Source organism: Ornithorhynchus anatinus, chromosome 10 (assembly GCF_004115215.2).
Source record: "Ornithorhynchus anatinus isolate Pmale09 chromosome 10, mOrnAna1.pri.v4, whole genome shotgun sequence".
Taxonomy (NCBI): Eukaryota; Metazoa; Chordata; class Mammalia; order Monotremata; family Ornithorhynchidae; genus Ornithorhynchus; species Ornithorhynchus anatinus.
Window position 1 is genome coordinate 58,073,773 of NC_041737.1, and position 66,455 is coordinate 58,140,227.

The 66,455-nt window shown below is 51.0% G+C and overlaps 2 protein-coding genes across 6 annotated transcripts; one reads left to right on the top strand and one right to left on the bottom strand.

The window, feature by feature from the left end:
- Nucleotides 1-6,446: 6,446 nt before the first annotated feature.
- LOC103164639 (gametocyte-specific factor 1-like) lies at nucleotides 6,447-16,464 on the bottom strand. The gene is made up of 7 exons (XM_039913252.1): nucleotides 16,410-16,464; nucleotides 14,270-14,361; nucleotides 13,001-13,127; nucleotides 12,685-12,762; nucleotides 11,280-11,352; nucleotides 9,354-9,456; nucleotides 6,447-6,722 (listed from the first exon to the last, which is right to left on the bottom strand). The coding sequence occupies exons 2-6, from the start codon at nucleotides 14,354-14,356 to the stop codon at nucleotides 9,372-9,374; spliced, it is 450 nt and encodes a 149-aa protein (XP_039769186.1). The 5' UTR covers nucleotides 14,357-14,361; nucleotides 16,410-16,464; the 3' UTR covers nucleotides 6,447-6,722; nucleotides 9,354-9,371.
- Nucleotides 16,465-22,843: 6,379 nt separating this feature from the next.
- Nucleotides 22,844-56,492, top strand: NCKAP1L (NCK associated protein 1 like). 5 transcript variants are annotated; one of them, XM_029073798.2, is made up of 31 exons: nucleotides 22,844-23,025; nucleotides 24,192-24,302; nucleotides 25,245-25,337; nucleotides 26,354-26,410; nucleotides 27,161-27,303; nucleotides 28,312-28,402; nucleotides 28,519-28,656; nucleotides 29,141-29,189; nucleotides 29,592-29,748; nucleotides 32,395-32,451; nucleotides 32,703-32,799; nucleotides 32,992-33,101; nucleotides 33,893-34,025; nucleotides 35,363-35,444; nucleotides 35,641-35,699; nucleotides 35,927-36,072; nucleotides 36,237-36,369; nucleotides 36,847-36,966; nucleotides 37,625-37,770; nucleotides 38,010-38,141; nucleotides 38,993-39,211; nucleotides 40,669-40,802; nucleotides 44,873-44,970; nucleotides 45,204-45,297; nucleotides 45,520-45,602; nucleotides 45,797-45,877; nucleotides 47,861-47,954; nucleotides 48,737-48,853; nucleotides 49,569-49,678; nucleotides 51,902-51,991; nucleotides 53,388-53,677. In XM_029073798.2, exons 1-31 carry the CDS (start codon nucleotides 22,924-22,926, stop codon nucleotides 53,406-53,408), a joined length of 3,297 nt encoding a protein of 1,098 aa, XP_028929631.1. In that variant the 5' UTR covers nucleotides 22,844-22,923; the 3' UTR covers nucleotides 53,409-53,677. The 5 variants fall into 5 exon arrangements, with proteins under 5 accessions (XP_028929631.1, XP_028929627.1, XP_028929628.1 ...); XM_029073794.1 differs by lacking the exon at nucleotides 53,388-53,677 and adding an exon at nucleotides 53,118-53,375; XM_029073795.2 differs by lacking the exon at nucleotides 53,388-53,677 and adding an exon at nucleotides 55,725-56,492 and having other exon boundaries at nucleotides 22,845-23,025.
- Nucleotides 56,493-66,455: the final 9,963 nt, after the last annotated feature.

A 66,455-nucleotide genomic window follows, 5' to 3' on the forward strand; every position in this document is an offset into this window, starting at 1 on the left:
CCCAATCTGGACGATGCTCCGGGAAGAGAGGGAGGCTTTCCAGTCTCGATGCATGCTGTTACTGAGAAGACAATAACACTGCGCCACTGTGGCTTTCCCCTGGAGTCTGGGAAGTGCCTAGCATTGTTTCTTTGAGGTCATTGGGTATTTAAAATGACAGATGAAATACAACAAAACAAAACCCCCCACAAAAAACCCCAAACAAAAGAAAACTGGAAATAGAAACCGACAAGCCCTCTCCAAACTCAAGCCTCTCAGTTTATCACCACTCCATCAGGGCTGAGCCAGTCGAGTGGCTGGTGGGGGTAGGGAGGGTAGAGGGGAGCGGGAAGGGGCTGGGGCTTGTTCCCCCATGCTAATCACCTCCAAATACTTAAGGTTTTCCAGACGTTGTCAGGGTTTAAACAGCAATAATCTTTTTGAAATTGTTGACGTTGCTACTCGGTGACCCACAAGTGCTATTTATTCAGCTCCCTGCAGATTGAAATTTCTCGAGAAAGGAGAGCCGAAGGAGAAAAAAAAATCACCAAAACAAAATCCCTCAATAGGCTTCATTGAATTCAGTAATGTCCTGTCAGGGTGACAGCAATTGTCAGCCGATAAAGCTACAGCATTAAGCATCACCCTCTTTCAGAAACCACTGGGCCTGTCTTTCTGCAGGTTTTGTTGGGTTTTTTAAAAATAAAAATGCTGAGTGTTTCTATCATTGTCTGCCTTCTTCATCTCCAGAAAGCTGGATGCCTGGTGGATCTTATGTCCCCGCTGAGCTAGCTTTCAGACTGGTTTGCCAGCTAGATTGAAGAATGGGTTAAAAAGAAAAAGGGAGGTGGGGGCGGGGGAGAAGAGGGCCACTGACTTCTATGCAGGTCATTCGGAAGCTAGCAGAGTAACTGGTATTAGGTCCTAAACCCAAGCTGATTATTCTTGCCTCAGGCTCCACTCGGGTTTGCCTGCAAATTGAAAGTCCTGGCTTTGGAATTCATTAACGTACCTGAAAGTGGGCACGACAGGTGCTTTCGCCACCACCCCTGACTGCCTCAGTCCCCTGGTTTCAATTGAGTGAATCAATCGTATTTATTGAGTGCTTACTGTGTGCAGACCACTGTACTGAGCGCCTGGACAAGTACAGTATACCAGAATTGATAGACACTTTCCCTGCCCACAGCGAGCTTACAGTCTAGAGGGACTCTCCAATAGGTTAGGAAGCCATCTGGATCTTGGGACTGAAGGGCCGGGTGGGCCCAGAGTCCAGGATACAGTCCATCTTTTTGAAACTGTACCAACACCAGCTCCGAGTTCTATATTTGCACTTCCAACTCCAAATTCTTGATCCCTGATCTCCCTCCCTTCCTTCCCACTGGGCCCATTCACCTACTCTCTGAACAGATTCCAAGGGAGCTTGAACATTAAAGGTTGTGCTGAGCTGCTGCAGCTGCAGCCAGAGAGAGGGAAACTCTGGCAAAGCCAGTTTTTCCACTTCAAACTAGGAGATAAACCTGGAGAGGGATTCAGCTCTGCAACTGAATCCCAAAGCCAAATGGGAAAAGCTCTGATTGTCTGGCATCAGCCCCACTGCTTAGCTCAGTGCTCTGGCACCTAGCAAGCGTTTTTAAAATGCCGTCATGAAGAGATCTGATTTCTCACGAATGCAGCATCTGAGGAAGCAGTTTTATTTATTTTAAGCAGTTTTATTTATTTTTTTCATGGTACTTGTTAAGCACTTACTATGTACCAGATGCCATACTAAGCACTGGGGTAGATATGAGCTAATCATGTGGGTACAGTCCATGTCCCACATAGGGTTCACAGTCTTAATCCCTGTTTTACAGCTAAGGTAACTAAGGCACAGAGAAGTTAGGTGATTTGCCCAAGGTTACACAGCAGACAAGTGGCAGAGCCGGGATTAGAACACAGGTCCTTTTGGCTCTCAGGCTCGTGGTCTATCCACTAGGCCACACTGCTTCTGAGGTAGCAACCATACTACAGACTCCAGACACTTCCAGACTCTTGTGGGCAGGGTTGGCTTCAACCGACTCTAATGTATTGTACTCTCCCAAGCACTTAGTACAGTGCTCTGTACACAGTAAGTGCTCAGTAAGTACATTGACTGATATGGGAGACAATGTGGCCTATTGGAAAGAGTTTGGGACTGGAAATCAAAAGATCTGGCTTCTCATTCTGGATCCACCACTTGCCCGCTGTGTGACCTAGGGCAGGTGACCTCTCTGTTCCTGATTCCTCAACTGTGGGATTCAATACCTATTCTTCCTCCCTCTCTGATTGGGAGCCCATGAGAGACAAGGACTGGGTCCAATCAGAGAATCTTATATCTACTCCAGTTCTTAGCCGTAGTAAGCATTTAACAAATACCATCATGACTCCCTCCTCTCTGAGGCAGGGAGGGAGTGCTTCTGCCCTGCTCAGAGTTCAGGTGTGTTTTCCCAAAGAGCAGAGCAGATGCAAAACCCATCATGAAGGGTCCTACAAGGGGATACGTGGCCAGGAGCAATTAAGAGACTCTTGGGATGACTGTGACCTCCCCTCTTCTCGACTCCCGTTGGGGCCTCACAGCTGCCTGGGGACTACTCACACAAAAGGCCTTCCGGAGGCAGAGAGCAAACCGCAGCCTGGCTAAAGCTCCGGAACCAATGGATTAAATGTTGGTTCGCCTCCGACACTAAACGATTCTCTATCCCGCTCACCCACTGTGGATGGGGGATGGAAACCACAGGCTCTTCATTTTGTTTCCAGCAAACAAGCCCACAGTGGGGGAAGGAAGGCAGGCCCGGGAGTGGTTTCCTAATAATAATAATAATAATTATGCTATTTGTTAAGCACTTACTATGTGCTAAACACTGTTCTAAGCACTGGGGTAGATACAAGTTAAGCAGGTTGGACACAGTCCCTCTCCCATGTGGGGCTCGCACTCCTAATCTCCATTTTACAGAGGAGGTAACTGAGCCAGAGAATTGAAGTGACTTGCTCAAGATCACAGAGCAGATATGTGCAAAGCTGGGATTAGAACCCAGGCCCTTCTGACTCTAAGGACCTTGCTTTATCCACTAAGCCACACTGCTTCTCTACTCACAGTCTTCTCAGGTGCTCTTGATGTGACTTTTCGGAAGGAAGCGGAACGCCGAGAGCCGTGTCGACAATGGGATAGTCAGATCGGGACCTGACCTACTCAAGTTACCAAATCAATCAATGAGTGGTATTTACTGAGCACTTGCTTTTGTGCAGAGTGCCGCACAAAACTCTTGGGTGAGTTCAGTACAACAAAGTTGGCAGACACGATCCTGACCCACAAGGAGTATACAGTCTTGGGGGCATTTGGTGTAGTTTCAAAACATCGAGGCTGAGAGAAGGATGCAAGCAAGTCTCAGTGAAGATGGAGGCCGAAGAGTGACCGTAACGATAGCTGGATTCTAGAAGAGATTGCTTTCTCAAGAGCCCGAGGTGACACCGATGTCCTTGCCAGGACTTGGATTGGGGAGTGGTGGGGGAAGAGCCTTCCCTTCAGTCCCGACCTCTCTACTTTAATTTGGCAATCAGAGTTTGTTGTTGGAGGCAGACAAGATAGCAGAGTCTGAAGAGAATTGCCAAGCCAAACACCACATGTCTTCCCTTCAGTCTGTCCAAATGACAAACACTTGAATTCTGTCCCCTGTCCTCAGGGTGCTTATGTTCATACCGTTATACCTGATAGTTCCCCTTACATCTAAATTTCTTTAAGTGTTCCACTCCCTAGGAAGACTGTAAGATTCTTGATTCATTCAATAGTATTTATTGAGCGCTTACTATGTGCAGAGCACTGTACTAAGCGCTTGGAATGAACAAGTCGGCAACAGATAGAGGAGGACTCATTCCCACTAACCATACTGAACTCTCCCAGGGACTTAGAACAGTACCCTGCACACACTACTGATAAATATCAAGTTCTGACACCCCCCCACAGCTCTAATTTACATATTGTATGATCCTCTATTACTTTCTCCTGTTTGTAGTTTAATTATGTTTAATTAAAGTCTCCCCCACTAGAACATAAGCTCCTTGAGGGTCATGTGTACTAATAGTGACTCTGGGCAAGTCACTTCACTTCTCTGTGCCTCTGTTACCTCATCTGTAAAATGGGGATTAAGACTGTGAGTCCCATTTGGGACTTGGGCTGTGTCCAACCTGATTACCTTGTATCTTCCCCAGTGCCTGGCACATAGTAAACACTTAATGCCATATAGAAAGTAAAAAAAAATGTGGTATTTAAGCACTTACTGTGTGTCATGCACTGTACTAACAGTGGGGTAGATACAAGATAACCAGGTGCCACATGGCATTCCCACTCTAAGTAGGAGGGAGAATAGGTATTGAGTCCCCATTTTTGCTGATGAGGGAACCAAGGCACAGAGAAGTTAAGTGATTTGATGAAAGTCACGCAGCAGTTACTTGGTATAGGTGGGTTTAGAACCCAAGTTCTGACTTCCAGGCCCATTTTCTTTTCATTCAGCTGTGCTGCTTCTACTAATTGTATTGCACCCTCCTAGCTCTAATTCTATTTATTTATATCAATGACTATTTACTTGTTTTGATGTCTGTCTCCCCCTTCTAGACTATAAGCCCAGTGTGGGCAGGGATTATCTCTCTTTATTGCTGAATTGTACTTTCCGAGCACTTAGTACAGTGCTCTGCACACAGTAAATGTTCGATACATACAATAGAATAAGAATTTAGTTCAGTTTTCTTGCCCCTAGTACGTGCTCAGGAGCTATTAGTGCTCTCTTTTGGTATTTGTCAAGTGCTTACTATGTGCCAGGCACTATACTAAGCACTGGGGTAGATCTAAGTTAATCAAGTTGGACACAATCTATGTCCCACATGGAGCCCACAGTCTTAATCTCCCTTTTACAAATGAGGTAACTGAGGTACAGAAAAGATAAGTGACTTGCCTAAGGCCACACAATAGACAAGTGGTGGCAAGTTACTAGTTGGAATCATAGCAAAAATTTTAACAAGAGCTGGAAATCTGGTCCCTCAAACCAGACTTCTAGTCAGTTTGCATGAGTCCAGATTGCCCAGTCAGTTGTTTGGCATGGCCAGCATATAAACTTCAACCTCTACCCCAGTGCTTAGTACAGTGCCTGGCATAAAGTAAGTGCTTAACAAATACCATAATTATTATTTACTCAAGTCTCAGTGAATGCAGAGGATGACCAATCAGTCAATTATATTTATTGAGTATTTACTGTATATGGAACATTCGGGAGATTACACTATAACAGAGTTGGTAGCCACATTCTTTGCCCACAGGGAGCTTACAGTATAGAGGGACTAGACCAGAAAAGATGTTGAAGACAGTCTCATTCCTGTTGGGGAACCTCATCAATAGTATTGAGTGCTTACTGTGAGCAGAGCATTATGCTAAATTCCTGGGAAAGTACAGTACAACAGATTTAGTAGACATTCCCTGCCCACAAGGAGCTTATGGCCTACAGGGGGACACAAATATAAATAAATTACAGCCACATACCTAAAGCCTGTGGGACTGAGGGTAGGATGAATATCAAGTGCTCAAAGAGTACAAATTCAACTTATTAGCTGTGAGCTAATAGTGTTAAGTGCTTAATACAGTACTAAGCACTGGGAGAGGTAATCAGGTCAGAAGCAGCATGGCCTAGTGGAAAGAGCAAGGGCCTGGGAGTCAGAGGACCTGAGTTCTAATCCTGCCTCTGCCAATTGCCTGCTGTGTGACCTTGGGCAAGTCTTTCGGTGCTTCAGTTTTCTCAGCTGAAAAATGGGGATTCGACATCTGTTTTTCCTTCCACTTAGATTGAGCCCTATGTGGGACAGGGTCTCTGTCCTAATTAACTTGTATCTACCCCAGCACTTAGAACAGTGCTTGACTCATAGTAAACACTTAAATACCATAAAAAACCCCTATTCCACATGGGGCTCAAGGTCTAAGCAGGAAGGAGAACAAGCAGCGTGGCTCAGTGGAAAGGGCCTGGGCTTGGGAGTCAGATGTCGTGGGTCCTAATCCCATCTCTGCCGCTTGCCAGCTGTGTGACTTTGGACAAGTCATTTGACTTCTCTGTGCCTCAGTTACCTCATCTGTAAAATGGGGATAAAAACTGTAAGCCCCACATGGGACTACCTGATCACCTTGTATCCCCCCAGCGCTTAGAACAGTGCTTTGCACATAGTAAGTGCTTAACAAATACCAATGAAGCATCTGGCACAGAGATGAATGACTTGCCCAAGGTCTCCCAGCAGGCAAGTGATGGAACAGGAATTAGAACCCAGGGCCCCTACTAGGATCTAATAGCAACCTGAGCTGGCCTGCCTGTCTACTTCAGTAACAGAAGTTGTGGCTTTTCTACATCTTCACTATTCAGACTAGCAGGAGTCCAGCCTGCCTCCCCCAGCACAGGCAAAAAAAGCCCAAAATATGCAAATTTGTGTGTCATGGGGAAAACAAGCTTTATTATTAGAACCACACTTAAAAAAGCCATAAGATGCCAAGAGTGGCAAGAATTAAAATGGTTAACAATACCTAAAATGTAACCATTGGGAGGCTACAAAAAATTCCTTCAGAAGTAGATTTAAAAAAAGGCTTGTTGGGGGGAAAAAAGGAAAAAAAAAAAGAAAGAAAAGAATTGAGAGTTTAAAACATTTCCTTCTCTTCTGGCTTGTTCCCAGTTGGTGGTTTCTGGTCATATCCTCAGAAGAACCTAAGGGAGAGAGGAAAACAGAAAGAATAGAAGATGAGGCAGTTTTTTAAAATCCCGCCTTGTCAAGTGTTACAGCAAGTGTGTAAGGGGATTGAGAATAATGCTGTAGTCAGAGGTCCTGAGAGTTCTTTCATTGCAAGGCTTCTTGAATGGCAGGAAGAAAAACAGTGTGACCTAATGGAAAGAGCACAGGCCTGGGAGTTAGAGGACTTAGGTCCTAAATCCCAGGTCTGCTAATTGATTGCTGGGTAATCTTGGGCAAGTCTCAACGTCTCTGTGCCTCATTTACCTCACCTGTAATGCCTCATTTACCTCACCTGTAACACTAAATTTTCATTTTATAGGAGAAGCAGCATGGCCTAGTTGATAGAGCATGGGCTTGAGAGTCAGAAGGACCTGGGTTCTAATCCTGCTCTGCTACTTGTCTGCTGTGAGATCTTGAGCAAGTCATTTCACTGTGCTTCAGTTACCTCATCTGTCAAGTGGGGATTAAGACTGAGCCCTCTGTGAGACATGGACTAAATCCATCTTGATTAGCTTGACTCTACCTTGATGCTTAGTTCAATGCCTGGTATATACTAAGTGCTTAACCAATATCACAGAAAAAAATTCCTTCCTCCAATTTAGACTGTGTCCAACCTGATAAACTTGTATCTATCCCAGTGCTTAGAATAATGCTTCACAAAAACTGTAAAAAAAAAAAAAAAGTGAGAATTGAGGGTAGACATTTGGGTGAGCCCCTCAGAGATTAACTAGGCTACAGATTCTTCCTTCCAGATCATCATCTCAGTCTTATAAACCTCCTCTGGCATTTTTAGTCAGTGGTATTTGAGTGTTTACTATGTACAGAGCACAGCACTAAGCACTTTGAAGAGTGCAAGCAGCTTGGCCTAGTGGAAAGTTCACAGGCCTGGGAATCAGAGGACATGGGTTTTAATCCCAGCTCTACCAGATGACTTCTGTGTGGCTGTGGGCAAGTCACTTTGCTAGGCCTCAGTTACCTCATCTGTAAAATGGGGATTAAGACTAAGCACCCATGTGGGATAGGGACTGTAACCAACTCGCCTACCTTGTACCTACACCAGTGCTTAGAACAGTCCTTCGCATATAGTAAGCACTTAAATCCCACAATTACTATTTTTACTATTATTACAGTATGGAGTTGGTAGACATTCCTGCCCACAAGAAGCAGTTTGGCCTAGTTGATAAAGCCTGGGTGCCAGAGGACTTGGATTCTAATCCTAGCTCTGACTGCTGTGTGCCCTTAGTCACTTCACTTCTCTGTGCTTCAGTTTCCTTAACTATAAAATGGGGATTCAATACTTTTTTTCCCTCCTACTTGATTATGAGCACCATGTGGGATGGGGCCTATACCCACCTGATTAACTTGTGTCTTCTTCAGTGCTTGAAACACTGTAACTACTTAAATACCATAAAAAAGGAGCCCAATCTAGAGGGGGAGGTATACATTAATATAATTAAAATTAGGAACATATACATACTTTACCTGTTAGTTTGCATACTAACCATTTGACCTATTCCTCTTCCCATTACCCTATAGATATAAACTTGTGGGCAGGGAAGGTGTCTATTGTATTGTACTCTCTGAAGCACTTAGTACAGTGCCCTGCACCCAGTAAACACTCAATACAATTAAATGAATTAACCATAAGACATCAGTTCTTCCTGATCTTCAAATTCCTTCTGAAATCCTACTTCCCCCAGAAGGCCTTCCCTGACTTTTCCTCTCCCCAGACACCTATAACATTTTTGCACTTTCTCCTCTTTGAATACCTATGTCTCCTTCACTAGCTGCAAGGTCAAGGGCAGGGATCATGATGGAGTATTCTCTCAAATGCTCCATCAGTACTATTGACTGATACCTTTGAAAGAATGCTGCGTTTGCTACTTAAGCAACACAGGCTTCATGTTTAGGTATTGTTTATTCATTCATTCATTCGTATTTATTGAGCGCTTACTATGTGCAGAGCACTGTACTAAGCGCTTGGGATGAACAAGTCGGCAACAGATAGAGACAGTCCCTGCCGTTTGACGGGCTTACAGTCTAATCGGGGGAGACGGACAGACGAGAACAATGGCAATAAACAGAGTCAAGGGGAAGAACATCTCATAAAAACAATGGCAACTAAATAGAATCAAGGCGATGTACAATTCATTAACAAAATAAATAGGGTAACGAAAATATATACAGTTGAGCGGACGAGTACAGTGCTGTGGGGATGAGAAGGGAGAGGTGGAGGATGCATGTTTGGCTTTTAAAATAAAACATAAAATGGTATTTGTTAAGCACTTACTACATGCCTAGCACTGACTTAAGAGTTGAAGTAAGATAAAAGACTAGGTCAGTCCCGGTTCCACAATTTGAGGGAGAACAAATTTAATTCCCATTTTATAGAAATGGAGACTGAGGCCCACAGAAGTCAAGCAACTTGCCCAAGGTCACCCAGCAGGCAAGTGTCAGAGCAAGGATTAGAGCCCAGGTTCTCTTTCCACTAGGGCTTGCTACCTCTTTATGGAACTGAGCCAGTTTGAGAATGGCCTGGTGAGCTGACTCTCTCATCTCTGCCTCAGTGACCCGCTCTGCCCCAAATTTCCGCAGGGATGACTCACCAATCGCTGGTTGGGCAGTCACAAGTTCTTCTCCTGCTTGCCTTTCTTGCGCCGGTTTCGACGGCCCTTCTGGGGGTCCTTTTTCTTCTCTGGGTTGTCGTCGCTAGGAAGGAGGAGATCAATCGGTGCATTAGTTCCCAAGCCCACCACCCACTTGGCCTTTAATCCAGGTCCTAGGAGTGAATTTGCCAAATCACTGCAGCCTGAGAAGGGCTGGAGCTGGGCCAGTCTCCCTCTAGCCTTCTCTGGAGGAGAGCTAGGTGATTGGGTCAGAAGACCATCTTAGAGAAGCTCCCTTTATTCATCTCTCCCTTTTCCAGTCCTCTCAGCACTCATGTACATATCTTTAATTTATTTGTATTAGTGTCCTCCTCCCACTCCAGACTGTAAGCTTACTGTGGGCAGGGAATGTGTCTGTCTAGTATTATATTGTACTCTCCCAAGCACTTAGTACAATGCTGTGCACACAGTAAGCTTTCAAATGGGTTGAATGAATGGAGAGAGCTTAAGCAGGTGGAGAGGTCAAGGGTTAAGGACATTTTCTTCACAGGGTTTGTTTTGCTGCTGGATATTATGGGTTTTTAACCACAAGCAGCCACTTAGGGACTAGCTTCCCCTGCCCTGGCCCTAAAGAGCTTGATGATTCCAAACCTTAACGGCACATCTCCTCCAAGAGGTTTTCCCTGACTAAGCTCTCATTTCCTCTACTATCTCCTTCTGCATCACCCTTGCATTTGGATTTGCTCCCTTAATTACCCCTCCCTCAGCCCCATAACACTAAAATTAAGGATATGTACCTAAGTTATGTTCATGTCTGTCTTCCCCACTAAACTTATTGTGGGCAGGGAACATGCCTTCCAACTTTGTTATATTGTTCTTTCCCAAGCCACTTAGTACAATGAATCAATTTTATTTATTGAGTGCTTACTGTGTGCAGCACTGTACTAAGCACTTGGGAGAGTTCAAAATAACAGAGTTGATAGGCATGTTCCCTGCACACAATAGGCTTGCAGTCTAGGGAGGGGCACAGTACAGTGCTGTACACACAGTAAGTGATTCCACCCCAGAAGGCCTTTCAGGGGCTGGGAAGAGAGGGGGCATGTTTGAAGCAGACTTGTTTTCCCCTAAGGAACTCATGACTTTTGGTGTGGAGTTGTAAGGGGTGGGAGTCCTACAGAGATTCAGAAGCAGGAGAACCTAGAACCAACTGTCATCTCAGCCCTTAATTTCCCACAATCCCCTGGGCAGTTACATACACGTCTTGTACATTTCATCACTCCCCCCTAACCTTCATCCCCAAACTGTAATTTGCTCTAAGGATTTGTCTTTGGCTACAGTAAACTGAAGGCAGGGATCGCATCTAGTACTCATATTTGTTAAGGGATCACTATGTGCCAAGTAATGAGGTAGGTACAAGATAATCAAGATCTGACAGTCCCTGTCCCTCATGGGGCTCACAGTCAAGTTGGAGGGAAGACAGGTATTGGATACCCATTTTACAGAGGAGGAAAGAAGCATAATAACAACTGTAATAATGATGCTATTTGTTAAAAACTTACTCTGTGCCAGGCACTGTACTAAGCACTGGGATGGATACAAGCATATCGGGTTAGACACAGTCCCTGTCCCACGTGGGGCTCACAGTCTCAATCCCCATTTTACAGATGAGGTAACAGGCACAGAGAAGTGAATTGACTTGCTCAAGGTCACACAGCAGACTAGTGGTGAAGCTGGGATTAGAATCCATGAGCTTCTGACTCCCAGGCCCATGCTCTATCCACTACACCATGCTGCTTCCTAAAGAGAAATGAAAGAAGTTGAGTGGCGGAGTTGGGGTTAAACCCATGTGTCCTGCCAGGTCCATGCACTTTCCTCTAGGCCACAGTGCTCCTTATGAAGTCTTTCTAGGTCTGAGAGGAATCTCACCTCTGGCAGGTCAGAGCCTTGGGTGCCCAGGCACCAAACACAAAAGGAGCTGCTGTAGATTCTTCAGCTTCATCTAGGAGAAAGTGGGGGAAGAGAGGAAGAGAGGGTCAGTCGAGGCAGGGAAGAGGGAGTGGGTAGGCTCAACCACTTTATGTGGAGACTTGCTGGGACCCCCTCCCCATAGACCCACCCATCACCAGGTGAAAACAGCTGCCTTCCTCGGCTTCAGGCTTCCCCCCAAAAGAGAAGGGACTCTCAGACACTGAAGCTCAGAAAGCCTGGAGGTGGATTAAATAAATCATTGCTATATTGTAAGCTCATTGAGGTCAAGAATCCGTCTTTCAACTGAACTCTTCTAAGTAGTCTGTTCAGTGCTTTGTAGCCAGAAGGCACAAGATATTACCATACCAGTAATATATTATCATACCAGTAATATCAAATTGTATCTCCACAATCACCTTCCCTGACTAACCTTTCCTTTCCCCCATCTGCATTACCTTTCCACTAAGGCCTTTACCTCAAACTCTTTGTTGTTCACCCCATCCCCATAGCACTTTTGTACATATCTTTATACTTCACTGATGTCCCTACTTGTAATTTAATGTGTGTCGGCTCCCAGTAAACTGGAGGCTTCTTGAGGGCTGGGATTGTGTTTTCCATTTCCATTGTATTGAATTCTCTTAGTCATCAATGGTATTTGGGCACTTACTGGTACAGAACACAGTACCGAGTGCTTAGGAGACTGCACCACAGTTGGAAGACAATACCTTTTCTTATCCGACAATTACTCTCCCCACCTTTAAAGCCTTATTGAAGACACATCTGTTCCAAGAGCCCTCCTTTGCTCTTTTCCCACTCCTTCTGCATCATCCTTTATTCACTACCTCCACTCCCACAGCACATATGTACATATTTGTAATTTATTTATATTAATGTCTGTCTCTCCATCTAGACTGTAAGCTTGTTTTGGTCAGGGAAGATAGCTTTTGTTGTACTCTCCCTAGTGCTTAATATAGTGCCCTGCACACAGTAAGCGCTCAGTAAATATGACTGATTGATTACCTGCCCACAGTGAGCTTACAGACTAGAAGGAACCACTTAGTAATAGTAATGATGGTATTTGTTAAGTCCTTACTATATGTCAAGCACTGTTCTAAGCACTGGGGTAGATTCAAGTTACTCAGATAAGACACAGTTCCTGTCCCACATGGGGCTTGCAGTCTTAATCTCCATTTTACAGATAAGGTAAGTGAGGCACAGAGATGTTGAGTGACTTGCGCCCAAGGTCACACAGAAGGCAAGAGGCAGAGCCAGGATTAGAATCCAGGTTCTTCTGACAGCAAGGACTGTGCTGTATCCACTAGGCCACACTGCTTCTCTGCACACAAGTGCTCAAAGCACTTACCTGGTTCCCAGTTCTCTTTCGGAGGGGGGGCCTGCCAGGAGCTGAGCGCTTTGTTCTCCTCGCTGGTAAGGAAGGACTCTAGAAGCACCAAAGACAACCTGAAGGTCAGCCTCCAGACCTCTTGCAAGGGGACCTGCCATTCCTGTCACCTTTGGGGGACCACCCGCACACCCAGAGAGGGGCACTGAGCAGTATACCAGGGAAGTAGCTGACCTTTTCAGGCTCCCCAGTCTACGATGGAACCCTTCCAGGACTCCCTCCCTGCCCCCTGCCCTCAGATGTCCAGCCCCATCTGGGTCTCAGGCTTTAGCCTTACCATTGTGCCCCAAATCTCTGCTCCTGTCCGGACACTCACACATATGCCGCTCCATCTCTGCTCTATAGGTTACATGGCATGCGTTAAAAGGACATGGCAGCTTTCCTCTTGCCATGTCCGGATTGTTCTGATGGGACAGGACAGAAACTGTCAAAGTTATTAGGTTGCAGACTAAACTGACTGCATCTTACAGGCCCCATTACATAATATAGTAATAATAATACTCGTAAACTCTGAGGGTAGAGATCACATCTACTATTTATAATGGTATATAAGTGCTTGCTATAGGCCAAGCATTGAAGTAGATGATAATTGTAATAGTAATAATAATAGTATTTGTTAAACATTTGGGCCAAACACTGTATTAAGTCCTGGGGTGGATACAAGATAATCAGGTCCCACACAGGGCTCACAGCCTAAGTAGGAGGAAAACAGGTATTGAATCCCCATTTTACACATGAGGAAATGTAGGCAACAGAGAGTGAAGCAACTTGCTGAAGGTTTCCTAGCAGGCAAGCGAGAAACGGCATGGCCTAGTGGATAGAGCATGGGTGTGTGGGAGTCAGAAGGACCTAAGTTTTAATCCTGACTCCGCCGCTTGTCTGCTGGGTGATGTTGGACAAGTCACTTAACTGCTCTATGCCTCAGTTCCCTTCATCTGTAAAAAGGGGATTAAGACCACGCGCCCCAGGTGGGACAGGTACTGTGTCCAACCTGATTAGCTTATATCTACCCCAGAGCTTAAGTACAGTGCCTGCCCCTGGTGGTCAAAGGTCACAAAATCCTTTCCCCTATCTTCAACACCAGTCTCTCCACCTGTGTGAAAGGGAGGAGTACTGCACACCCATTTTACAGAGGGGAAACTGAGGCCAAGAAGCCAGTAGTGGAGCTGGCCTCTGCAGGCAGGAGGCCCACAAGTAGACTGGACTCTTTGCCTGCCATCAACATCGGGGATCCAAGCCTGCTAAGGTGGTAGGGTAGTTCTGGAGCTGTAGGGTATTAAATGGGGGACTGGCAACTTAATCCTGGTCTCCAGGTCAGGGGGACTGGGGAAAACCTTCAGAACCCCGGGGCCAGGATGACTCCTTTTGCTGATCCAGAATTAACAGATGGATACCACATGCTAGTGTGATGTAATGATGTTAGGGGGAGCCTTTGAGCCTGTTGCATGGAATGGCTGGACATGGATGAACCCTGATTGCCAGAGTCTCCTCCCCACTCTCAAGACACACCCCCACCCTATACCAAAGACCACGATATAGCACTTACCTCTCTGCATTTGGCCAGATGGTACTGCATGCGACTAGCACGGATTTTGTGGTTTTTGTCATAGGGGCACTGCAGCATCTGTTCCATGACGACTGGTGGGAAGAGTCACCAAGGGAGGCTTAGTAAGATGCAGACCTGAATGCCTCCATGCTCCCTGCCACCCCCAACCCTCCTCCTCCGCCTCAGGATAGCAGCTCAAACCACTACTGAGTAAGCGCTTATGTCTACTAATGACATTGCACGCTCCCAAGAGCCTCAGTGCAGTGCTTTGCTCACAATAGGTGCTCATTGAGTACTGCTGCTGGATTGGCATAATCTGGGCATGGGCCATTGGGCAGCTGGCCCCAGGCCCCAGGCTCATAGCCTTCACACTTCTGTTTCTGCTGGGCCAAGAGGGCTACTTCAGAGAGACCAGTGGAGCAGCATGGTCTAGTGGCTAGAGTGCAGTACTGTGAGCCGGGAGGCCTGGACTCAGCTCTGCCACTTGCCTACTGGGTGACTTTGAGCAAGTCACTTGACTCCTGTGCTTCAGTTTTCTCATCTGTAAAGACATGTTAAATCTTAAAATTGTAAGCCCCTCAAGGGCTGGATCATTTCCACCATCTCTACTGTACTCTCCCAAGTATTTAGTGCAGGGTCCCAAAGTAAGCATTCAACTAACACTGATTGATTAAAATGGGGGAGTAAATACCTGGTCCCCCTTCCTCTTAGACTGTGAACCCCTTATGGGACAGGGGCTGGGTCAGTCCTATTATCCTGGTTCTAGCACAGTGCTTGGCATACAGTGAACCCTTACGTATCACAATCATTATTATGACATAGCCAGATTCCCTCCCCTGACCTCGGGAGGGGGCCAGGGCTCACATCTGAACGTCACAATGGTTCCAGTGACTTGTTTCTGGGAGTGGCAGAGAGACGGTGCCAGAGCTTTCTCTGACTGGAACTCTCTCTTGAATCCTGTCTTTCCCATGTCCAGGTGGCCTTCCCCAGCTAGTCATTTCCCTATCCTATATTTCTGACTGCCACTTCAGAACTTCTGTGCTACATAAGCATTTGAGTATTCCCAACTGATAAAGTGTTTCAGTCCACATCTTACATACTCCATTACACAAGCACTTAACTCATGTCCACTCCCCCTTCTTCCTTTTGTCCTGTAATTCATGTTGGAGTTGGTCTCTCCCACTTAGGCCATAAGATCTATGAGGGCAGGGATCACATCTACTAATTCTATTTTCTTCTTTTAAGTGCTTAGGGGCGTTCCGCAGACAGATGTCCAATCAAAAGTTTTGATTAATCTGTCTGAGCTCAAGGCAGCTCTACCCTTGTTTGAAACACAATGGTATAATAATAATAATAATTACGGTATTTGTTAAGCACTTACTATGTGCCCTTTGCTGGGGTAGATACAAGATAATCGTATTGGACACAGTCCCTATCCTCAGAGGGCTCACAGTTTTAATCCCCATTTTACAGATGAGGGAACTGAGAAACAGAGAAGTTACTTGACTTGTCCAAGGTCACACAGCAGATAAGTGGACTCCCAGGCCTGTGCTCTATCCACTAGGCCACGCTGCTTGTCACTTAAGCATTTATTGCGTGCAAAGCACTGAACTAAGCACCTGGGAAAGCATAACAATAGAATTAAACAACTCCTGCCCACATGGTGCTTACAGTCTAAAGGGGGAGATAGATATTAAAATACAGCAAGACTAGGTAGGAAAGATGTGCCAGGCAGCAGCAAGACTAAGTGAATAATATGTAATAATTATTAAGCACCTATGTGACAGACATCATGCTAAGCCCTGGGGTAGATCCAGGATATTCAGATGAGACAAAGTCCCTCTCCTACCTAGGGCTCACAGTCTAACACGGGAAGACTAAGCATCAAATCCTCATTTTACAGATGTTAAATGACTTGTCCAAGATCACAAAGCAGGCAAGTTGCAGAGCTGGGACTAGAACACAGGTCCTCTGTCTCCCAAACCTGGGCTCTTTCCTGCAGGCCACTCTGCTTCTCAGGGACAGTCTGATGGACAGTGGCATCTCATGAGTCAGAGCCTAGAGCATCATTCCACCGGACCCAGATCAAATCGAGATGGAGATTAGGTAGGGTGGGGCGGGGGGAGTGGAGGCTGCCAACCTTCTAAGGAGCCTGGTTCTGTTTCAAAGACTCCCTTGTTACCCAGGTAACGGCTATAGCCAAGCAGCAGCTTCAAGTGGACAGGTTGGGGGGGGTGGGGGGAGAGAGGGAAGTAGTGGGGGGGGGAAGGGGGAAAAGAGGGAATTATGTTGGTATTTGTTAAGCGCTTACTATGTGCAGAGCACTGTTCTAAGCACTGGGGTAGACACAGGGGAATCAGGTTGTCCCACTTGGGGCTCACAGTCTTAATCCCCATTTTACAGATGAGGGAACTAAGGCACAGAGAAGTTAAGTGACTTGCCCACAGTCACACAGCTGACAAGTGACAGAGCTGGGATGTTGGTATTTGTTAAGCGCTTACTATGTGCCGAGCACTGTTCTAAGCGCTGGGGTAGACATAGGGGAATCAGGTTGTCCCACGTGGGGCTCACAGTCTTAATCCCCATTTTACAGATGAGGGAACTGAGGCACAGAGAAGTTAAGTGACTTGTCCACAGTCACACAGCCGACAAGTGGCAGAGCTGGGATTCGAACTCATGACCCCCGACTCCAAAGCCCATGCTCTTTCCACTGAGCCACGCTGCTTCTCTACCAGCCAGGGGCTCAATTGGTTGGGAGACCCTGACTTTTTGGGGACACTGACTCACCCAATATGAAGTTATCTACCTGCCAGTCAAGCCACTGGAAAGTGGTGGGAGGAGGAGGGGGTAGGAAAGGCAATTTTAGGTTCAGAGATCTCACTACACAACTAGTTTTACCCACTACCCCCCATTCCCCCTGTGAGACAAGTGTTCTTTCCCATTCTTAGGGAATTCTGAGGCCAAGGGATTGAACCCTCCCAGGAGGGAGATGGGGGAAGACCAAGAACCCCCATATACAGAGAGAGAGAGAGAGAGAGAGAGAGTGTGTGTGTGTGTGTTTGCTTGCACCTATCCAGCCAGAGGCAGGACAGAATAGTTCCAATCTACTTAATAGTGATGAATAAAAAACCATGAATTGATCAATTGTATTTATTGAACATTTACATGCAGGGCACTGTATTAAGCATTAGAGGAATACAATAAAACAGATTTAGCGATTTCCCTGCCCATAATGAGCTTACAGTCTAAAGGGAAAGACAGACAATAATATGAATAATTTATAATATATAATTTAAAGATATATACATAACTGCTATGGTGATGGGGTGTGTTTCAGATGTCCCAAGGTCACAGATCACAGTACCCAGACACAGCAGAGTAAGCCAGGGAAAAAAAAGAGTACTTAATCTGGGAAGGCCTCTTGGAGGAAATGGGACCTTAATAATGCTTTGAAGGCGGAGAGAATGGTGCTCTGGTATATATGGAGGGGGAGGGAGTTCTAGGATAGGGGCAGGATGTGGGATGTCAGTAGTGAGATAGATGAGATCTGGGCACAGTGAGTAAGATGGCGTTAGAGGAACAGAGTGTGTGGCCAGGGCTGTAGTAAGATCTGTGAGGTAAGGTAAGATGGGGTGAACCGATTGAGTGCTTTAAAGCCAACTGTAAGGCATTTGTTAGATGCAGAGGCTAACTTGAGGTTTTTGGGGGTGGGGGGGAGGGGGCGTGGGGGGGTGGTGAGAAGGACATGGAGTGAAAGTTTTGGTTGATAAGTGATCCATGCATCAGAGTGAAGTATGGATTGAATGGAGGGAGACAGAAGGCAGATGCAGTAGTCAAGGCAGAATTGGATAAGTGCTTGGATTGGCGTAATAGCAGTCTGGATGGAGAGGAAAAGGCGGATTTTAGCAATGTTGTGAAGGTAGAACTGACAGGATTTGGTGACAGATTGAATATGTGGGTGGAATGAGCGATGAGGTGAGGATAATGCTAAGGTTACAGGTTTGAGAGTTAGGATAGTGGTGTCTACAGTTATGGGAAAAACGGGGGAGGACAGGGTTTGGGTGGGAAGATAAGAAGTTTGGTTTGGATGTTTAATTTGAAGCGTCAGTGGGACATCCATGTAGATTACAGCTCCCATCCTCCACACACTTAGTACAACACCTTCCTTCCATTCTGCCCTCATTTCCAGAATCTGCCCTTTCCTCTCCATCCAAATATTAGTGTCTGTCTCCTCCTCTAGAATGTAAACTCACTGTGGTCAGGGAACATGTCTACCAAATCTCTTATACTGTACTCTCTCAAGTGCTTAGAACTGTGTTCTGCAAACAGTAAATATGATGGATTGAAAGGCCATTCAGAGATGTGATTTTAATAAGTCTTTGAAAGTGGGGAGGACAGTGGTCTACCATATACAAAGAGGGAGGGCAGTTCCAGGCCAGAGGGAGGACATAGCCGAATGGTCGGGAGTGAGATAGACAAGATCGAGGTACAGAGAGTTGGCAGCAGGGGAGAAGAGTGTGCCAGCTGGGTTGTAGTAAGAAGTCAGCAAGGTAAGGTAGGAGTGAGAAACTGATCTAGTGCTTTAAAGCTAATAGTAAGGATTTTCTGTTTGATGCAGAGAGGGATAGGCAACCACTGGAGGAGGTTCTTGAGGAGTGGGAAAAGGTGGACTGACTTTTTTTTTTTTTTTAGAAAAATGATCCAAGCAGCACAGTGAAATATGGACAGCGTGGGGAGAGACAAGAGGCAGGAAGCTCATTGAGGAGGTAGATGCAGTGGTCAAACAAATACAAGTGCTTGGATTAGTATAGTAGTGGATTGGGTGGAGAGGAAAAGGGCAGATTTCAGCAATGCTGTGAAGGTTGAACTGACAAGATTTAGTGAGAGTGAACGAGAGATGAGCTGAGGATAATGCTAAAGTTACAGGCTTGTGAAGCAGGGAGGATGGTGCTTGCTACACTACTTATATACATATCCTCATATGCCCACATTTTCCCTATCTGGAAATTATTTTGTCTCCCTCCTCTAGAATGAAAGCCCCTTGTAGGCAAGGATAGTGTCTAAACTCTTTTGCTGTACTCTCTCCCAAGCATTTAGTACAGTACTTGGCACACAATAGGCAATGAAATACAATTGATTGAATGAACCTCTAGATTATAAACTCACTGTAGGCAGGGAATGTCAACCAATTTTGTATTATTTTATTCTCTCAATAGTTAGTACAGTGCTGAGCACACAGTAAGCACTCAAATACAATTGACTGATAACACTACCTTCCCTGCATTTTTGAAATATTCTTTAAGCACATATTATGTGTCAGGCTCTATACTAGTCATGGGGGTAGATAGAAGATAATCAGGTTGAACACAGTCCCTCACCCACATGGGGCTCACCATCTCCAGTGCTTAGTATACTGCCTGGCACTTAGTAAGCACTTAATACCACAATTATTGTTTTATTATTAATTTCCACAAGATAACAGGCACACATAAGCCAGATGACTTGGCTGAGGTCACACAGCAAATAAGTGGCAGAGGCAGGATTAAAACCTAGATCCCCTTTCAGGCCCATGCTCTTTCTACTAGGTCACACTGCTTCCCGGCTGACTTTCCAGGCTCCCTCCCACCAGAAGACTGAAGAACCCAGGGATAGGATGGGTAGACAGAGGACTCAGATGGGCAAGAAGACGCCAAGAAGAGCCAAGAGCATTTCAGCCTGGCCTTCAAGGGCAGGTCCTAAATTAGCACAGCAAGCCTGTGTTTGGACAACCAGGTTAGGGGTCCCCTTCATTTGTGGGGAGGCCCCCTCTATTCCTCTCACATAACAGTCACTTACCAGGTCAAATAAGCAGGAGTAGCAGCTGTTCCAGATCAGGACTAGGGAGAAGTGGCACTCAGGAGAGAAATCCTTCAAGGGAATACAGTACTGTCAGAGGAAAACCCACCCAAAGCCCCTTCTACCATGCTGTTTCCCCCCCACCCCCTAGCCCAGTTAGGGGGTTGTACTCCTCAGGGCTCCCCCTCCATCAGCACCACCTCACAAACAGGGAAGCCATCTTCAAGCAGCCCCACTCCCCTCCACCTTAGACCAGCCCTGTCAGGAACCTGTTTTAGCTATTTCCTTGAGCCAGGCTTCACAACAAGGACAGGCCCCAGCCCCTTCACTCAGCTCAAACAGTCTTGACGAGGCCCAAATGACCAGTCCAACTCAACTCCAACCCCTGCCCTCTATTCCTCAGCCTTCTCCACAGTGGTGCCAACTTGATGCTGCATTGTCTGCCTGAACTCCCTTTCTGAGTACTCACTGTTTTGAAACAAAGGGCACATCACAGGGCAGAACACACTCTCCCTCTCAGGAGGCCCATAGGACCACCTCTTGCTCCCCACTCCCAGTCATCAATCCCTTATATAAAATATTGTTGTAATGTATTCTCCCAAGCACTTAGTACAGTGCTCTGCACACAGTAAGCACTCAGTAATAGTTGCCTGACTGTCTCACTCCCCTCCCATGGAGGCTTACTCTCCCAACACCTAGAAACAGCACAGGGTTATACATCACTCACCTGTTCATAAACACCTTAAAAGATCACAGGCTACACCCACACTGCTACCAACTTCCAGTCCTTTGCCTGCTGGCTCCTGCCCTTTTATGACCTTACCCCCTTGGTGCCTGGCCAATGAGAGTCCTGCTGCCTCTCCCACAGGCCTGTGATCTCAAAGTGCTCTCAGCTGTACCCTCTCTCCCCTCCGACCAAATCCCAGAGCTGAGAATCTGAGGAGCTGAGAAAGGGGAATGGGTCCCTCCTGGGATGGGAGCTTGGAATTTAACTACTAGGGTCAGAGGGTGGTTGGGAAGATTCCCTTAGGCTCACCCTCTCTGCCCTCAAAATCCCCTTCAGATAGGGGCTTCTCCTGGGTTGACTGCCCCTAACCCCACAGATGGGAAATTAACTATCTCAGTACCTCATTTGTAAAATGGGGTTAAGACTGTGAACTCCACGTGGGACATGGACTGTGTACAAACTGATTACTTTGTATCTACCCCAGCACTTAGAACTGTGCCTGGCACATAGTAAGCACTTCACAAATGCCATAAAAAAACCCCCAAACCCTTGCCTCTCCACCTCCCTTCTCAGTGGAAGGAATCTTTTCCCTCCTGCCAAAGAGACCACAATCCCATCAGTCAAACAGTACCTGAAACATAGTAAGCGCTTAACAAATACCACAATTATTATTATTATTGTTGAGCGCTTACCCTGTGCAAAGAACTGTACTAGTACTTTGGGAGTACAATACAGTGAGAAACAGCATGATCTAGAGAGAAGAGCACAGGCCTGGGAGCCAGAGACTTGAGTCCTAATCTTGGTTCCACCACTTGTCTACCAACTCTCCCGGAGCTTAGTACAGTGCTCTGCTCACGGTAAGTGCTTAATAAATATAATTGATTGATTGTCTGCTGCATGACCTTGGCAAAACACTTAACTTCTCTGTGTAATAATTACCTCAGTAAAATGGGAATTAAGACAGTGAGACCCATGGATAGGAACTGTGTCCAAACTGATTAACTGATATTTACCCCAGTATTTAGAGCAGTGTCTGGCACAAGGCAAGTGCCTAACAAACACCATAAAAAAATTCGGTAGACATAATTCCTATCCTCAAGGATTTTACAAACTACCATGTGCAGACCACAGTTCTGAATGTTTTGGAGACTGTAAATTCTGTGAGGGCAGGGATAATGTCCACCAACTCTACTTTATTTAGTCTCCCAAGCATATAGTGTACTGTTCTGTACACAGAAAGCGCTCAATAAATCAATGATATTTACTAAATCCTTACGTGTGTGTAGAGCTCTGTACTAAGCATTTGGAAAGGCGTATACTGCAAAAGAGTTGGTAGACATATTGCTGGCCCACAACGAGTTTACAGTCTATATGTGGAGACAGACATTAGTATAAATAAATTTATAATATAAAATATAGAGAGAGGTACGTAAGTGCTCTAGGGCTGAGGGTGGGGTGGAGACCAAATGCCCAATTCCATTGTTTGAGAGCGCAGTAAAGTTAGTAGATATGATCCCTGCCTTTAGGAGATTTACAATCTACTGTACGGAGTGCTTGGAAGAGTACAACAGAGCTTACAGATGCCACCTCTACCCTCTTGGAGTTTACAATCTAGGGGATCCCTCCGAAGTCAAGTCAGACACCTCCTCAGCCTTCCTCGCCCTTAGCTTCTTCGACTCTGCCTCCCTTGGGCCCCCTCCTCCATCTTCCTGGCCCTCGCTGGCTTCTCCCCCAAGAGGTGGGCTGGTGGCCATCTAATCCCCTCACCCCACCCGGATTCAGCAGATGGGCCGGGACCATCCCCATATCAACTTTCACCCTGTGTATGCCTTCTCCCCACCCCCAACTGCCCCACTGCCCGAAAGAGGAAGTCCGGCCTTGGCGGAGTTGCCGGGAGGAAGTTCGAGAAGAGAACTTGCTAGTCGTTGTTGCGTCTGCTCCACCTCCCGGGGGGCCAATCAGAGAACTGATGTGCCCGCCCGGGACAGCCTCCCGCTGGCTGCCTGACTTGGGCAGGAAGTGGGCCCAGTCCCTTGGGCCTCTGGAGACTTGGGTGTTATCACAGAGTGGCAGAGGGCCACTGGTGGGCACCATGTCGCTGGCCTCCGCGTACCAGCACAAACTGGCAGAGAAACTGACCATCCTGAATGACCGGGGTCGGGGAGTCCTCATCCGGATATACAACATCAAAAAGGTAGGTGGGGCGGGGAGGTGGCTGGTTGGGAGGACCTCCCCAGGAGGAGCCACTGGAGTGGGGCCTGGGGCTACGTGGCTGTTGGGGAGGGGTCCTGAGACGTGGGACCTTTGGGGAAGGACTGCTGGGGAGGGCGGTTGGGAGGGGGTCCTGAGATCGGCCCCGGGAGAGGCTTCTCTGGAAGGGTCCTGAGGCAAGGGGCCGTTGGGGAGAGGTCGTTGGGGAGGGGCCGCCTCAAAGGGACTGCTGGGAAGGGGAAGCTGGGGGGAGGGGCCGGGTCATGAGGCTGGGGACCCCTGGGACCTGAGTAGAGTGAAACCCACCCCTGTTGTCAGCGGCCAGGGTCAAGGAATGGACAGAGGTCCATAGAGAAGGCCGCTGACTGACAGGTCTGCCACTGCTTGGAGATGGGGCCCCTGGCAGGAGACCCCGAGGGGCTGTTTGAGGGGCTGTTTGAATTAGAAGCCAAGGCCCTAAGGCCGAAATAGTTTGGAACAGCTTCTTGGGGAGGTGAGGAGTCTGCGGGAGGGGGTGAGGGCTGGGGGAGGGGCCTAAGGCTGATTTATTTTTAGGCCTTTAGAGTTCATACTGAACAAGCTCAACTCCACCCAGATGGAGCCAAACCTCTAAAGCTCTGGGGAAGGACCCTAGGGAGGCTTCAGAGACTCTTCGGAGAGGGGAAGGGGTTAGGTGCTGGAGGACTATTGGCATCCATGGAGGAAGAGGGCCAGAGACCTAGAAGAGGAGGAGGAGGAGGTGGGAGGAGGCTGAGGAATTTTAGTGCTCTTGTCCATATTGAGTACACCAGCCCCTCACACAAAGGGGATTGTGTGGAGCCTCGATCTTGGCCTCTGGCTCTCTTCCCGGTCTCCCCTGGGGCAGTTAGGGAGTCTGGGGGAAATTGGGGTAGGACTGTGTTGTGAGGGTGGGTGTTAAACATGTTCATCAGAGCCCCCTCCCTGCTTGTCAGGGGGTGGGGGGGAGGGGAGAGAAGGGAAGGCAGAAAGAGGAAGCTGCAGAGAGCCCAGGGACCCAGACCGCCCTGCTCTTATCCCCTGGGGTGCAGCTGGGAGTGACTGTTAAGTGCTTTGCGATCCTCAAGCCTAGAAAGGGTATTTTTGTGAGGGGCAGGAGTTTGATGGGGGGTGGCTCTGTGATCCACTCAGACATGCTCAGACCCCAAAGGGAAGCCGCCCTTCTTCTTGGAGAAATCCATGGAGTCGTCGCTCAAATACATCAACAAGAAGTTTCCCACCATCGATGTCAGAGGCAGCACGGTGAGCCCCGCTCCCTTCCCCAACCCCCACCTCCCAGTCCTCATGAGTCCCCACAAGGAAGGTAGGATCTGCACCCCAACAGAACAGAGGTTAGGAGGTCAAGGGTCATCTGGACTGCTTCAGGGCCGCTCTGTAGCATGGGCTCTGCAGGCCCGAAACCAACTCCCTGTCCATGGACTGAAGTTGGGAGTGGGGAATTTCAGGGGGGTTTGGAGAGGTGGGGCTGGGCACAGCGGGAGACGCTGCCCCCACTGCGAGTTGACTGAGTGAGAAAAGCATGGAATTGGGATCAGGAAATCTGTTTTTTAATCTTGGCTCTGCTACCTGTCTGCTGTGTGACCTTGGGTAAGTTGCTTAACTTCTCTAGGCTTCAGCTTCTTCCTCTGTAAAATGGGGATTCAATACCTGTTCTCTCTCTAGCTTAGACTGTGAGTTCCATGTGGGACAGGATCTGTGTTGGCTCAGACTGTACACTATCTACCTCAATGCTTAATTCAGTGCATGCTGATACATAGTAGGTGCCTAATCAATCCATCAGTGCTATTTATTGAGTGCTTCCTATGTGCAGAGCAGAGTCAGCAAATATCACTATTATTATCATGATGACGATTAGTTTTGGTTCCTTCCCTTGCCTGCTGTATGACCTCAGGCAAGTCACTTAACCTTTCTGGACCATTTGTAAATTAGGGAGAAGATCCTCATTCTCCCTCCTTCCACTGTGAGTCCCATTTGGGCAGGAACTTGTATCTGCCTTGACACTTTGTGTGGGGCTTGGCACCTAATAAGTGGTTAATCAATATCATCGTTAGTATTCTGGATTCTTCCCAAGGACCCTCCCAGATTCACCTCCAGGAAGTCCTTATGTGAGTCTAACCTAAATCCATCTTGCTGCAGCCTAAGCCCCTTTGCTCTTCAGTTGAACTGTTCTGTGCTCTTCCCCAGCAACACTTGGGCCCTGTGCACCGGGAGAAAGCAGAGATCATCAAATACCTCACTAACTACTACCAGTCATTTGTGGACGTTATGGAGTTCCGGGTGAGCTGCCCCCAGCCCGCCATCATCCCCTGTATTCTGTGGTTGGGGTCTGGAAAGGGGACTTACCCTTTTCCCAGCCTCCTGAGCCCCGACCCTTCCTTCTCCCGACAAAACCCGAGGACACCCAACTCTGCTAAAACAGGTTTTAATTTCAAGCTTTGGAGAGAAACTACCACCTCCACTACTTGGAATTTATTTTAGTGTCTGTCTTCCACACTACAATGTGCAGTGCACTATACTGAGTGCTTGGGAGATTATGATAGAGTTAGAATATATGATTCCTGCTCTCAAAGAGTTTACAGTCTACCGTGTGCAGAGCACTGTAATGAGCACTTGGGAGAAAGTGCAATGGAATGAGTAGATTTGATCCCTCCCTCAAGAAGCTTACAGTCTGTGTGCAAAGCACTGTACTGAGCACTTGGGAGAGTACACTAGAGTTAGTAGATGTGAACCCTGTTCTCAAGGATTTAACAGTCTACTAGGTGCAGAGCACCTTATTGTTGTGTTATACTTTCCCAAGCACTTAGTACAGTGCTCTGCACACAGTAAGCACTCAATAAATATGATTGAATGAATGAACACTTGGGGGAGTTCAGTAGTGTTAGTAGACATGATCCTTGCCCTCCAGGAGTGGATAATCTAGCTGGGGAGATGGATAGAGGCTGAAATAGACATAACATCTTTGAGCTAGGTACTCCCGAGTTCATTTGTTCCTGTTGAATGGGTGATTCAATCATATTTATTGAGCGCTTACTGTGTGCAGAGCACCATACTAAGCACTTGGGAAAGTACAATACAACAATAAACGGTGACATTTTCTGTGCCCACAGAGCGCTTGATTTCTATAGCACAGTTTTCCCTTGACCTAGGGACCACAGTGAATGGCCATTTGCCCCGTCCACTGGTCGGGGGAAAGATCAGAGACCCCCGTCCTCTGTTTTGGGGGGGTCCGGTGAGAGATTGGGATGCTTCTACTGTTCCCACTCCTGGCCAACTCTGCCTCTGTTTGCCCTCAGGACCACGTATATGAGCTTCTCAACACCATTGACGCCTGCCAGTGTCACTTTGACATCGTAAGGCCCTCTGCCCTGGGAGGGGTTGGGCTGGAAGAGCATCTGGCTGGGGGTTGATGGGGAACAGAAGTTGAACACCTCAGCTCAAGCCTATTTCTGAAGAAGCCGGAGTTGTTAACTCACAGGAGGACGCTGGCCAGCACTGGTCCTTCTAGCAGTCATGTGTCTTCCCAAAGACCCTCCCCAATTCTTCCCCACCTCGGGGCTCCTGCCCCACTCTGGGGGGCTTCAGGGCCACTGGGACCAGAGGCAGGGAGGAATGGGGTAGATGGGATGGGGCCCTCGGGGGGGGACCAGAGAAATGGAATCTCTCATGGTAACGGGGAAAGATAGGAGTGTTGGGTGAACAGGAAGGAATGTGGTGCTTGGAGGTTAAAAGTGGAAAATAATGGGGCTCTGGGAAGCAGTATGGCATAGTGAATAGGGCATGAGACTGGAAGTCAAAAGGTCATGGGTTCTAATCCCACCTCTGCCACATGTCTGCTGTGTGACCTTGAGCAAATTACTTCACTCCTCTATGCCTCAGTTCCATCCTCTGTAAAATGGAGATTGAGACTCTGAGCCCCATGTGGGACAGGGACTGTGTCCAACCTGATTTGCTTGTATTCCCCCCAGTGCTTTAGTACAATGCTTGGCACATAGTAAGCACTGAACAAATACCACATTTATTATTATTATCTGGGGAGGAAGGAGCCAGTGGACAGGACTGATCTCCATGGTGACCCCACCCTATCTCTCCCTCCATCCCAGAACCTTAACTTCGACTTGACTCGGAGTTACCTGGACCTGATTGTGACCTACACCTCCGTGATCCTGCTGCTGTCGCGAATCGACGACCGCCGTATCCTCATTGGAGCCTACAACTGTGCCCTTGAGATGCTGCAGGGGCACAGGTGGGGCCCGGGGAGTGGCAGAAGTCCCCATGGGACATAGGAGGGGCAGGGTGGGTCAGACTGGGCTCCATTAGCTCGTCCACCTGGGCAACCCCTGCGGAGAAGCAGCGTGGGTTATTGGATAGAGCACGGACCTCGGAGTCAGAAGGTCATGGGTTCTAATCCTGGCTCAGCCTCTTGTCTGCTGTATGACCTTGGGCAAATCACTTACTTCTCTGTGCCTCAGTTACCTCATTTGTAACCCAATTTGCTTTTATCCACCTCATGCTTAATACAGTGCCTGGTATATAGTAAGTGCTTAACAAATACCACAGTTATTATTATTATTAGTGGATAGACCATGGGCCTGGGAGTCAGGAAGACCTGGGTTCTAATTCCAGCTCCACCCCAGGTCTGCTGTATGAACTTAGGCAAGTCCCTTCACTTCTCTGGGCCTCAGTTTCTTCATCTGCAAAATGGGGATTCCACACTCATGCTCCCTCTTACTTAGACTATGAGGCCCATGTGAGGCATTATTATTTTATATCTACCTCAGTGCTTAGTACAATGTTTGGCACATAGCAGACTATAGATATTATTATTATTACTGAGATCACATATGTGTGATCACACATCCATGTTGCATGAAGCGTTCTGCGGCCTTCTCCATCCTGCACTGCTGTGACTGTACTGTGGTACTCCCATCCTTACTCCAAAAGGCCTCATCCGCTCATTCATTAATTCATTCCAATTGTATTTATTGAGCGCTTCCTACTGTATGCAGAGCACTGTACCAAGTGCTTGAAAAGTACAATTCAGCAATAAAGAGACAATCCCTGCCCACACCGGGCTCACACCCCTCCCTGTCAGGGGCCCCAGTGTCCTGACAATCCCAGTTTGCAGGGAGGCTGATTTGTAACTTTCTCCCTCCTTGGCCTCCCCTCTCATCTTCCTCTCGTCTCTCCAACCCTCTTCCTCTCCCAACGCCCATCCCTTCCCTCCACCCCTCGACCTCCCTGTTGCCTCCAGTGACCCCAGCTTTGCCCGTCTGGGCCAGATGATCCTGGAATATGATCACCCACTGAAGAAGCTGACAGAGGAATTTGGACCCCACACTAAAGTGAGCTCCCCCGGCCTGGGTGCCTGACCCTTGTGGGGCAGGATGGGGAGGGGAGGGCAGGGCAGGGATGGACAGGGAGGACCCCTGATGACCCCACTCTCCATTCCCTGCCACAGGCTGTGAGCAGCGCTCTCCTCTCCCTGCACTTCCTGTTCGTCCGCAGGAACCAGGGGGCAGAGCAGTGGCGCAGTGCCCAGCTCCTGAGCCTCATCAGTGCCCCACCGACTATGATCAACCCTGAAAACTCAGATACGGTGAGGCCACCCCAAGGCTGGGGTGAGGGGACTGGGAGGGGAGGGGGACTTGGGGGGGCAGAGGGGAAAGTGGACTCAGAACTACAAGTCCCAGAATACCTTGCTTAGAACCACAAGTAGCATGGCAGAGTGGATAAAGCATGAGCCTGCAAGTCAGAAGGTCATGGGTCCTAATCTCTTATCTGCTGTGTGATGTTGGGCAAGTCACTTCACTTCTCTGTGCCTCAGTTGCCTCATCTGCAAAAGTATGGGTGGGCATGGGAGTGGGCTCCAGAGAGGAGGTGGGAGAGGCATGTGGGGGTAGGGCCTCCATTGGTGGGATGGGGAGGTTGAGGTCCCCCTCACTGGAAACAAACTCTCCCGGCCTGGGGGAAGCAGACAGAGTGGCCAAGGCTGTTGCCCCTCTCCCCCACCCCCGGATGGAGCTGTCTGCGGGTGCGGCCTGGCTTTGACCAGACCCCTGAGCCCCCTCCCCACCTTGCAGATAGCCTGTGAGTACCTATCCGTGGAGGTGATGGAGCGCTGGATCATCAGTAAGTGCTAAAGACCCCGCACCTTGGCCACAAGGTCTGGGTGGAGGTGGCACTGGGCTGGGCTCTGGGGCAGGGGGCAGGACGTCACAGGGGACAGAGATCCCATGTTTCCCCCTTCCCCTGGAATTCTGACTCCCTCCCACTTCCCTGCTCTGTGCAGGGAGCAGGGCAGGGAGGGCAGAAAGGGCAAGGGGCCCATCCTGGGGGCGGGAGGCTGGGGGTGGTCCAGGGTAGAATTCCTGGCCTCCACCCCCTGTCTCTCCCCAGCAGTGCTCTGCGTTGGGAGTGGGACAAGGAGGGAGGGTGGAACAGGGAGAGGAGGTAGGATTGAGGGGTGGCCCAGGGTGAGATTCATAGGACTACCCCCCACACCTTTCCCGGCCCCCTGTCTCTCCCTGACAGTCGGGTTCCTCCTGTGCCATGGCTGCCTCAACTCGAACCCACAGTGCCAGGAGTTGTGGAAGCTGGGGCTGCAGGGATCACTGTTCATCACCCTCATCCGTGAAGACGGGCTGCAAGTGCACAAGGTCATGGAGGAGCTGTTCAGCGGCCTGAAAGGGTAAGGGATGTGGGCCCAACCTGGACAGCCACCCCCTCACCACCTGGGGCCCTACCTGAAGGGGGCTGGCTGCAGACACCCTCGTCGTGGGCAGGGAATGTAATTCTGTACTCTCCCAAGCACTTAATACAGTACTCCACACACAGTAAGTGCTCAGTAAATACAATTGAATTGAATAGTCTTTTCTTTCTCTTTCACTCTCTTTTTCTCTCTTTCTCTTTCCCTCTCTCTCTTACTATATTCCAGGCACTGTACTAAGCACTGGGGTAGACACAGGCTAATCAGGTTGGACACAGTCCATGTCCCAAACGGGGCTCATATCTTTCATTCAGTCATATTTATTGAGGGTTTACTGTGTGCAGAGCACTGTACTAAATGCTTAGCACTGTACATCTTAATCCCAATTTTACAGATGAAGAAACTGAAGCCCAGAGAAATGAAGCGACTTACCCAAGGCCACACAGCAGACAAGTGGCAGACCCTGGGATTAGTACCCAGGTCCTCTGACTCCCAGATCCATTTCTATCCACTAGGCCACACTGCTTCTCTTATTAAGCACTTATTATGTGCAGAGCATTATACTGAGCAATGAGAAAATAAACAGGGGGAATTAGACACAGACTCTGTCCCTGGAGGGCCTCACAAACTATGAGTATTAGAGACAGTCACATCAGAAGCAATGAGACAGGATCAAAGACAAGGACAGGTACACGAAACGCAAAGTAAAAACAAAAGTCAGTAGGGTGCTGTGGCTAGAGGAGCAGAATTTCAGGCTCTTCATGGCTCAGAGTAAGGAAGTCCATAGCCACTGCAGCAGCTACTGTGGCCAAAAGTCTGCTTGAGGGTTTGTGGCGACCTCACACTGCAGGTGTTTTGCTCATCCCATCTCAGGTGTAAAAAGGGGAGGACTGTAGAGTCAGGTGACAGGACCTCTCTGAGAGCAAGAGGACCCTCTGGCCGGCCCTTGGGGTGCCAGTCAGCACTGGGGGACTACCCGGCCAATGCTCAAACATACCTGTCCAGACAGGTAGGGGCAGCTATGGGTGAGAGGGGGCTGGTTGTGTTAGGGAAGGCTTCCTGGAGGTGGGGATAAGAGACAAAAGCAGAGGACAAGGGTGAGAGCAAGAGGGTGCAGGGCAACGGAAGGGGTCCTGGGGGTTGTGTCTACTTCACCTTCTCTGAACTTTTCCTGATGATTCATTATTAGGGTATTTATTAAGGGCTCGCTGTGCGTCTGATGCTGAGGTAGGTACAATATGATCAGTGGACTCACCCAGGACTCTCAGTCTAAAGGGAGGGAGAGCAGAGATCTGATCTCCATTTCAGATGAGATAACTGAAGCCTAGAGAGATGCAGTGACTTGCCCAAAGTCACACAATAGGCCAGGAGCAGAGCCAGAACTAGGACCTCAGTGCTTCTGACTCCCAGCCCTGAGCTCTTTCCACTAGGCCAAAATGTATCCTGGTTGTCGTGGTGCCATTGTTGTGGTTGTGGTGCTGGGGTGCTTGTTGCTGTACAGAGGAGGTTGTGGTGCCGTGGAAGTTGCAGTGATGCCCTGGTGGTTGTTGCGATATAGGGGATGTTGTGGTACCTGTTGTGATACCAAGGTGGTTGTGGTTCAGGGGAGGTTGTGTTGCTGTGGAGGTTATTGTGATGCCACGGTGGTTGTTGCAGTACAGGGGAGGTTGTGGTGCCATGGAGATTGCTGGTGTGCCATGGGGGTGGCTGCAGTGCTGTAGTGGTTGTTGCGGTGCAGTGGAGGTTGTGGTGGTGCAGTAGTTAATGGTAACCTTGGGTTCCCATGGGTCTCACTTCCCCATCTCCAGCCCCAGAGCCTCTCTGCTGGCCAGTTGGGGTTAGGGGGGAGGGGGTGGTCTGTGAGTCTCTCCAGTGCCCAGAGCTCAGACCCCCAGAGTTCCTAGGGATTGGAGAAGGCAAAGTGAGGTCAGAGAGAGTCAGTCCCTTGTGGCCCCTTGGGACTGGGGAGCAGGGGGTGGTCAGTGAGTCTCCCTGGCAGTACAGAGCTCAGACCCTGGGGCCTCCCCTCAGGGTTGGGGAAAAAGAGTGGTCAGCCAGTCTCCCTTGAAGGATGGAGCTCAGACCCTTGGAACCCCTCTGGGTTAGGGGCAGGGGGTGGTCAGCAAGTCTCCCCAGCAGGATGAAATTTAGACCCCCAGAGGGTTTGGAGGGCAGGAGATGGTCAGTAAATATCCCTGGCAATGCTTCCCTGCAGTGAATAATAATAATAATATTATTATAGTATTTGTTAAGCACTTACTCTGTGCCAAGCACTGTTCTAAGCTCTGGGGTAGATACAAGGTAATCAGATTGTTCCACGTGGGGCTCACAGTCTTAATCCCCATTTTACAAATGAGGTAACTGAGGCACAGAGAAGTTAAGTGGCTTGTCCAAGGTCACACAGCAGACAAGTGGTGGTGGCAGCATTGGAACCCATGTCCTCTGCCTCCCAAGCCTGGGCTCTTTCATTAAGCCACTCTGCTTCTCAAGTGCCAGGACCCTTATTGGCAGGAGTGGGGAGGACAGGACAAGACAGGAGGCTCCTTGGAGGAAGCGGCCCCCTCTCCTCCCACCCTGCCCCGACCAAAACACCCCTACTCCGGTGACCAGCTGTGTATCGGTCCGCAGGTATGGGAAGCGGGTGTCGGATATAAAGGAATGCAAGGAGCAGGCAACCATCAACAGGTGGGTGTCCCCTGGGTGCCCCCTGCTGAGGGGGGGATGGTGAGCTTGGGACCCCAGTCCTGGCACAGCCTGGTGCCCCACACCAGTGCTCTCCACGCCCACTGACTCCTTCCCAGCTTTGCCATTGGCCCCCCAAACCCTGCAATGGAGGGGCTGGTTCTGGCTCCCCGGGCTGGCTGTTTGGGGGTGGGATTTGGGGGGGCTGGCATGGCCTCAATCTCTCTGACACCCTCATTATCCCTCTCCCCCAGCGGCCAGTTTCACCGGCAACGGCGGAACTTCCTGCGCAGTGCCGTCAAGGAGCTGGAGATGGTGTTCACCGACGAGCCTGGACTCTTGGGTCCTAAGGCAAGCGTGTGTGTGTATGCGCTTCTGTGTTTGCCTGCCTGTGTGTGATGGTCTCTGTGCGGCTGGATGATTATTTCAGGGTGGGGTGATCCGAGGCTGTAGATGTCAGGGGGTCGGCCAGGGTGCGTGAGCTGTTTGCCGGCAGCAGCTAATCTCCCCGCCTCTGCCGCCTCCCATCCCATCGTTCCCCAGGCCCTCTTTGCCTTCCTGGCTCTGTCCTTCATCCGCGATGAAGTCAACTGGCTGGTCCGCCACGCTGAGAACGTCACCAAAACCAAGACACCGGAGGATTTCGTGGATCCGTGAGTGCCAGGGGTGGGGTGGGGATCTGAGGGATCGGGGAGATACGTGAGGCTGGGGGAGTTGGGAGGGGGTCTCTGTTCCTAGAGATTTCTCCATATAAAAGACCCTAGACTGTTAGCTTATTGTGGCAGGGAATATGCCTGTTTATTGTTATATTGTACTCGCCCAAGTGCTTAGTACAGTGCTTTTCACACAGTAAGTGCTCAATAAATATAATTGAATGAATGAATAAAAGAAGCATCAAACAGTCTTGACTGGATGTTGAGGCAGGGGAAGGGACTATTTGATCCCTCAAGGGTCCAACCGGCGTGGAGAAGCAGCAAGGCCTAGTAGAAACAACACGGGTCTGGGAGTCAGAAGACCCGGGTTCTAATACTGGCTCTCGTTTGCTGTGCGACACTGGACAAATCTCTTAACTTCTTTCTGCTCAGTTCCCTCATCCTTAAAACGGGGACTAAGACTTCGAGCCCTTTATGGGACAGGGTCTGTGTCAATCAATCATATTTATTGAGAACTTAGTGTGTGCAGAGCACCATACTAAGCGTTTAGGAGAGTACAATATAACAGAATTGGTAGATATGTTCCCTGCCCACAACGAGCTTACAGTCTAGAGGGGGATAACTTGATTGTCTTGTATCTACCCTAATGCTTAGTACAGTGCCTGACACATAATAAGCGCTTAACAAATGCCATTTAAAAAAAAATGCCACACACTTGACCCCACCCCTGCTCTGTCCCTCGTCCCTCACCCGTCCCTCTACCCTGTCACACCCCAACCCTGTTCAAGCAGGCACATAGCGGAGCTGTTGTTGTTACTGGAGGAGATAAGGAGCCTTGTCCGGAGATACGCTAACGTGATCCAGCGTTACCACCTTCAGTACCTGTCCAGGTTCGATGCCCTTGTGCTTAGTGACATCATCCAGGTATGCCCAGGATTGGGCTGGGGGCGGGTGGCGAAGGATGAGGGAAAACAGTGGTGGGGAGGGAAGGGGCATAATAATAATGAATAATGGTGGTATCAGTGATAATAACAATATTAATAATGATAGGAGTGGTATTTGTTAAGCACCCTGTGTCAAGCACTGATCTAAGCACTGGGGAAATTACAAGATAATCAGGTCAGACACAATCCATGTCCCACACAAGGCTCACAATCTAAGTAGAAGAGAGACTCAGTATTGAATCCCCATTTTACAGATGAGGTAACTGAGGCACAGAGGGGTTTTAAAAATTATTTTAAGGTTTTTGTTAAGTGTTTACTATCTGCCAGGCACTGAACTAAGAGCTGAGGTAGATACAAGCTAATCAGGTTGGACACAGTCTCTGTGCCATATGAGGCTCTTAATCCCCATTTAACGGATGGGGAAACTGAGCCACAGAGAAGTGAAATGACTTGCCCAAGGTCACATAGCAGACAAGTAGCAGAGTCAGGATTAGAACCCAGGTCCTAGTGACTCCCAGGCCTGTGCCCTATCCACTAGGCCACTCTGCGAGCACTTAGTACATTGTTCAGCACTTAGTACAGTGCCCGGCACATTACTAAGTGCTTAACAAATACCATAAAAAAATCCAGATCCTTTGATTCTCAGGCCCGTGTTCTTTCCTCTAGACCACACGGCTCCTCATCCCTTAAGCACTTACTATGTACCAAACACTGTGCTAAGTGCTGGGGTAGATGCAAAATCATTTGGTCAGACACAGTCCCTGTCCCATTTGGGGTTCCCAGAGTATGAGGAAACTGAGGCCAGGGAAGTGAAGTGTCTTGCTCAAATTTTCATAACAGACAAATGGCAGAGCCAGAATTAGAATGCAGGTCCTCTGACTCGCGAGCCCATGCTCTTGCCACTAGGCCATACTCAGTAACTAAATCCTTGAGTGAGAGCTCTTTCCCTCCTATCCCTACCCCCACCCCCACTGCAAATCATCCCAAACTCATCAGACTGGAGGGAGAGTCAGAGACAAAGAGTACAGAGGCAGAGAGAGGAGTTGAGAGACAGAATTGCTGAGAGACAGAAATGCTGAGAGACAGAAATGCTGAGAGAGGCTGAGAGACAGGCTGAGAGAAAGAAATGTTAAGACAGAGGCTAAAACATTAATTGAGGTGGTTCTAGGGTAGGGGAAAGGGACCTGCTGACAAGCTTTTCTCTCTAGTTCATCGCCCCCCCCCCCCCCCGCCCCCAACCCCCAACTACTAGCGTCTTTTCCTGGTGTGACCAGGGCTGGCCAACCCCAGCCCCCTGACCTCCGATCCTGCTTCCAGAACCTGACCGTGTGCCCCGAGGAGGAATCAGTCATCATGTCGTCATTCGTCAGCACTTTGTCCTCACTGAACCCCAAGCAGAGTGAGCGGGCGCGGGAGCCTGGAGGCTGGGGTTCCTGGGGGTCAACAAGGGTCTTGTCTGTGGGGGTGGGGGGACCTGAAAAGGATCCTGCCCCAAAGCAGGGGGAGGGACCGGATGACCTTTAGGACTTGGAGCTGCGGCTTGGGATTGGCCTCTTAGTGAGGTAGCCTCATCTCCCCTCCTCTTCTCTGCACAGTCGAGGCTGGGGAGAAGTTTGATTTCTCAGGGCTGAGGCTGGACTGGTTCCGGCTACAGGTGAGTAGGCCTCTCTTACCCGGTTCCAAATCCCTGGTTCCGATCCCTGTTTCTGATCCCCTGGCTTCTGCCCCTTCAACGCCCCCAGTTCCTCTTGCCTCTCCCCCTTGCCCTCGGTGCCCTCTGCCCCTCTCCCCCTGGCTTCCCCTGCCCTTTTCCCTCTACTGCCCTCTGCCTCTCTCCTCCTGGTGCCCCCCTAGACCTTTCCTGTTCCCTTCCCCCTCTAGGCATATACCAGTGTGGCCAAGGCACCGCTGCACCTCCATGAGAACCCTGACTTGGCCAAAATCATGAACCTCATCGTGTTCCACTCCCGCATGCTGGACTCGGTGGAGGAGATCCTGGTGGAGACATCTGACCTGTCCACCTTCTGGTGCGTCCAGCCAGAGGTCCTGGGGCAGGGGATCCCCCCACCCCCCGGGTGCTCGCAGTCAGGCCTGGGAGATGTGGGTGTGGGCTAGGGATGGGGGGTGCCAAAGGGGAGGTGGGCGTGGAGAGGGGTGGCCGTGACATTCCCCTCCTGCCCCTTGGCCTCAGCTTTCACCCCCGCGTCTTGGAGAAGATGTTTGCGCTGACACTGGAGGAGCCCTCCATGCTGTGCCGGGTCATCGCCTTCCCCCTGATCTGCTCCCACTTTGCTAACTGCTCCCACGACATGTGTCCGGAGGAGGTGAGGGACCCCTCCCCTACCCTACTTCCCTCCCCATCACCGCCATCTGCTGGCCCTCCCCCCCCCCACATTGGCGGACTGCTCAATGGCAGGGTCTGGAGGCCACCTGGGGCAACACTCCGGGGGTTGACACCCCTCACCCCAAGTGATTCAAGGACTTGTGGTCCCCCTGCTGTGAGGACAGTACAGGTCCACTTGAGCTCCTGGGTCTGGAGGGTTCCTTGGGATGCCTACCCTGAGGGCCCCAACCTCCAGCAGTACCCTACCCCCTTGCTACTAACTAGCAAGTCCAAGCATCCAGCCACCAGATCCCAACCCCCAAATCCCAGATGCCCAGATCCTAAATTGCAGATATCCCTAGGGTGCTCTGGACTGGCCCAAGGACTACTGCCCCAGGCATCCCTGTGGGGAGGGAGAGGCTGAGGCGGGCTCAGTGACACACATTTGTCCTTGTGTTGCCCCCCTTACCCCAACCAGTACCCCCACCTGAGGAACCATGCCCTCCACTTCTGTAACTCCTTCCTGGAGGAGCTGGCAAAGCTGACCAGCGACTGTGTCTTGGAGATCTGTGCAGAGCAACGCAAACTCAGTGAGCAGGTACCTCTGTGCGGAAGAGGGGCACCCCCCAACCTTCTCTGGCCTGCCCAGCCACCCCCTGCCTTCCGGTGGCCAGGTCTTGCCTCACTCCATCCCTTCCCCACCCTCCATCCCCTCCCCACCCACCACTGCCCCAGCCCTCTGCAGAGAGCTCAGACCCTCCCAGCTTGTCCCCGTCTGCCTCCCACAAGCCACCCATCCTCCTGGGTCCCCATTTTTCCACACAGGCATGCCCAGACCTGCCCATCCATGTGTTCGTACACCCATGCACACAGACACACATGCAGACCTACTCAGGCATGTAGAGACATGCAGGCAACCGTGTATACACACATACACCCTCTCCCCCCCGCACCACCACATACACACAGAGGCCCACACGCACCCTTTCCCCCAGCCAATAAGAAATCTCAGGGTCGGGGTGGCCGAGGAGCAGAGGCCACCTGAGTCTGCAGTAATTGCTCAGAATTTGGGCCCTGATTTATCAACTTGCCCTGTTCCCTCCAGATTGGCAGCCCCGTGAACTCACCCCAGAGGACCCCGGGGCTGGGGTGTGTGTGTGAGGGGGGGAGGGATACAGGGGTTGCAGGGACTTCAGGTGGCCGGTAAAGACTGGGGGCCTGACTGACACACTTTGTGTGTGTGTGTGTCTTCAAAGCTGCTGCCCAAACACTGTGCTACCACCATCAGTAAGGCCAAGAACAAGAAGGCGAGCAAACAGAAGCAGATGCCAAAGAAGGGGGAGCCTGAGAGGGACAAGCCTGGGGCTGAGAGCCACAGGAAGAACCGAAGCATCGTCACCACGTAAGGGGCTCAGGGACGGGACCGGGATGGGTGGTCCGGGTAGGGGATGGGGCTGGGGCCAGAGTGGGTGGTTCCTATACGGAAAGGGCTGGGGACAGGAGATCCGTGGTCCCTCTACAGATTGTGCCCAGAGCCAGCAGGGGCACACGCCGGGCATCCAGTGCTGAGAAGAGCCCCCTAGGCACCTGACCCTTGACTTCCCCTGCCCTGGCCCTTCCCTCTCTGCTCCTCTGCCCTAGGATGGACAAACTGCACCAGACTCTGACGGAGTTGTCCCAGTCCATGAACCACGCCACCAGCTTCACCGTGTTTGAGCACACGATCTACCCGTCAGAGTACCTGAGCAGTCACCTGGAGAGCCGGCTCAACAGGTACAGGTCCCCGGCCCTGCCCCCCTCCCCTGTCCATGCGTTGATGTCCGGTCCCAGGGTCAAGCGGGGGAAGGATGAGGGTCAGGAAGAGGGTGGGAACAGCCCCCACGGCGGGAAGGAGGGACCCCAGACCCACCCAGCCCCCCGGCCTGTGTTCCCCAGACCCATGGGGATGGGGGTTGGGGGTAGGCTGGGTAGGGGGTGGGGCCCACGTTTCTAGGGTCCGCCCAAGCCCCGCCCAGTCCCTCGGTCTGTGCCCTCAGAGCCCCAGGGGATAGACGAATAGGAGGCGTGGCCAGAGTCAAACCCGGCCCCTCCCCAGTCTCTAAATCCGTCTCTGCAGGGCCATCCTGTGACTGGTCGTCTCTAACTGGAGGCGGGGCCTGGAAGCCTGGGCCAGTTCCCTTGGCCATCTCCTTAGCCAGTTGCCCAGATCTGGGAAGCAGCGTGGTTTAGCGGCTTAGAGGAAAGAGCTTGACTTGGGAGTAAGGTCATGGGTTCTAATCCCGGCCCCGCCACTTGTCAGCTGGGTGACCTTGGGCAAGTCCCTTAACTTCTCTGGGCCTCAGGTCCCTCATCTGTAAAATGGAGATGAAGACTGTGAGCCCCACGTGGGACAACCCAATTCCCTTGTATCTACCCCAGCGCTTAGAACAGTGCTTGGCACATAGTAAATACCAACATGATTAGTCCCCAGAGCACAGGGGCGGGCCAGCTGGGGTTGTGGCCCGGGATTCCTGACCTCGCCCATCTCCTCAGCCAGTCTCCCCATTGTCCAGGGGCTGGGCGGCTAGGGGTCGGGGTCCAGGCCCCGCCCCAGCCCCGTCCATCCCCTCGGCCTGATTCCGCAGGGCCATCGTGTGGCTGGCCGGCTACAATGCCACCACCCAGGAGATCGCGCGGCCCTCGGAGGTGCTGGCCGGAGTCAAGGCCTACGTGGGCTTCATCCAGTCTCTGGCCCAGTTCCTGGGGGCGGACGCCACCCGGGTCATCCGCAGTGCCCTCCTGCAGCAGACCCAGCCGCTGGACTCGGCCGGCGAGCAGACCATCACCACGCTCTACACCAACTGGTCCGTGCCAGACCTTGGCTGGGGCTGGGGCGGGAGGGGCGAGGCCTGCAGGGCAGGCGTCGGCGACCTGACAAAGCATAACGCTCCAATTTGGGGGTCTCTTAAACTCTCAGGAGGCCCTCGAGACTAATCTGGGACCCTTACAAGGCGAAGCCTCGCTTTCGCAACTGGTCACACACCCAAGGGTTGGCTCTAGGGGCACTGGTCCTTCTGTCCTCTCTCCTCTCCTCTCTTCTCTTTATCCCCCCCACCCCTTCCCCTCTCTTCCCCCTTCATCCTCCTGCTCCTTTCCCCTTCCCACGCCCTCCCCTCGCCTTCGTCCTCAGTCCACCCCAGGCCGGACCTCGGATCGCCCCCAGGACTGGGGATGGGGGCGTCTAAGAAGTGGGAAGTGAGGATGGGGCGATACAGGGCCAGCCAGAGAGAGAAAAGGGGACAAGGTTCCCTACCTCCCCAGCCCACTGGGTGGCGCTCGTGGTCCAGCGTTAGCACAGTGGGAGCCCGATGCTCCGGCGAGGGGCTGAGGTGGGCGGGGCAGCAGGAGACCCCCTGGTAATAATATAATAATAATGATGATGCTGGTATTTGTTAAGCACTTACTATGTGCCGGGCACTGTACTAAGCTCTGGGGTGGACCCAAACAAACCAGGTTGGACACAGCCCCTGTCCCACGTGGGGCTCACAGTCTCAATCCCCATTTTACAAATGAGGTAACAGGCACAGAGAAGTACAGTGATTTGCCCAAGGTCACACAGCAGACAAGTTAGAACCTATGACCTTCTCCCAGGCCGTGCTCCATCCACTCGGCCATGCAGCAGCAGTAAAATGCAGCAAAGCTTCTCGCCAGCCCTCCTGGGTGGGATCCGGGGAAGAAGAGGGGTGGGTGGGGGAAGAGCAGAGTTGGAGGAGCTGGAGCTGGGGCAACAGCCAGGGAACCCGGGGTAGAGAGGGGTTTATTTTATTTATTAATTGTACTTATTGAGCGCTTACTGTGAGCAAAGCACTGTACTAGGCGGGGTTGAGGCAAAGGGGTTGGAAGAGAGGGTCTGGGGCCAGGGAGCCAGGGTAATGTTAATGTTGGTATTTGTTAAGCGCTTACTATGTGCCGAGCACTGTTCTAAGCGCTGGGGTAGACATAGGGGAATCAGGCTGTCCCACGTGGGGCTCACAGTCTTAACCCCCATTTTACAGATGAGGGAACTGAGGCACAGAGAAGTTAAGTGACTTGCCCACAGTCACACAGCTGACAAGTGGCAGAGCTGGGATTCGAACTCATGAGCCCTGACTCCAAAGCCCGTGCTCTTTCCACTGAGCCACGCTGCTTCTCTAAGGGTAGGGGGACCAGGGTTGGGGCCAGAAGATGCCTGTGCATTTGGGCATGCCCAAGGCTCCCCAGTGCCCACCGAGGGCAGGGGGTGGGAAGGGTGGAGAGATAACAGCTCCCTGCCGATTCCCAGGTACCTGGAGAGCTTGCTGAGACAGGCGAGCGGCGGGACCATCATCCTCTCCCCGGCTATTCAGGCCTTCATGAGCATCCCTCCGCGTGAGGGCGAGTCCACCTTCAGCGCCGAGGAGTTCTCCGACGTCTCCGGTGAGACCCCTGTCCCCTCCCTCCCCACTGAGGTGAGAGAGGACCCCAGTTAGAAGACACAATCCCTGCCCTCAAGGAGCTTACGGTCTAAAGGGGGAGATGGTCGCTAAAAGGAATTGCATTCAGGAAGAAGCAACCGAGTTGAAAGATATGTACAGGAGTACTACAGGGTATGTGTGCGGAGTGAAAATCCAAGTTCTTAGTTGATAAGGAAGTGCTGAAGTGATTGGAGGGTGGTCATATGGAGGGGAGATGAGAGTTAATCAGGGAAGACCTCCTGGAGGAGGTGGGATTCCAGAAGAACTTTGAAGATGGGTAGAATGGTGGTCTGCTGGATGAAGCAGTGGGATGGGAGTGACAGATGAAGATGAAGCATGGACAGTTGATGGCCTTTCCTTCTTCCCTGCTTTTTTATGTCTGTCTCCCCGATTGGAGTATAAGTTCCTTGTGGGCAGGGAACGAGTCATTTCATGGTCCTCTACTTCTCAAGCACCAAGTGGCTGTTCAGTAAATGCTACTGCTGCTAGTAGTAGTAAGTAGAAAAGTGTTTGTTAAGAACTGACTGTATGTAGAGCCCTATACTAAGCACTAAGGGAGAATACACATTTGGGAATTAGAATGGTTTCTGTCCTTCTGGGAGCTCACAATCTAAGAGCAGTTACTACTGCTACTATTAGGGAAGCAGCACAGCACTGTGGATAGAGCACAGGCCTGAGAGTCAGAAGGTCATGGATTCTAATCCCAGCTCTGCCACTTGTCTGCTGTGTGACCTTGGGCATGTTACTTCACTTCTCTGTGCCTCAGTTACCTCATCTGTAAAATGAGGTTGGAGACTGTGAGCCCCACGTGGGGCAAGGACCGTGTCCAACCCAATTTGCTTATACCCACCCTAGTGCTTAGTACAGTGCCTAGCACATAGAAAGCACTTAAAACAAATACCATTATTATTATTATTACTAGTACAGCTTACTGCTGCTGTTACTCCTCCTCTTTCCTCTTTCCCTCCATCCCCTTCATATTTCTCCTTTTCATCAATCAATCAATGGTATTTGAGTGCTTACTGTGTGCAGATCACTCTACTAAGTGCTTGGGAGAGCTCAGTAGAATTGTAGGCACGTTCCTGCCCCCAAGAAACATGAAGTCTAGAAGGGGAGCCAGACATTAAAAGAAATTATTGATATGCATTCCTTCATTCAACTGTATTTATTGAGTGCTTACTGTGTGCAGAGCACTGTACTAAGCGCTTGGGGGAGTACAATACAACAAAAAACAGACATTTCCTGCCCACAATGAGCTTACAGTCTAGTGGGGGGAGACATGTTAATATAAATATATAAATTACAGATATGTACATAAGTGCTATGGGACTGGGAGGAGGGTGAACAAAAAGAGCAAGTTAGAGTGATGCAGAAGGGAGTGGGAGAAGAGGAAAGGGGAGCTTAATCAGGGAAGGCCTCTTGGAGGAGATGTGCCCTCACTAAGGCTTTGAAGAGGGGAGAGTAATTGTCGGATTTCAGGAGGGAGGGTGTTCCAGGCCGCAGGTAGGACATGGATGAGGGGTCGGCAGTGAGATAGACGAGATCGAGGCACAGTGAGAAGGTTAGCATTAGAGGAGTAAAGCGTGTGGGCCAAGTTGTAGTAGGGGAGTAGTAAGGTGAGGTAAGAGGGGGCAAGGTGCTTGAGTGCTTTAAAGCCAATGTTGAGAAGTTTTTGTTTGATGTGGAAGTGGATGGGCAACCACTGGAGTTTCTTGAGGAGCAGAGAAATGTGGCCTGAGCGTTTTTGTAAAAAAAAAAATGATCTGGGCAGCAGAGTGAAGTATGCAGCACGGCCTAGTGGCAAGAACACAGGCTTGGGAGTCAGAGGATGTGGATTCTAATCCTAGCTCTGCCTCTAATCTGCTGTGTGACCTTGGGCAAGTCACTTCCCTTTTCTGGGTCTCAGTTACCTCCTCTGTAAAATGGGGTTTAAAACTGTTAGCCCCATGTGAGACAGGGACTGTGTCCAACCTGATTACCTTGAATCTATCCCAGTGCTTATGACAGTGCTTGGCACATAGTAAGCACTTAATAAATATTATTATTATTATTATTATTGTTATTATTGTTAATAAGTAAGGACTGGAGTGGGGAGAGACAGGAGAATGGGAGATCAGCAAGGAGCCTGATGCAGGAATCTAGCCGGAATAGGATGAGTGATGGGGGCTGAGGATGGGGTGAAAATCCAGGGTTTAAAGGGTACAGATCCAAGTGCATAGGTGATGCAGAAGGGAGAGGGTGTAGGGAAAATGAGGGCTAAGTCAGGGAAGGCCTCTTGGAGGAGATGTCTTCTTAGGAGGGCTTTGAGGGTGAGGAAGGTAGTGAACTGTTAAATATTAAGGGGAATGGAGTTCCAGGCTAGAGGGAGAACCTGGGCAAGAGCTAGTGGTGAGAGACAAGTTTGAGTTACAGTGAGTAGGCTGAAGTTAGAGGAGCGAAGTGTGTGGGCTGGGTTGTAGTAGGAGATCAGCAAAGTAAGTAAGGTAGGAGGGGGAGAACTGATTAAGTGCTTTAAAACCCGTGGGAAGCAGTTTATGCTTGATGCAGAGGTGGGTGGGCAACCACTGGAGGTTCTTGAGGAGAGCAGAGACATAGACTGAATTTTTTTTTAGGAAAATGATCTGGGCAGCAGAGTGAAGTAAGGACTGAAGTGGCGAGAGTCGGGATGCAGGGAGGTCAGCAAGGTGACTGATACAGTAGTTAAGGTGGGATATAACAAATACTTGGCTCAGCGTGGTAACAGTTTGGATGGAGAGGAGAGGGTGGATTTTAGAGATGTTGTGAAGGTAAAACTGACAGGATTTGGTGACAGACTGAATAGGTGGGTTGAATGAGTGAGATGACTTGATAATGCCAGGGTTATGGGCTTGTGAGACAGGGAGGCTGGTGGTGTTGTCTAGAGTGACGGGAAAGACAGCGGAAGGACAAGGTTTGGGTGGAAAGATGAGCAATTCTATTTCGGACATGTTAAGTGTGAAGTGTTGTCAGGGCATCCAAGTAGAGATGTCCTGAAGGCAGGAGGAAATATGAGACTGCAAAGGAGAGAGGTCTGGGCTGGAGAGAGAGTTTGGGGAATCATTCACAAAGAGGTGGTAGTTGAAGCTATGGGAGCATCAAGATACACAGAACTGAGCCTTGAGGGACTCCCAGAGTTAGAGGGTGGGAGTCAGAGGAGCCTGTGAAAAAGACTGAGAAGGAGTGGCCAGAGAGATAGAAGGAGAACCAGGAGAGGACAGTGTAAATGAAGTCAGGGTTAGATCTTATTTCCGGGAGAAAGGAGTGGTCTGCAGTGATCAAGGCAGCTGAGAAGTTGAGGAGGATTGGGATAGAGTAGAGGCCATTGGATTTGGCAAGTAGGAGGTCATTGGTGAATTTAGCCTGAAAGAATGACTTTCTGACCACCGGGCGGGGAGGTCTATGGCTGTCTCCTCCCCTCTGAGTGTCTACCCCTACAAGGGCACTTCCCCTACCTTAGCTGTGTTTGGGGTGTCCTGCTCAGAGGCAGGGGGGTGGATGTGATGTCCTCCAAGACTCAGGAGGGAGTACTGGGGTGAGGGGGTAAGGACAGGCAGCAGGCTGGTCCCAACCCCCATCCCCTGAACCTAGTGGTGAGTTCCAAAGCCGGTTTTGATTGGAGGGAAGGAGGGGTGTGTTGACCTTTTCCAAGCTCAGGGATATTGAGGACCTTAGGGCCTGGACAGAGTCTTGGGTGTCCAACCCCAGGGAGTCAGAGGGGAGGTCAAGAGGCCTCAGGAAGGCTGAGGAACTCCAGGGAGACTGTATGGCCCAAAGGAAGCTGAGAGGAGGCCAGGAAGCCAAGAGGAGGCTGAGGGGCCAAAGAGAGCTTGACAACCCCCAGAAAGGCTGAGGGGAGGCTAAGGATCTCTGGCTCCAGCCAGGTAGGCAGTACAAGGGTGACCCAGCCAGGGGTCCCAGCACCTGCCCAGCTTCCCTTCAAGCACACGAGGAGAAGGCACCTGTCCCTTCTCTCCCTCCCCCTTTGCCTCTTCCACACCATTCACTCACCCCCAGAGATGCGGGCCCTGGCTGAGCTCCTGGGTCCCTATGGCATGAAGTTCCTCAGTGAAAACCTGATGTGGCACGTCACCTCACAGATCGTGGAGCTGAAGGTACCGGGCCTGGGGCTGGGGAGCCAGGGCAGGGGTGGGGGTGAAAGAGGCTGGGACTACCGTGAGCCCCAGATGGGGAGGAAGCAGGGCAGGAGGAGGTGGGATAAGGTTGGCAGAGAGTAGGGAAGGGGGGTGGAGGGTCCTGGGGAGGGAAGGGGGCAGGGAAGCAGACCCCAGACACAAACTCAGTCCCCTGTGATTCCTGGTGGGTCCCTCTGCGGTCCCCGCTGCAGAAGTTGGTGGTGGAGAACATGGATGTGCTCGTCCAGATCCGGTCCAACTTCAGCAAGCCAGAGCTGATGTCCTCTCTGCTGCCCCGCCTCAATGGTCAGCTGCCCTGCTTCCTGGGGTCCTGGGGGCCTTGGGGATGGGGGTAGGGTGGTCTAGAAGCCCCGAGCCCCATGGCTGGAGATGACCTGGCAGTGAGGAATCAGGGTGGCAGAGGACTCGAGCTGGACTAGAGTTGGGGGTGGGGAAGGGTCCTGGGGAGGGGCTGTGTGAAGGGATCCCTGCTCTCACACAGAGCCCCCCTCCTCTGCTTCTCCACAGCGGCAGAGAACGTGCTGAAACGTATGACCATCATCGGAGTCATCCTCACCTTCCGCTCCATGGCCCAGGAGGGGTTGCGGGAGGCGAGTGGGGCCGGAGGGGCAGTGGGAGGTGGATGTCAGGGAATGTCAGAGCAGGGTCTGGGGCCATTGGAGGAGAGGGGGAGGGGCCAGGAAGAGGGTTAGGAGCTGGGTGCCACTGAAAAGAAGTTGAAGGGTAGGGGGAGGCCCCTCCCTGGCCCCCCAGGATCCTGATGGCTCTGGGCTCTTGATTCCAGGTGTTTTCATCTCATTGCCCCTTCCTCATGGGCCCCATTGAGTGTCTGAAGGAGTTTGTCACCCCAGACACCGACATCAAGGTAAGGAGCTGGTGGGCGGATGGGTGGGGGGGGGTGTTGAGGGGAGGGGGCCCTGGGGGGAGGAGGGCTGGGGGATTTCTATGAATTTTTATGAGAAATGAGTAATATGCACATTTGATCCAATCAGTATGCAAATAGGCCCCCCTCCCCTCCCTGCTGTTTTTTGAGGCAAGAGCTCTGGCACTTTTTGGTTTTAGAATAGAACTGCCTCCTCCTCCTCCCTGCCCCCTTCTTCCCCCTTATCTCCCCCACCTTCCTTCCCTTTCCCTCCCTCTTCTCTCCACCTCCTCCAGCTCCTACCCCTACCACCCGCCCTCTTCTGAACTCTTCATCAGCCTCTGGCAGCGATCTGATGGTCATTCAGCTGGTTATCCTCCTCCCCCTGGCCAGGCAAACAGGCCAGGCTCTCTTCTCACCCCTTCCGCCCCCTCTCCCATCTTTCTCTTTTTTTTCCTCTGTGGTATTTGCTAAATGCTTACTCTGTGAGGTAGATACAAGTTAATCAGGTTGGACACAGTCCCTGTCCCACAGAGGACTCATAGTCTTAATCCCCATTTTACAGACAAGTGAAATGACTTGCCCAAGGTCACACAGCAGACAAGTGGCAGAACCGGGATTAGAACTCAGCTCCTTCTGACTTCCAGGCTCATGCTGTATCTGGGATGGTTCTTGTGTCTCCCTGCCTTGACCCAGACCCTTCCCCTCTTCTTCTCCCCCATCTTGACCCTGCCCTCTCTCAGACTCTGCCATTCTGCTCCCCCCTCCACTCTCCTGCCCATCCCGATGCTCACCCCGTCCCTCACTGTCTCCTCTGCTGTTCTCTGTCCACTCCACCCGCTGCCCCCCTCCACTGCTCTACACCACCTCCATGGGTTCTGCCCTTCATCAGAGCTCCTGGCATTTCCCAGTCAAGTCTCTAGGGTCCCCCAGAGTCCCTGGAGCAGGTGGGAGGGCTGGGGAGAAACCCAGGCCTGGCCTGTCGAGGCAGATGGCAAGATAATTTGGAACCCCAGAGACCCCAGAGATCCTGGGAACCCAGTGTCTGAAGGAACTTTGCTCAGGGCAGGTGTTCTTGGGCCTGGGCTAGGCCAGAGCAGGAGAGTCAGAGGACTCAAATTACAACAAGAGGGATTTGGATTGGATTTCTGGGTGAGGAGGGACACAGGGTGACCTCCAGGTGGGGGAATTGCCCGTGGGGAAGAGGGAAACCCTTCAGCCTGGCCAGGGTGGAGGCCACGCATGCCTGCCAACAGTGGGACGCTGCCAGGGTTGACTTGTTGGGTCAGCTGGTGCGAAGGGGCAGGACCCAGTGCCAGTGGGGCAGAACCCAGCAGGGAACCTGAGGTTATGGCAGGAGTGGCACCGGCGTTAGCTGAAGGAGGGAGTGCCCCCAGATTGGTTTGCCCCTGGTGGCTCTCACCACCTGTCTCTGAGCCTTGCTGAGCAGCTAGGGGAACCGGGGGAGCCGAGGCTCGGGGAGCATGGGCCAAGGGAGCGGGGACCGAGGGAGCAGGGGCAATCAGCTAAGGCTGGAGCAGGAGGCATGTGCTCCCCTTACGCCGTTCAGCCTGCCCTGCACCCTCTCCACGCTCCTAGCCACACACTTGTCTGGCAGATTTCTCCATCCACTCTGTCCCTCCTGTCAACTCCCACAATCTCTGACTAGAGGTGTTGTCCTTACTCACCCCGTGATCTGCCCTCTTCTCTCCGGCCTGCCTCCACCTCCGTTCGGAGATCTGGCCCATTCTCTGTGGCCTTCCTGCTTATTCTCTCCAGCCTGACTCCACTCCCCCGCACCAGGATCTGGCCTACTGTCTTCCACCTGCTTTTACTCCCCCACCCCGGGATATGGCCTATTGTGTCCCCCCCCACCTCCTTCACTCCCCCATCCCAGGAGCCGGTCTATTGTCCCCCATCTGCCTCCACCCCCGGACCGGAGGATCTGACCTTCTCTTCCCCAGCCTGGACTTCTCCTCTCCCCAGGTGACCCTGAGCATCTTCGAGCTGGCGGCAGCGGCGGGTGTGGGCTGCGACATTGACCCAGCCCTGGTGGCCGCCATAGCCAACCTGAAGGCAGGTGAGATCTGAATCCGGATAGGCAGAACCGGGTGGGATGTGGGGAGGCAGGTGAGATTGAGATCCCAGGCCAGATGGGCAGAACTTGGCTGAGGGTGGCATGGCATGACAGTAGAGGGCTGGCAGCTTGGGGTCTGAAGTCCTACAAGCAAGGACAAACCCTCATCCCCCCGCCCCTCCCAACTCCCACAAGCCTGGCCATCTTGTGAGTCCATATACACTCCCAGGAGCATGCAAAAATACACTTTCTTTCTATCTCTAGCTCTATTTTATGGTATTTAAGAACTTACTATGTGTTGGGCACTGTACTAAACGCTGGGATAGATACAAGCTAATTAGGTTGGACACAGCCCACGACCTACATGAAGCTCACAGTCTTAATCCCCATTTTACTGATGAGGTAACTGAGGCACAGCGAAATTAAGTGGCTACATACTTAACACTTGTCCAAGGTTACACAGCAGACAAGTGACAGCTGGGATTAGAACGCACATTCTGCTGACTCCCAAGCCCGTGCTGTATTCACTAGGCCATGTTGCTTCTCTACCTCTAGCTCTACCTTTCTCTCCCAGCCCTTTCCAGGTAAATTCTGTCAGCTAACACTCCCGCTTCACTCATCCCACCTCTCTGACTAGGCCTCCCCCCCCCACCTCCCACCCCTGCTTCGATTCAAGCAGTTTCACCCCTCACCCCTGGGACCCATTCTCTCCCAAACTCAGTCCCAGCTCGGGCCCCATCCCCATCTTGCTGGACCTCCCCCCTTTCTCTGCCCTCACTCCCCAGATGGCTCCTCCCCCGAGGAAGAGTACAAAGTGGCCTGCCTCCTTCTCATCTTCATCGCAGTCTCCATCCCATTCCTGGCAACCGACCCCTCCTCCTTCTTCAACATCGAAACTGACGGTGAGAGTCGGGGTTGAGGGCCTTGGGAGGGGGGGTGTCCAGGAGTGAGTTTGAGGAGCTTGAGGGCCTGGAGTTAGCTGGGGTGGGGGTCCCTGGAAACCCGAGTCACTCCCAGCTGCTTCTCTGCTCTCCTTTGCTGTTGGAAAACTGGAGTTGGGTCTGTAAACACAATCCCAAACTTGCTGGGGCTAAGGACTCGAGTAGAAATTTGTTCATTTGAAACTCACATACAAGAAAACCAGGGTCTGCCCCAGGGCTCAGAAATCCAACCAGTCTCCCAAGATGCCCCTCTCCCCCTCCAATGTCCTCAACCCCTGCCCCTCTTCTCTTTAAATTGTATTCTCCCAAGCGCTTTAGTACATAGTACTCTGCACATAGTAAGCGCTCAATAAATATTATGTCCCCAGGCCCAGTCCCTTCCCCCCTCCCCTTCCAATGTCCCCACTTCCAGACCCTGGAACTCCTCCTCCAATGTCTCCAGCCCTACCACTCCCTCCCTCCAATGTTCCTAGTTCCAGCCTCTGCCCCTCTCCCCTTCAGTGTCCCTAGAACCCCCACCACACCCTCAGTGTTTTCTGCTCCTTCCTTCTGGCCCCTGAGCCCTGGTTGTCTGGCCAGCACAGTCTGGGAAACCCCCCTGGTTGGGCTCGGCTGGGGCATGCCCAGCCTTGTGAGCAGAGCCCGCCATGGTCTCCCCCGGTCCCTGTCCACTCAGGCTTCAGCAACAACATCCACTGCCTGACCAAGGCCATCATCCAGGTGGCTGCCGCCCTCTTCACTCTCCACAACAAGAATATCGAGACCCACCTCAAGGAGTTCCTGGTGGTGAGTGTGCCCCTTTGGGGAGCCAGTGTGTGTGCTAGGGGGTGTCAGTAGGGTATCCTCCTGCCCGGGTGTCCACCCTCTAGATTGTAAGCTCTTTATGGGCAGGGGATGTGTCTGTCATATTGTTACATTGTACTATCCCAAGTGCTTAGTTCAGTGCTCTATGCACAATAAGTGCGCAAAAAATATGATCGACTGACTCAACAGGAGCTCCTGGGCATCTGGGCACAGGGGGATGGACAGGCTGGTGGTCTCAGGCTCTCAGCTCTGACTTCTCTCCCTCTGGGCTGGCAACCTTAATCAGTAAATCAATTGTACTGATTGCACGCCTACTGTGTGCAAAGCATTGGGCTAAGCCCTGCTTGTTCCTCAAGATGGCCACAGCCCACTCAACTTAGATCAAAGCAGCACGGGAAGAGCTTCCTGGTTGTCAATCAGTTAGTCAACTTTCAGGAATCTTGAAATGGGGCTCAGTCAGGCAATTGTATTGAGCACTTACTGTATGAAGAGCACTGTACTAAGCACTTGGGAGAGTGCAAGCAGCATGTCTTAGTGGATAGAGCACGAGTCTGGGAGTCAGAAGGTCATGGGTTCTAATCCCACTTTAGTCATTTGTCTGCTGGGTGACCTTGGGCAAGTCACTTCACTTCTCTGTGCCTCAGTTCCCTCATCTTGAAAATGGATTTTAATATTGTCAGCCCTATGGGGGACCACTGTTATTGTTATTACACTATAACAATATAACAGAAACATTCTCTGCCCACAAAGAGTATACAGTCTAGAGAGGGGGAGACAGACATTAATATAAAATGAATTACAAATATATGCTTAAGTACTTATGTAATAAATAAATAACAGATATGTACATAAGTACTTGTATACATATGTACATATGTGCTGTGGGGCTGGGAGAGGAGAAGAATAAAGAATATAGGCCATGCCGCTTCTCCTTTCTTTTCTTTTTTACTACCTGGTCCAGCCCCATTCCTGGCTCATGCTCCCCTTTTCTTCTGCATCACCTCCTCGGTATCTTCCAAGGTGTCCCCTCTTCTCACCCAGTCCTGATCTACAGAGACCCCCGGAGTCAAGGTCCAATCCCACCAGCACAGCACTGTCTCCTCAGCTTCTGTGCTTGGCCATCTACACCCCCATGGGATCCTGATGAGTTTGAATCCAGTTCCCCAGCTGGGTGGGTGTCTATGCTAGCTTCTGGTTTTGAATCTGGGTAGCAGTGGGGCCTAATGTAAAGAGCACTGGCCTGGGAGTCAGAGGTCCTGGGCTCTAATCCTGGCTCTGCCATTTACCTGCTGTGTGACCTTGGGCAAGTCACTTAACTTCACAATTTCCTGATATGTAAAATGGGGATTCAGTATCTGTTTTCCCTCCAACATAAACTGTGAGCCGCATGTGGGACAGGTGCATGTCCAACCTTATTATTTGGTATCTACTCCAGCAGTTAGCACAGTGTAATATCACTGATGGATTACTCCCCTACACACACACACACACACACACACACACACACAAAAAATAGCTTTCAAGCCCAGGCCTCCAGAGGTTCCTAAGACCAGGTCCCTCCAAGGTGTGGCCCAGACAGACATCCCCAAGCTGCATCGTACAGGTGAGGCAGCTGGCAAGAGTCCAAAACTGGGTGATAGGAGGGAGAGACATTCCAAAAGAGGGCCAGAAAACAACTCAGAGGTGGAGGAGATTGTTAGGGGGAGGTGGAGATAGAGGTATAGAGAAATGGAGTGAGAGGCAGAGATGGAGAGAGGCAGAGCAAGAGACTGAGGTGGGGAGGTGAAGACCCACAGATGTGGAGGGCAGAGCAAGAGACATTGTGGGGAAGAGTGAGAGACAGATGGAGAGAAGCAGAGAAAGAGAGTCAGAAGAAGGGCAGAGATGGAGCAAGAAAGACAGAGACAGAGATCGAGGCAGAAAAGAGATGGGAAATTAAGGGAGAGACCAAAATGGAGAGATTGACAGAAATAACGTGAGCTCCATATGGGACAGAGACTGTGTCCAACCTGATTATCTTGTATCCACCTCAGGGCTTAGTACAGTGCTTGACACATAATGAGTGCTTAACAAATATCACAATTGTTACTATTATTACTGTTACGCTAGCCATTGGATTTGAATCCAGGTCCTCGGCCGGGTGGGTGTCTACACTAGCCTCTGGATTTGAATCCGGATCTCTCCCTCCTTGCTCCTTCCCCCTAGGTGGCGTCCATCAGCCTCCTGCAGCTGGGCCAGGAGACGGACAAGCTGAAATCGAGGAACCGAGAGTCCATCTCCCTGCTCATGCGCCTGGTCAGTGTTTGCTGGCATGGGGAGGATCCTGGATGGATGGCATGGCCTGATCATAGGGAGGCGTGGCTTAGGGCCGGGGCCAAGCTCATTTTAATTCATTCAATCGTGTGTGCAGAGCACTGTACTGAGCACTTGGAAAGTACAATTTAGCAACAAATGGAGACAATCCCTTACCACAGTTCAGCAACAAATGGAGACAATCCCTCCCCACAACGGGCTAACACCCTTTGGGCCCCTCCCCTCCCCGAGGGCCCTCGGGGACAACAGGGACCACAGGGCAGACACTACCTGGGCTACATCCTTACTCTCGGCCCTGGTTGGCAGTCCCGCCTTCCGGGACGGGGACGATGGGGCAGCTCTCAGGGCAGAAGTGACCGGGGACCCAATCCAGGGAGGAGGCAATCAGTCAGTCAATCATATTTATTGAACGCTTACTTTGTGCAGAGCACAGTGCTAAGCTCTTGGGAGAGTGCACTATAACAGAGTTGGTAGCCACGCTCCCTGCCCACAGTGAGCTTACAGTCTAGAGTCGCCCCCAGTCCAGGCCCCTTCCCCATCTCGGTCTCCCCTGCAGAAGGCCCAGTTTGGGAGTGAAGAGGGAGATCCCCTTCGGGGGGCAGGGGGCCCCCTCTTCCTGCTGACCTTGACTGGCTGGTCTGCACCCCGCTGGACCTCCTTGGTCCCCTGAAGGACGAAGCCAGAGAGGGGTAGGGGCCGGGGTTCGGGGGGCTTAGGGCCAGGGAGGGCGTGGGGTCAGGGGGTACGGGGTCAGAGGGCCAGGGGGCCATGGGAGGTGGAGCGGATCGCAGACCTGCAGATTTTATATTCTCTGGCTACTTCGCGGGCTGCTGCAAACCAATTTAAATGCAAATGTATCCACGGAGAAAGAAGCCGCAAAAGAGGGCGGCCGAGACTGGAGGCTCGCATCCAGGAAGCGGTTCCGTCTGCCTGAGATCGGAGCTCTCCCTCCCGCACCCTGGTCGGGGGTGCCAAGCCCGGGCTTTGCCTCTGAGCTCTTGTGCCAGTCTGGCCCAGCTCCCACACAGGGGGGCTACGGAGGTTGGTAAAAGAGGGAGCTCCCTCCCACCACATACATCCGCAGAGCCCCTGGCTCTCTCCTCTCCAGCTCGGGGTCACCTTTCTACTGCATCTTAGGACCAGACCCCATGCTGAGGACATCCGGGCCATCCCCCTGACTCGAGACAGATCCATTCCCCAGACTACAAAGATTGTCCAGTTGAAAGGGGTGAGGCGGGGGAGCGATGGAGAGGGGAGAGATACCTCTCTTGGGCCGAGAGATCTTTGTCTTCTTGTTCATTCGTTTTCCTGCCTGCCAATACCCCATTGGGAAGTTCTTCCTGTTGTCTGACTTACATCCCTTCTCCTGTTGTTTCAGGTCTTTTTCCTCTTGTTCTAGCCCCAGTCTATTCCCCCCACCCCCCGTCCCCCACCTCGCAGGGGAAGGCGTGTGTGTGTGTGTGTGTGGCGGGGGGTGGCACGGAGGCAGGGGAATGGCAAGATGACCACTGCGACCCCTGGCCAATAAAAAAAAAAACACCAAAGGAGTTGGGTGTTTCCTCTTGGGGGGTCCTCAGGGAGCTGGGTGATGGCAGGACTGGGACAGACTGTGGTTTTTATAATAATAGTATTTGTTAAGTGCTTACTATATGCCAAGAATTGTTCTAAGCGCTGGGATAAAAACAAGGTAATCAGGTTGTCTCATTTGGGGCTCACAGTCAATCCCCATTTTACAGATGAGGTAACTGAGGTACAGAGAAGTTAAGTGGAGTGCCCAAGGTCACACAGCAAGCTAATGGCAGAGGAGGATTAGAACCCATGTCCTCTGACTCCCAAGCCCGTGCTCTTTCCATTAACCACGCTGTTGGTTTTTCTCCAAGCCCCTGTCTACATCCCCCTACCCTCGCGGTTCCGGGGGCGTAGACCTCTCCGGGACAGTTGATCCACCGCACCCGTCCTGGAGGCAGGGTGGGGGGGAAGGGGGGCTGCGGAGATGGCTGCAGCACTCCGGCTGCTAATTGGACTAATTAATCACATCCCGGGCTTCCCGCAGCCTCTCCGGAGGGTTCCCAAGCGACTCGGCACAAGGCAGCAGTGGGGGCGGGTGGTGGGCTAAGCCCCCTCAGCTGCCCATCAGAGCCAGGGGGCAGGGTTTGGGGGCTTGGGTCCGCGGGGGCTGGGGGGTTGTAGGCTTTTCTGGCCTACAAGCCCTCCTCAGCCTCGACCTCCCTCCCTGCATCTTCCTCCAGCCCACCGGAGAACCCGCTCCCTCCGAAGACTCTTGGGCCTGGAAGTAAAGCAGGGCGATCACCTCATCCATCCCTCTGGCTGGGTGCAGAGCTTTTCCTCATTCATTCATTCATTCAATCGTATTTATGAGTGCTTACTGTGTGCAAAGCACTGTACTAAGCGCTTGGGAGGGTATAATATAACAACAGACACATTCCTGCCTGCAACAAGCTCACAGGTCCACCAAACGAGACCCTTTCCTAGATTTCCAGAGACTTCCTAACCCCTCCCAGGTCCCACGTCTCTTCTTCTATCTAGTTCTCCTCTTCAGCTCTTTGTCCAACCTCCATCCCTCCTACTGCAATTTAGACCCATTGCTAGAGGAAGGCGGTGCTCTCTTAGTGATGTACGATCCCAAAACTCCACCCTACCTCTACCCTCTCTTCTCCAAATATTTCATCCTCTCTGGATCTGTGGTCCTCTCCTCAAGAACCCAATGCCCGTATAAGTTTGGTGGGGGAGAAGGGGAGGACACTGAAACACAGAGAGGGTTGAGCATTGTTGAGGTAACACAGGATCAGAAGTCTCCTCAGCATCTTTATGTAACCAATGGTATTTACTAAATGCCTGCTGGGTCCTGAATAATGCCAGAAGCTCCTGGGAAAGTACAGTAGTTGGACGATATGAACCCTGCCCTCAAGGAGTTTACAGCCTAGCAGAGGAGACAGACATAGATATTAACAGAAGTTTCCCCCACCCCACCCCATCCCCTTGCTCAGCCTCAACTTCCTTCAACCTCCTGCACTCCCCTGCCCTCAGACTAACCTCTGTGCCTGGTCATTGCATTCCTCCCCCTGCTTCCAGGCAGGAAGGCACCAGCTGGACCCTGGTGCCAAGCATGTTTCTGGGGTGGGCCTGGCCAGTCAGTCTCTCACCTGATCTCCAGTCTGTACCATGTCCAGGCTCACCCTTCCAGTTCTTGGTCCATCCCTCCCCAGCCTCACTTGTCTGCTCCCTGTCTTCCCTTGTCCAGCCTCACCCTCCCAGTCCCTGATTTATTCCTCCCCCAGCCTCAATGGCTCAGCGTCCCTCCTTCAGCCTCACTCACCCAGCACCAGGTCTGTCCCTCCCCCAGTCCCCAGTCCCCATTTGTCTCTCGTTGGACTCACCTTCCTGATCCCTGGTCCATCCCTCCCCCAGCCTCACTTGACCAGGCCCTGGTCTGTCCCTTGCCCAGTCCTCAGTCCGTTTCTCACCTGGTCCCCGGTCTGTCCCTCTCTCAGCCTCACCTGCCCTGTCCCCAGGCTGTCCCTTCCCAAACCTTACCCACCCAATCCTCAATTGAACCTTCTTCCAGTCTGTGACTGTCCCTGCCCAACCTCACCGGCCTGGTCCCCAGCCTGTCTCTCACCCAGCCTCACCCCCCTGGTCGCCGGTCTGTCCCTCACCCAGACTCACCCAACTGTCCCCTGGCTGTCTCTCATAGGTGGTGGAAGAATCCCCATTCCTCACCCTGGACATGCTGGAGTCCTGCTTCCCCTACGTCCTGCTGCGCAATGCCTACCGAGAGGTCTCCCGGGTCTACCAACTGAGCCGTGTGCCTGCTGCCCACTGAGAGGCCCATGGTGCCCATGTCTGCCTGGGGCCCTGCCGAAGGCCAGGAGCCCCCTCCTCCCTCCTCCTCCTCCTCCTCTATCCTCCCCAGTCTCCTGCTGTGCCCCCACTGTGCCCCTGCTGCTGGGGCCAGGAGAGACAGCCAGGCTTTTCCCCGGGCATGACCTGACAGCCCGGGGAGGAGCCGGGGAAGAGGGGGCCGAGGGGGCTGGAGGACCAGTTGGACCAAGATTACATTTTGGGTCACGGGGGCTAAAAAGAGGGCTGGGATTTTAGCCATGGGACTGGGGGTTGGACTGGGGAGGAAAAGATTTCAAAAAGCGACAGGCTGGAAAGCTGACATCTTTCCAGACCTGATTGTAAATGCTCTGGTCTCATCAGAGGCCCAGAATGGGTAAGTCTTGGGAGTCCCACTCAGAAAACTGTAGGGGTCTCTCCCTTTGCCCCTGTTCTGGAAGGCTGGGAGCGTCAGGGGGAGAGGAGATGGGGGTGGGAACCACTTAGAAAGCAGGCTAGGAAAGAAAGGAAGGGGGATTATGGGGATGCCAGGTGCCCAAATAGCAAAGTTGGCATTAAAGGAATATCACCTTGTTATATTATTATATTGTATTCTCCCAAACTCTTAGTACAATGCTCTGCACACAATAAGCACTCAATAAATACGTTGATTGACTGATTGATAACCTGCATTCCTGGACTTGGTCTGAGGTTCTTCGGCATCACGTCCTTCCTGAGTCCATAGCTCAGCACTCTGTGTCACGGACCGGTGGCACTGGCCCCTCCCCGCTCACCCACCCACGCTTCCCCACAATTCCAGAGAGGAGATGTGGCCACTGCCATCATCAATCATCATGTTGTAGCCTCGCTGGTGGAGCCCTGTCTCCCCGGGGTGGGGGTGGGATCTCAGGGGGGGCCCTCCTCACCCTCCCAGCCAGCTCCCTGAGCTATATGCAAGCTTGAGGCTGCAGTCTCAGAGCCCCAGCCTGTGAGTCCTGCCAGCAGATGAGCCCTTGGGTCATGTCGTCCAGGGTCCTGCCCTTATGGGACTCTGATCCTGCCACAGAGTTGGGGGAAGGAAGCCCCGAGGGGTGGAGTAGTTCCTGGAGAGTGAGTCACACAGAAAAGTCATCCCATCTCCTTTCTCTATCGGGAAGTTCTCCTTTAGATCATACCCCAGTACCTCCTGCTTTGCTTCACTCCATTCTACTGTGCCTGCACCCGAGGAAGCAGCCCTGACCTAGTGGAAAGAGCACAGGCCTTGGAGTCAGGACCTGGGTTCTAATCCCAGCTCTGGCGCTTGTCTGCTGTGTAACCTTGGGCAAGTAGCTTCACTTCTCTGGGCCTCAGTTTCCTCATCTGTAAAATGGACACTCAATACCTGATCTCCCTCTTACTTTGACTTTGATCCCCATGTGGGTTGATTGACCCACATCTACTTCAGTATTTAGAACAGTGCTTGACAGTCCCCTAGACTGTAAACTTGCTGTAGGCAGGAAATGTGTCTTGTTATATCGTATTCTCCCAAGTGCTTAGTAACAATAATAATAATAATAATAATGTTGGTATTTGTTAAGCACTTACTATGTGCAGAGCACTGTTCTAAGCACTGGGATAGACACAGGGGAATCAGGTTGTCCCACGTGGGGCTCACAGTCTTAATCCCCATTTTACAGATGAGGTAACTGAGGCACAGAGAAGTTAAGTGACTTGCCCACAGTCACACAGCTGACAAGTGGCAGAGCCAGGATTAGAACTCACGACCTCTGTCTCCAAAGTCCGTGCTCACAGTGCTCTGCACACAAGAAGTGCTCAATAAATGTGATTGATTGATTAAGCTGTGAGCCCTGTGTGGGACAGGGATGATATCTGATCTGATTGCACTGTATTTACCCCAGTATTTACTATTATTACTATTAGTATTGTTATTATTATTAGTTTCCCGTTCATCAGCTCTACCTTGTGTTCCAACCCTGGACCCTACTGTGGCTAGGACCTGCCCCTGTATGGAGTGGCTACCTTGGTAGCCCAGAGAGGCTGTGACAGTTGCCTTGGGTCACACAATAAACGGGGGAGGCCAAAGTTGAGGAGGACCTTCACCGTCTGGGTGATGGGCCGAGGCTCTGTGTCCGTGATGCATGTCGTGGTCGGACGTGCCAGGTTCTGAGGGTGGCACACACAAGCCACCACCACCATCGTCTTGGCTATAATTGAAATTTTAATTGTTGTAGAGAAATGGCCGACTTCGTTAGCACTGCTCAGCTAAGCACAGCCAACTAGAACTTATCTGCCTTACCCTTCCCTCTCTGCACCTTCGACTGAGGAAGAGCAGAGCCACTGTTTATAAACATCCTCTGGGGCTAAGGGAGGAGGGAGATAGAAACATAAACTTAACATAAACTTAATAATAATAATAATAATAATAATAATGTTGGTATTTGTTAAGCGCTTACTATGTGCAGAGCACTGTTCTAAGCGCTGGGGTAGACACAGGGGAATCGGGTTGTCCCTCATGGGGCTCACAGTCTTAATCCCCATTTTACAGATGAGGTAACTGAGGCACAGAAAAGTTAAGTGACTTGCCCACAGTCACACAGCCGACAAGTGGCAGAGCTGGGATTTGAACTCATGACCTCTGACTCCAAAGCCCAGGCTCTTTTCCACTGAGCCACGCTGCTTCTCATAAGCACTTAAGCGCTCACTATGTGCTAAGAACTGTTCTAAGTGCTGGGGTAGATACAAGTTAGGTTGGACACAGTCCCTGTCCCACATGGGGCTCACACTCTTATCCCCATTTTACAGAAGAGGTAACTCAGCCCCAGAGAAGTGACTTGCCCAAGGTCTTACAACAGACATATGGCAGAGTTAGGATTGGAATCCAGGTCCTGACTCCAAGCCCCATGTTCTATCCACTATTCCATGCTGCTTCTCAGGAGGGGTCTGAGGGTGGTAAGAGGAAGCATTTTAAGGGATGGGAACCCACAGACTGCATCCCATCAGAAGAGTGGGCTGGAACTACATCAGGAGGGATGGAAGTTAGACCTCAAGAAGAACTTCCTGCCTGGGGCAGGATTGGAGTGCAGCTCCCAAAGCCTCACTGTCCTGGCACAGGTCTTAAAGATGAGGTGCGGTTGGGCTCTGGTGGAGGGATCTAGGCCACTTGGATGCAGAGGGAGGGGTGAGTCACCCTGACTGGTCCTGAGAAGAGGCGGGAGCTGGGTGGCCAGATGAGGAAGGGGTCTGCCCTAGCTGGATGAGCTGAGGAACCAGGCGGGAAGTGTTCTGTGGTGCTCCTGAGACACCTTCTTCCCTGCTGAGTTTTCATTTACGTTTTAATTAGTTTGCTGCTGCAATGAATGCAGCCTTGTCTCCCTTCCTCCCTACCCCCAGTCAGCAGAGAACTACAATGTTGCCCTTCTGGCACCCCCTGCCCCATCGCCGGGAACCCGAGGCCAATGGGAGGACAACAGAGGTGGGGGCTGGCAGAAGGGAAGGGAGAGGGGTCACCTCTCACCTGGGGCAGCAGCATCTGGGCAGCAGCTGAGCCCCTCCCCACTTCTGCCCCTTCTCGCAGTGGCCCACCCTCACTGACAAGCTCCCGGCCAGCCTCAGCTTTCTCAAGAACTGCAGTACTCAGTCCGGTCCACCTTACTGTCCTCGTCTTCATTTTGGGTTCTCCTGAGACCCCCAAATCCTTTCCTGTCTTGAGCCAAGGGATCCCCTGATTCTGCCTCTCTAGAAGATGTGTTGGTCTGTTTCCAATCAATGGCTTGGAGGTTGGACCTTGGGAGCACCCCCCGACCCAATTGGCTGTGCTGCTGCTCCCCAAACCCTAGCTTTGCCACCCTCTAACTCCTCGTTTCCCCACCCTATTCACCCTCCCTTCTGTGTCACTTATGCACTTAAGTCTATACCCCTTAGGCACTCACTCAATACTTCGCCCTCATCCCTAAAGCACTTGAAGGTGGGGAGACTGGTGGTCTGTTGAATATCATCCTTCTCCTCCTCCTCCTCATTGATATTTATAATAACGAAGGCATGTGTTAAGTGCTTAGAGTGTGTGAAACACTATTTATTGATCGCTTAGTGTATGCAGAGCACTGTACTAAGCACTTGGGAGAGTACAATGCAACAGAGTTGGTAGATACATTCCCCACACACAACAAGCTCACAGTCTGGAGGAGGAGACAGGTATGAATATAAATAAATAATTTATAATATATACTTAATAGACATGCACATGAATGTGTGGGTTTGAGGGTGGGGTAAATGCCAAGTGCCCAAGGATCACAGACCCAAGTGCAAGTGCAAGGATATGAAAGAGGACAGAGTTCCGGGCCAAAGGGAGGGAGGATGTGGGTGAGATGTTGGCAGTGAGATAGACAAGATCCAGGTACAGTGAGTAAGTTAGCATTAAAAGAGTGAAGTGTGCGGGCTGGGTTGTAGTAGGAAATCGCGAGGTTAGGTAGGAGGGGGCGAGCTGATCGAGTGCTTTAAAGTTAACGGTAAAAAGTTTCCGTTTGATGCGGAGGTGGATGGGCAAACACTGAAAGTTCTTGCAGAGTGGGGAGATGTGGACTGAACTTTTTTTAGAAAAATAATCTGGGTGGCAGGCTGAAGTTTGGACTGGAGTGGGGAGAGACAGGAGGCAAGGGAGGTCTGAGAGGAGGCTGATGCAGTAGTTGAGGTGGCATGTGATAATTGCTTGGGTCAGCATAGCAGTTTGGATGGAGAGGAAAGAGTGGATTTTAGTGATGTTGTCAAGATAGAACCTACAGGACTGGCTAACAGATTGAATATTTGAGTTGAAGGAGAGAGATGAGTTGAGGATAATGCCAAAGTTATGGGCTTGTGAGATAGGGAGGGTGTGATGGTGTTGTCTACAGTCCTGGAAAAGTCACGGGGAGGACAGAGTTTGGGTGGTTAGATGCGGAGTTTTCTTTAGGACATGTTAAATTTGAGGTGTGGGCCAGGCAACCAAGTAGAATTGTCCTGAAGGCAGGAGGAAATGCAAGGCTGCAGAGAAGGAGAGAGATCGGGGCTGGAGAGGGAGTCTTGGAAATCATCTGCATAGAGATGGTAGTTGAAACCATTGAGAGTGAATGAGTTCACTAAGGTAGTGACTGCAGATGGAGAATAGAAAGGGACCCAGAACTGAGCCTTGAGGGTCTCCCACAGTTAGAAGGTGGGAGGCAGAGGAGGAGCCGGCGAAAGAGACTGAAAATGAGCTGCCAGATTTAGAACAAGAAAGGACAGAGTCAGCGAAGCCAAGGTGAGATGATGTTTCCAGGAGAAGGAGGTGGTCCACGGTGTCGAGAAGGATTAGTTTGGAGTAGAGGCTGTTGGATTAGGCAAGAAGGAGTTAATAATAATTCTGGTATTTATTAAGCGCTTACTATGTGCCAGACACTGTACTAAGCACAGGGGTTGTTACAAACAAACTGGGTTGGACACAGTCCCAGTCCCACAGTCTTAATCCCCATTTTAGATGAGGGAACGGAGGCACAGAGAAGAGAAGTGACTTGCCCAAGGTCACAAAGCAGACAAATAGTGGAGCTGGGTTTAGAACCCACGACCTTCTGACTCCCAGACCTGGGAGTGCTGCTTCATTGGTGATCTTAAAGAGAGCAGTTTCTGTGGAGTGAAGAGGGCAGACTGCAAGAGGCAGAGTGGCTTAGTGGCAAGAGCACGGGCTTGGGAGTCAGATGTCGTGGGTTCTAATCCTGGCTCCGCCACTTGGCAACTGTGTGACTTTGGAAAAATCACTTCGCTTCTCTAAACCTCAGTTACCTCATCTGTAAAATGGGGATTAAGACTGTGAGCCCACGTGGGACAACTTGATTACCTTGCATCTACCCCAGTGCTGAGAACATTGCTTGGCACATTGTAAGCACTTAACAAGTAACCATCACCAGTGTTATTAGATTGGAGGGGGTCAAGGAGAGAATTGGAGATGTGGAAGTGGATGCTTCCCCGTTCTCCCAGCTCCCTCTCCTCCTGGCCAACCCCGGCTGGCACGTGCCCGCTCCCCGAAACTTCCAGGCAACAGGAGCAGGCGGGGACGTGTGGGGAGGAGAGTCGGGGGCTGCTTCCCCCACACCCCCCCTTCCTCCTCCTCGTGCAGCGCCTGTCATCCGAGGAAAAATAGAACCCACATCCCACACACCTTGGGGATGGGGAATTGTCTGGTGGAGGAGCGGGAAGCGGGAGCGGGTGCAGCCCGAAAGTTTGGGGTGTCAAAAGTGAATCGAGTTAGTAGTTGGGCGCTGGATCGGGAAAGTCCCCTCGCTCCTGTCAACGGGGAGGAGGCAACGAGCGGCTTCCCCTTTAAATAGCTCTCCCCGTGGGCGGCCCGTCAGCTCTCGCCGTCAGCCGCTGACAGAACATCATTTCAAGTCGATTTACCCAGCTCCTCTTGGGGAGGGAGCGAAGCAGGGGCTTGAGGGGACGGAGATGGGGATCTGAAGGGTCACGGTTGGGGGGCTCCGGGAGGTTCGGAGAGGCTCCCGGAGGGGCGAGCAGGGCCTCCTGATGGCGGGAGGTCTGTCGGGAGAGGGATGGGGGCTGGAGGCTGGACTCTAGGACCAGCTGGGGACTGGACGAACCAGAGGGCCTGAAGCTGCAGCAGGAGGGAGTGAGGTTGGACTGAAGGAATGGCTTCCTGACGGCGGGCAGGGTGATGGGGGCAGGGGTGTGTGTAGAAGGGGAACTAGAAGGAGAGGGGGCAAGAGCACTGAGGGGAGAGGGATAGGGGCTGGGGGTTCTGAAGGGGAGAGAGGGAGTCCCTGGAGGTACTGAAGAGGAAGGGGCAGGGGCACTGAGGGGGGAAGGGGAGGGGCTTGGGTGGTCCTTGAGATGGGGGCTCAACAGGTTATTTATAAAAATAATAATAATAAAGCATTTGTTAAGTGCTTACTATGTGCCAAGCACTGTTCTAAGCGCTTGGGTAGTTACAAGGTAATCAGTTTGTCCCACGAGGGGCTCACAGTCTTAATCCCCATTTTACAGATGAGGTTGCTGAGGCCCAGAGAAATAAAGTGATTTCCCCAAAGTCACACAGCTGACAAGTGGCAGAACTGGGATTAGAACTCTCGACCTCTGAATCCCAAGCCTGTGCTCTTTCCACTAAACCACACTGCTTATTTGTATCAATGTCTGTCTTCCCCAGTCTAGACTGTAAGCCCTTCGTGGGCTGGAAAGGGACTGTTTATTGCTGTATTGTCCTCTCCCAAGCACTTAGTACAGTGCTCTGCACACAGTAAGGGCTCAATAAATGTGATTGAATGAATGAATGGGTTCATCCCTTCCATTCCCCCTGCCTCCTGGTGGGTCAGGGTGAGTTGGGATTGGAGGAGAATGCTCTCCTGGAAACTCTCAGTGAAGTTTTTCATCCTCATGCACCCAACCTGGAAGGAAATCCTTCTGGAAATCTACCCTTCGCCCATCCCACTATAGAGGGCAACTCCCACCCAGCCCTTCCCGATTGCCAAAGCGCTCTCTCTTTGGGCAAGCCATGTGGTCAGATCCAAGTGTGCTGAGAGAGATCCACTAGCACGATCTGCTAATGCTTCGTTCAGGGGGAGGAAGTCATCTCGACCACCCCCCAACCCAGCTCAGGCCCACCCCTAGCCCAACTCCGGCCAGGCAGATGCTTCAGAGGGGACCCTGAACCCTCACTCCATTCCAGTGCCTCATCACACCACCAGAAAAGTTCCTGGGATGGTCTAATCACCATCCCTTCAGCTGCAGTTCTGGGCCTTGTCCCTCTCGCCCTTAGCTCCAAAGACCTAGAGGCCGCTGGCCTTCCTCCCCACATTTGTCTGGGCTGGGTTGGGGTTGGCTCTCTGGAAGCAGAGGATGAGGTTTGGGGTTGGGGTTGTGGCCAGGGCCCCTCTCTGGTGGTGGTGGTGGTGGTGGTGGTGGTGGTGGGGTGGATGGGAGAAATGAAGAACAAAGACAGACACTTAATTGACCCAATTCAATTACTCCTCCAAACCCCAGCACCAGCTTTCATTGTCTTTTACCATCTCTTCCTCTGTTTCTCAGTCTCCGTTGCTCATTCGTTCTCTCTGTCACTGATTCTTGTCTCGTTTTGTTTTTCCATCTCTGCCTCTCTCCATCTCTGTCTCTCTATCTCTATTTTTCCCTCTGTGTCATCCACGGTATCTTTCCTCTATCTCTTCTGACTCTCTGGTTTTGTCTCTCTCGCTTAGCATCTCTCTATCTCTGCCTTTTGTTCCGTTTCAATATCTGTCATTATTATTATGATTACTATTGTATTACTGATACTATAATGATAATAACCTGATAAGTTTGTATTTACCCCAGCACTTAGAACAGTTCTTGGCAGTAGTAAGGGCTTAACACATACCACAGAAAGTGTTAAGCACTTAATTATATGCCAAGAACTGTCCTTGGTAGATACAAGATACTCAGGTTGGACTTCATCCCTGTCCCACATGGGGTTCTCTTTATCTCTGCCTCTGTCTTTTGATCTGCCTCTCACTACTCTTGCTCCATCTCTGTTTCTTGCTCTGTCTCTCCCTAAGTCCCCTCTTGCCTGACTAAGCCCCCTCCTTTTCTCTTCTCCCACTCACTTCTCCGTTGCTGTGACTGGCTCCCTTTGTTTTCCCCCTCCCAGCCCCACAGCACTTATGTACATATCTGTCGTTTATTTATATTAATGTCTGTCTCCCCCTCGCCAGACTGTAAGCTCAATATTGACAGGGAATGTGTTTGCTTACTGTTGTATTGTACTCCCCCCAGCGCTTAGTACAGAGCCCTTCACATAGTAAGCGCTCAATAAATACGATTGAATGAATGATAGCTGTCTCATTTACTTCATCTCTGTCTCCAGCTCTATCTTGTCTCTTCCACTCTCCATCTCTCACAACTTCCCTCCCTCTGTCTCTTGCTGTCTCCCCACCGGTTCCATCACATGTCTGCTTCGTGACCTTGGGCAAGTCACTTCACTCGCTTACCTCATCTGTAAAATGGGGATTGAGACTGTGAGCCCCACATGGAACAGGGACTGTGTCTAACTTGATTTGCTTGTAACCACCCCAGTGCTTAGTACAGTGCCTGGTACATAGTAAGCGCTTAACAAATGCCATTATTATTATTATCTGTGTCTCTTCTTTTGTCTCCCTGTCTCTCCGTTCCTGTTTCTCACTCTGCCTCTCTCCATTTCTGTCTCTCACGTTTCCCCTGCACTCCCTATTTCCCCTCTAGACTGTAAGCTAATTTTGAGGAATGAACACCAACCAGCTGTTATATTATACTCTCCCAAATGCTTAGTACAGTTTTCTGCACACAGTAAGCACTCAATAAATAGTTAATTCAAACAATTGATGATTGATCTTGCTGTCTCCCTATCTCTGTGACTGTCTCTTTGGTTTTTCTGTCTCCCCATCTCTGACTCTTACCCTGTCCCTCTCCATCTCTGTCTCTCACTCTGTCCTTCCATAGCTCTTTCTCCACCTCCCCCTAGCAGTCTCTAGAGTGTAAACTTGCAGGGAACATGTATACCAATTCTGTTATATTGTACTCTCCCAAACATGTAGCGCAGTGCTCTGCTCATAGTAATCACTCAATAAATGCCATTGGTGATGATGATAAGTAATCCTTTGGTCTATGTGAGCCCCATATGAGTCAGGGACTGTGTCCAACCTGATTAGCTTGTATCTTCTCCGGCTCTTAGTACAGTGCTTGACACCTAGTAAGCGCTTAACAAATATCATCATTATTATTTTACAGATGAAAAACCGAGGCAGAGGAGGAAACTACTACTACAGTAGAACAATATAACAGACACATTCCCTGATCAAAATGAACATACAGTCTAGAGGGGGAGAGGGCCCACCCCACCTCTCCCCACCTACGAAATCCTCCCCACGCCTTCTCCAAGGGCTAAGTACAGTCCTCTGCACACAATAAACACTCAATAAATATGACTGACTGACTGACAGACTGCAACTGCCATTTAGCTCCTTCCATGCAGGCCTGGGGACCAGAGCCCCGAGGGACACCCAGAAAGGCATCTGGGGAGAGACAAGGACCACCGCAAAACCTGCACAGTGGCTGGCTGACGCCCACTCCCTCTGGCCCCAGCCCTTCCCTCTTCTCTCTATACTGTAAACTCAATGTGGTCAGCGAATGTGTCTGTTTTATTGCTATACTGTACTCTCCCAAGTGTTTAGTAAAGTGCTCTGCACACAGTAAGCGTTCAATAAATATAGATGACTGACTGATTGACTCTGCCACCATCACACACACACTTATGCTCAAAAGCACACTCATACACAGTCTGTATACACACACATATACTATATACACACACTCATACACTAGATTTACACACTCATACGCTCACTCCAAATACACACTTATATGCTGACACACAAAGTCACACACATACACTCACACACATACTCAGCCATACACTCATTCATTTATTCATTCAATAGTATTTATTGAGAGCTTACTATGTGCAGGACACTGTACTAAGCTCTTGGATTGTACAATTTGGCAGCAGATGGGGACAATCCCTGCCCAATGATGGGCTCACACTCATTCATAAACACACTCATGCAAACATACTCAAACA

Coding starts and splice junctions, on each gene's coding strand:
- LOC103164639 (XM_039913252.1), bottom strand. CDS start 14,356: ATGGAACAGATGCTGCAGTGCCCCTATGACAAAAACCACAAAATCCGT. Junction 13,128..14,269: donor ATCTGGCCAAATGCAGAGAG/GTAAGTGCTATA, acceptor CTGTCCCATCAG/AACAATCCGGACATGGCAAG. Junction 12,763..13,000: donor CAGAGATTTGGGGCACAATG/GTAAGGCTAAAG, acceptor TGGTGCTTCTAG/AGTCCTTCCTTACCAGCGAG.
- NCKAP1L (XM_029073794.1), top strand. CDS start 22,924: ATGTCGCTGGCCTCCGCGTACCAGCACAAACTGGCAGAGAAACTGACC. Junction 33,102..33,892: donor CCGGAGGATTTCGTGGATCC/GTGAGTGCCAGG, acceptor CTGTTCAAGCAG/GCACATAGCGGAGCTGTTGT. Junction 48,854..49,568: donor CTTCAACATCGAAACTGACG/GTGAGAGTCGGG, acceptor CTGTCCACTCAG/GCTTCAGCAACAACATCCAC.